Raw genomic sequence first — 71,140 nt, 5'->3', positions numbered from 1 at the left:
ATTGAGTTTTTTTTTTTTTTCTTTTTTTTTTTTTAAGTAGCATTTACAGCTGGGCATGGTGGCTCATGCCTGTAATCCCAGCGCTTTGGGAGGTCAAGGTGGGCGGATCACTTGAGGTCAGGAGTTAGGGACCAGCCTGGCCAACATGGTGAAAGCTTCATCTCTACTAAAAATATAAAAATTAGCCGGGTGTGGTAGAACACACCTGTAATTCCAACTCGGGAGGCTGAGGCAGGAGAATCACTTGAACTTGGGAGGCAAAGGTTTCAGTGAGCTGAGATCGCGCCACTGCACTCCAGCTTGAGCGACTCCATGCCAAAAAAAAAAAAAAAATAAAAATGGGGAGACCATTTACTACATCAAGGAAAATCTGAAATACAGAGGGGTAAATCAACAAAATACTGCAAGATTTGTATGCTAAAAACTACCAAACATTGAAGAAACAAAGACTTAAATCAAAAGATATGTGACGTTCATGGATCAAAAGACTTAAAATCGTTAAGGTGTCAATTCTCACTAACTTTTATTGTATTATACTAATACAATTGACTGTTTTTCCATAAGTTCTGTTGTTTTGCTTCATATATTTTGGCATTCTGTTGCTTGGTGGACATACATTTATAATTGCCATATCTTCACCTCCGTAAAGACCCTACCTCCAATACAGTCAAATGGCAGGGGATGTTAGGCCTTCAGTGTATGAATTGGTTGGCAGAGATGGGGGACGCAAATCAGTCCATAGTACTGAATAATATTCCACAGTATGGCTATCCTGCACTTTATCCATTCACTTTTTTTTTTTTTTGAGATGGAATCTTACTCTATTGTCCAGGGTGCAGTGCAGTGGCATGATCTCATCTCACAGCAACCTCTACCTCCCGGGTTCAAGCGATTCTCCCACCTCAGTTTCCCAAGTAGCTGGGATTGCAGGTGTGAGCCACCACACTCAGCTAATTTTTGTTATTCTTAGTAGAGATGGGGTTTCACCATATTGGCAAGGCTGGTCTCAAACTCCCAACTTCAGGTGATCCACCCGCCTCAGCCTCCCAAAGTGCTGGGATTATAGGCATGAGCCACCTCACCTGGCCCCATTTGCCTTTTGAAGGACATCTTGGTAGCTTCCAGGTTTTGTCAACTATGAATAAAGCTGCTATAAACATCTGTGTGCGTTTTTCTGCGGATGTTTTCGGCTCATTCAGGTAACTAACTGAATGTAATTGCTGAATCGTAAGGTATGACTATACTTGGCTTTGGAAGAAGCTGCCACACTGTCTTCCAAAGTGATGTACAACTTTGCATTCCCACTGGCGTATGAGAGCTTCTGTTACTCCACATCCTCAACAGCATTGGTTACTGTTGGTTTTCTGGATGTAGCCATTCAGATAGAGGCAGTGGTTATCTAACTGCTGTTTTAATGGACAGTTCCCTAATGATATATGACACTGAGCATCTTTCATTTGCTTCTTTCCTATCTGTGTGTCTTCTTTGGTGGACTGTCTGTTCAGATGTTTTGCTCACTTTTTTTTTCTTTTTTCTTTAAAAGAAAAGAAGAAGAAAGAGAGAAAGAAAAAGAAAGAATAAAAAAAGAATGAAGGAGAGGAAGAAAGAGGAAGAGGAAGAGGGAGAGAGAATGGGGGTGTTGTTTTATTGCCCGGGCTAGAATGCAGTCTAAAAATGGGAATGCCTATAATTGTGCTTAATAATAGAGATATAAAAAAAACGAGGGAAGAAAATAACTAATAAGCAGCCAACCAATATTTCATTTAAACCTGTAAATAGGTGTGATGTGATAAGAGTGTATATTTTGTGTATTTAGAGTGGAGAGTTCTATAAATGTTAAGTCTACTTGTTCCAGATCTGAGTTCAAGTCCTGGATATCGTTGTTAATTTTCTGTCTCATTGATCTGTCTAATATGGATGTTGAAGTCTCCCACTATTATTGTGTGGGAGTCTAAGTCTCTTTGTAAGTCTTATATATCTGGGTATTCCTGTATTGGGTGCGTATATACTTAGGATCTTTAGCTTTTCTTGTTACATTGATCCTTTTATCATTGTGTAATATCCTTCTTTGTTTCTTTTGATCTTTGTTGCTTTAAAGTCTATTTTATCAGCAAAAATTGCAACTCCTGCTTTCTATTTATTTATTTGTTTTTGCTCTCCATTTGGTTGGTAAATCTTTCTCCATCCCTTTGTTTTGAGTCTCGGTGTATCCTTGCATGTGAGATAGGTTTGGATGCAGCATACTGATGGGTCTTGGCATGCTCAATTTTAGTTTTTTCTTTTTTATTTAAAATTTTATTCTATAAATAAGCAATATTCTATGATTATATAGCCATAGTTTACAACTTATTGCTGACCCAGTTGGATAGAATCTATTAATTTGCAGCTCTCAGATTTGATGCTTGAGACAGAAAAAATGTTTTGGCAAATCATCATTTATGCTATGGGGAAAATCTTTATACTGTTAGAGGTATTTTTCAAAGCCTCACGTCAATTCACATTGCTAATGGCTTTTATTTCTTTTTCTTTTTAAAAAATTTTCAATCTCTCTCTCTTTCTTCTTTTCATTGTAAGTTCTGGGGTACATGTGCAGATCATGCAGGATTGTTACATAGGTAGTGAGCTTTAAGAGTTCTTTGTATAGGCCAGGTGCAGTGGCTCACGCGTGTAATCCCAGTACTTTGGGAGGCTGCAGCAGGTGGATCATGAGGTCAGGAGTTTGAGAACAGCCTGCTCAACATAGTGAAACCCCATCTCCACTAAAAATACAAAAAGAAAAAAAAAGCCCCAAAAGAGTTCTTTGTATAGTTTGGATAACAGTCTTTTACCAGAAATGTGTTTGGAAAATATTTTCTTTCAATCTGTGGCTTGTGTTTTCAATTCTCATACCAGTCTCTTCTGCAGAGCAGAAGTTTAAAATTTTTTTTTTTTTTGAGACGGGGTCACTCTGCCACCCAGGTTGGAGTGCACTGGTGTAACCATGGGTCACTGCAGCCTCAGCCTCCTGGGCTCAGGTGATCCTCCCACCTCAGCCTCCCTACTACCTGGGACTCAGGCGCATGCCTCCACACCCGGCTACTTTTTGTATTTTTTGTAGAGACAGAGTTTTGCCATGTTGCCCAGGCTGGTCTTGAACTCCTGGGCTCAAGTGATTTGCCCTCCTCGGCCTTCCAAAGTGCTGGGACTACAGGCGTGAGCCACTGTGCTTGGCTGAAGTTTTTAATTTTAATGAAGTCCAAATTATCAATGTCTTTCACAGATTATGCTTTTGGTGTTTTGATCTTAGTGGGCTGGATTATTGTCCACATTTGATTGTTGGAAAATCAGGTCTGAAGTGAACTGCTCAGGGTCAGCCAGTACCTGTGCAGAAGTCAAACTGCATCACCTGTCTCCTCACTGAGGGCATTCTTCACCACATAGGGAGTAGCGGGAGTGGCCCGTGAATACGTGCGTGTTTGTGTGTATGCACACAGACACATTTTTGTGCATGAATGCAAATAGGTAGGGCATACACATTTGGTGTTGAAAAGCCAGCAGATTTGTGCATAAAAGGCAATGTGGTTGGCGGGGTGCGATGGCTCACAGCTGTAATCCCAGCACTTTGGGAGGCTGAGGCAGGCAGATCACCTGAGTTTGGGAGTTGGAGACCAGCCTGACCCACATGGAGAAACCCTGTTTCTACTAAAGCTACAAAATTATCTGGGTGTGGTGGCACATGCCTGTAATCCCAGCTACTTGGGAGGCTGACGCAGGAAAATCACTTGAATCTCAGAGGCGGAGGCTGCAGTGAGCTGAGATCCCGCTACTGCACTCCAGCATGGGCAACAAGAGTGAAACTCTGTCTCAAAAAAAAAAAAAAAAAAAAAAAGTGGTTGAACAAAGAGATGCAATTATCTCTTAGAATTAAAAAAAACATTAAAAGCTTTGTTTGTCAGAATGGGGAGCAGCTGGAATCCCCACATGCTGCTGGGTGGTGGTGAAATGGTACAGTCACTTTGGAAAAGAGTTTGGCAATTTTTTATAAAGTTATACATTTTCCATATGACCTTGTACTCTCATTGTTAGGTATTTACTCAAGAGAAATGAAAAGTTATGTTCACCCTAAAACCTATGCAAAAATCTTCATAGTAGTTTTATTCCTAATAGCAAAAAATCAAATAAGATCCAAATGTCCATCAACAAGTGAATGGATAAACACACTATGATATTAGCATGCAGTGGAATACTACTTGATAAAATGGGTAGAATACTACTCAAGGAAATGCTTGATTGCAACAACAAAATGTATGAGTCTCGGCTGGGTGTGGTGGCTCACGCCAGTAATCCCAGCACTTTGGGAGGCTGAGGTGGGTAGATTACTTGAGTTCCAGACCAGCCTGGCCAACATGGTGAAAACCCCGACTCTACAAAAAATACAAAAATTACTCAGTTGTGGTGGTGGACACCTGTAGTCCCAGCTACTTGGGAGGCTGAGGCAAGAGAATCGCTTGAACCAGGGAGGTAGAGGTTGCAGAAGCCGAGATCATGCCACTGCACTCCAGCCTGGGCCACAGAGTAAGACTTTGTCTCAAATAAATAAATAGATAGATAGATAGATAGATAGATAGATAGATAAACAAGCAAATGTATGAATCTCAAAGACAATTTAATGTGTGAAGGAACATAGACACGAAGTACATACTATATGAATCCATTTACATGAAATTCTAGAACAGACACACATAATTTATAGAGAACTGATAGAGAACTGATCATTGGTTGACTGGTGATGGGGTGGATTGATTACAGAGAGGCACAAGAAAACTTCCTGGGGTGATGGAAATGTTTAATATCTTGGTATTGTCAGTATCAGTCAGGCCAGGTGTGGTGGCTTATGCCTGTAATCCCAGCACTTTGGGAGGCTGAGGCAAGACGATTGCTTGAGGCCAGGAGTTCAAGACCAGTGTGGGCAACATAGTGAGACCCTGTCTCTACAACAAATTAAAAAAATGAGCCTGGCGTGGTGGCACTTGCCTGTAGTCCTAGATTCTGGGAGGCTGAAGCAGGAGGATCGCTTGATCCCAGGAGTGCAAGGTTACAGTGAGCTATGACCACACCAGTGCACTCCAGCCTGGGCACCAGTGAAACTTAGTCTCTAAAACAAACAAAAGCAGTCAATCAATATCTTGATCATATGGTTGTTATAACTCTTGCACTTACAAATCGGTGCATTTTATTGTATCTAGTTATGCTTCTGTAAAACTGACACCAAAAAACTTTGGTTGAAACGGTATTTCTGGCTTGTTTTATCAAGTATTCTTAATTTTGATGTACAATGAGGATAGCTTCTAAAGTGTTTTTCAGCTTTATGCACCAACTCCACCTTCAGAATTCCAGGCTTTTGACTGCTAAATGATTTCCCAGCAATTATGCATTTATCTGATAAAGTTATTACAAATTTTAAAGTTTTTCTGGATTCCAAGTGAATCAACTGAAAGAAATTTGGTTGGAAATGAATGTTTACAGCCATGAGTTCAGGTCTTGATAAGGTCGTTGCACCCTGGGGAGATTTCACAATTTTTGCATTCATTTTGAAAGCAATTTTGTCTTCTTCTAGGGTGTTTCATTAAAAAAATTCATTTTCAGTTATCCATGTCCATTTACCTATTTGGCTATGTTTTCACAAAGTCCACGAATACGCCCAGCCTCTTAGAGAGGAAGACAGGATTGACAGTTTACAGAAACATTGCCAAAACAAACAGGGCAGGTGTAATGAACTGAAAATGGATTAGGATATGAAATTAAAAAAAAGTCAAAAATCTGAAAGAGGACTACAAAAATGGAAAAATATTATAACACAATTGCATAAAGAATGATTTTGTAAAGTCCCCAAATCCTGTCACCAGCTTGCTACATGGGGCAAGTTTAGCCTCTTTACACCCCATTTCCAGGTCTGAAAGTTAGAGGCTAATGATGGAACCCCCTCTTATGAATGGTTATGAGGATTCAATGAAGTTCACATCAAAGCCTCAAGCCCAGCACCAGGCAGGCCACTGCACTCCAGCCAGGGTGACGGAGTGAGACTCTGTCTCAAAACATAAAATAAAGTGAATGTTTACTGCTGTTATTATTATTACCTCCATAGTGCGTAATAATTACTAATTACAATTTTTAAAAAAACCCAGTGACTGGATGTATTGTCAACCTTTTGAATCATTTCACCTGGGTCATGTTGGGGGTATGGCTGGTCGTCTGGTGGTTTAGAAGGTGATTTGGTTACTGGATTGGTATCAGGAAAAGGAAGATAGTTGCAGGGTTGAGGAGGCTCAGAGGCTTCACTTTGAGGGAGCGTTAGATCTTGGTGTCCCCAAGTTCTGAATTTATTCATTTGGTCACTCAACAAACATATTGATTCCTCAGCATCCACAAATAAGTCAAGGATCTGGGGAGGCAGCACCCGGGCTGGGGAGAGGTTAGCCTAAAAGGTCTCTAAGCTCACATCCAACCATCAGGGAGGAGACCCAGAGGCTGAAAGTGACTTGACAGATATTTGCGCAAAGTCAGGGCTTGGACCTACTATGTGCCCTCCCTCCCACTGCTGAGCAATTCTCTTAGCACCTGCGATCACCGGCCAGGGTAGGAAGGGCTGGGGTTCCAACAGGGGAGTAGTCACCTTCATCTGGGAAATAATGGCAGGCGAGCCTGGCATTGACAGACTCGGGGCATTTGGACACCTATGGAGAAAGGGCTGTCCAGGTGGTGGGCGTGGTACAGAGAAAAGAGATGGACCCGGGAAACATCAAACACTGTTTCTTGTATCATAGACTTTTCCTCCCAACCCAGAAGGGCTTCCTAGAGGAGAAGAAATTTCGGGTGGACACCAAGACCTGGGTCTGTTGAAACAGTGTAGCGATTCTTTAGTATTACCAGGCAGCATATATTTCTACTCCTGGCTGTCTGTCCTCTCCCCATGCCTGCTTGTTGGAAGCGACTCACATGATAAAGAGCTTCTAAAAATGTAGCTCAAGGTAGGAAGGACATAGACACTCTTGTAGTATAATTGGATACGAAAATTATGCAGGTGGGTGATTTCCCCTAGGAGACGGTTCTATGTGAGTTTTAGACTTCTTGCTAGAAACCAGACCATGATGAGGGGCCCATCTCTGTTCCCTTGTCCTTATGAACAAAGGCCCCTGCTTCCCCATATTTTTTCTCATTCTGAAGCCGAGTCAGAAAGAGCCAGAAATGACTGAGTCTCCAGATGGGAGGTTGGAGGCAAGCAGAAGAGGGGCTTGGGGGAGAGGTGAAAGGGAGGCGGAGAGGGGAGGGAAGCGTGGGCTCGAGGTAGAGTCCTTTCTTTTATTTCTGTAGTCTTAGGTTAGTCACTGAGAGAGTCATTTCTTTTTTCTTTCTTTCTTTCTTTCTTTCTTTCTTTCTTTCTTTCTTTCTTTCTTTCTTTCTTTCTTTCTTTCTTTCTTTCTTTTTTTTTTGAGACAGAATCTTGCTCTGTTGCCCAGGCTGGAGTGCAGTGGCATGATCTCAGCTCACTGCAACCTCTACCTCCCAGGTTCAAGCGATTCTCCTGCCTCAGCCTCCCAAGTAGCTGGGACTACATATGTCCGCTACCACGCCCGGCTGATTTTTGTATTTTTAGTAGAGATGGGGTTTTGCCATGTTGGCCAGGCTGGTCTTGAACTCCCAGCCTCAAGTCATCCACCTGCCTCGGCCCCTCAAAGTGTTGGGATTACAGGTGTGAGCCACTGTGCCCAGTGAGAGTCCTTTCCTGACTGCGTGGTTTGGCCCTGAGTGGACACTTGAAATTCCGGCTCCAGGCCGGGAACACATGACCATCCTTGCACCCGCCGGGTGAGTGCCTATTCCATCCAACCAGGAGAGAGGCCGCAGCCCCCAGGTGTTGGGGATACAGCGAGAACAGGCTGGGTGTCTCCTGCCCTCAGGGCCCTCGTCTGATGGGAGACTCGCATATGCAGAGATGTGGGGACATGTTGGAAGAGGCAGTAATGGCACGGGGAGTTTTAGACCATGGCCGAGCTGGACCATTGCACTCTCTCCTCCTGAAGAATGGTCTCCTTCCTTCCACTCCTGTTGTCTGGGGTTATCTCTCTGGTGTTTGGGAGCCCATCCAGCAGTAGCCTCAGTGACCCCAGGGACAGGCCCCAGAGCAGCAGAGGAGAGAGGGAGGGACCAGGGTGTCGGGGGCAAGGCTGGTGTGGAGGTGGGAGATGAGAACGTCTTGGCTGGAGGAGCTGGAGAAATCCAGGCTGCCCATTCAGAGGGGAAAGCCGAGGCCCTCAGAGAGCAAGGGATTAGAATATGAGCACCAGGGAATAGAATAGGAGCACCAAGGAGGAAAAACCTGGGTGCCAGGGGCCCGGAAGAGAAGGCAGATCCCCTCCCCAACATCCCGAGGCAGGAAGCCCGGGTTCCAACTATCGCCTTTGGGGCAGGCACCTCTCCTGTCTTCTGAGGGGTGGGACAAGCGTGGCTTCTGGTCCGCTGGACATGCTCCCAAGGCACATTTGCAGATTTGCTGCTGCAGGGGGAGGGGCGGACCAGGGGGAGGTGTGGGCTTGACGGGGTACCTGGAGGGTGAGAGGCCCCTAGGCTCCTGGCCACGCCCCCTCAAGTCTCAGAGGCAGCCCAGAGGCAGAAGGTGAATTGCTGGACACTTGGGTAAAGTCAGGGCTGGACAGAGCCATGCCCCATGCAGCCCCCCTGGCTGGTGAATTAGTGGGAGGGCAGGTTCGTTCTCCAAAGTTGGACCATAAATTCTCTGAGGGGCAGGATCGCCTCACCCCGATGCTGGCCCTCATCCCTTCCGGGGTCCCGGTCCATGTACACCTCATCCAGTCACTTTTCTAACTGCAACAAGAGCTAAGTAACATTTATTGGGCACTTCCTCTGTTCTAGGCCCTATCACTGCGGGACTGCTTTTCATTCTGGCACCAATTCTGGGAAGTAGACAGTATTATTATCCCCATTCGACAGAGGTGGAAACTGAGGCCCAGAGAGGTGAAGTGCCTGGTACAGGGACTTGCTCAAGGTCACACGCGAGTGGCATCAGGACAGGAATTCCAGTGGGTTCAGAGCCTGCCCTGACTGCCTACTTTTCCTCCTTCCTAGAGCCTGGCACTCCTTCTGGGGCCAGGCTCAGGCCAAGCTGAAGGAGCCATTCCTGAAGCAGTTCTGGGCAGAGGAAGGCCAAATAGCCAATTCAACAGGGGTTGCGCTGACGAGTTTCTTGGTAATGTGGAAAGTCTGGCAATCTTATAAATGCGTGAAACTGAGACTCAGTTTTCCCTCATCCTACCTCCCCTTTTTACCCACCCTCCAACACGGATCTAAATTTGGATCCCATGTTGTGAGGGTAGCCCCCTCTCTAGACTGCAAGAGAAGATGACGTCGGGGAGGAGGTGGGGCCAGCCAAATTGGGCAACGGGGGGCCTCGCCTGATGCTGGCTCCAGAGAGGCCCCTATATAAGTGTGAAGAGGGTGGCTGGAACTTCTGAAGTCCGTATCTGAGATGACTGGGTGGAGTCATACATTTCCACCCTCCTGGGGTTAAGGACAGCAAGGAAGACCATTTAGGGAAGTCACCGTTTATAGGAATCTAAACTAAGTGACTTTGGTAAGGTGCAACATAAAAATGCGAATACGTGTTTATGCACTAAGCTGGAAATAATGTCAATCTCTCAGTTAAAACAAACCGTCAAGAATTGCAGTTTCCTTGCATCGGAGGAACTAAGTGAGCTGTTAACTGAGGATTGTAAACCCGCCACATGGTGACCTTGCTTTGGTTATTAAATAGAAATACCTGCTCTCTATATGCCCGCACTGTGGTTGACGTGCCTCTGAATGTCTAATTTCTGCAGGAGATTCTGGTGACGAGTGTGCTCTTTTCTCAACGTCCACGGTTATTATAACTTTAAATCTTTTGCCCATATCCTGTAACAATGTCATCCAAGTGTTCCTTAAGTGGTGATGCTGAAAAACGTGCCTGAAAATCAGTAACACTGGAAAGGAAGTGAGATGTGATAAAACGTTATGAAGAAAGCCAAACCACCGACAGGAAACGCTGCACTGTTAATTTCGCAGAGAGTGCGTTATGAAATATTAGCGATAATGCCGGGAAAATAAAAAGCAGCATTAAAGTAAAAATATGCCACAATTGGGGTAGATTCATGCAACACATCCTTTCTACTTTGCATTCATTTCTATGGCGAAATGAGTCAGGAATTATGCACGCTTTGAATTATGCAAGGTGTTCAGAACACACACTTTGCATAACACACAACTGCCCTGAGCTTCTCAGTGGGTGGGAGAATGAGTGACCATATTCTAGGATTATCTTAGGCCAGACAGCTGTATCCTCCTGTCCTGGGTGGGGATGCAGCCACCTCATCTGTAAAATGGGACCGTTGGACTGGCTTGTCTTGCTGTCCGTATTAGATTATGTAGAGACAGGCACCATTGTATTTCCGCCCCAAAAGTGTCTTTTCCTGGACAGATCCCACGGCTGATAACTAAATTCGTCTTTATTAACCGTGAGGATGGCCGTTCAAACACCAGGGGTCAGAGAGGGTCTCTCAGTCTTCGGAATCCAGGTGGGATGAATCCTGGGAGGCAAGGTCCCTCCACCTCCACTCTAGAGTCACAGAGAGACGGGCCCTGGGGGCTGGTGACAGGTGGGTGGGAGAAGAAAAGGCCCCCGGGGGAGGAGGAGCAAGCCAGGTGTCATGGGCACCCAGCGCCACTAGAGAGCAGCACCAGCACACGGCTGAGGCCACCTCTCCCGGAGCCCGGAGGGAGAGCTGGGCTCCGGGCGCCAGCGGTGCCAGGGTGAACAGGACACCCCCACGTCCCTGCTCTCATGAAGTTCCCATTCTCCTGGAGGAGACAAAATAAACATGTGAACAAACGAACATTGTCAGGCAGCAAGTGTTGGTACAAATGAGATAGTGATGGGGGCACCATTAAATAGGGGCCAGGGAGGCCTAACCTCGGAGGGGACAGCTGAGATGCCACACGAGTGGGGAAAACAGGCCGAGCTCTGAGGGTGCTCATGGAGAGGGGACGGGGCCCCCAGGGGGTCTGCGAGACTGGGTCAGGGGAAAGAAAACTGAGGAACAGAGAAGCCAGGTAACTTACCCAGGGTCACAGAGCCGGTGAGCTGGGACAGCGCCTGACAACGCCCGCGAACCTTCCACGGCACTGGTTTCTCCCACCTTCCTCTGTAAACAGGACCGTGACAGTGACAGGTTCTGCCCCACTCCCCATATTTGACCGCCATGCCCATGAGGAAACAGGGCAGGGATCACTGGCTGTGAGCCTAGCAAGTCCCTTCCCGTGGCTTTCTCAGTTACCAAATGGCAGGGTGGGTGCCCGCGTAACTCCGAAGCTCCCCACTCTAAGCGTCCGCGGGCCGAGAACGCCTGAATTCTGGCTCCCGAGCACCTTCTGGTGGACAGTTTTGGAATCACACGCTCAGCGGGAAGGGGTCGTGGGAAAATGGTCATTGCCAATTTCGGAGAGGCCAGTGGATTGGAAGGTATCACTGAGATCGCGCCACTGCACTCCAGCCTGGGTGACACAGCGAGACTCCGTCTAAAAAAAAAAAAAAAAAAAAAAAAAAAAAAGAATGATTCTCCTCTAGTCTACTCACCCAAATCATGAGTTTCACTTCTCAAGTGGGCTAATCTCCCACTGTCTTGTGGAGACCTGGGGACTTCGTATAAAGTGGTTCCCTGGAGGGTTGGGCAGAAAGCCAGGCACCTGGTAACTAAGACAATGGTGTGTTACAAAGTGCTCTGCACATGCCGTTCACATGTGTGTCTTTTTTTTTTTTTTTTGAGACGGAGTTTCGCTCTTGTTACCCAGGCTGGAGTGCAATGGCGCGATCTCGGCTCACCGCAACCTCCGCCTCCTGGGTTCAGGCAATTCTCCTGCCTCAGCCTCCTGAGTAGCTCGGATTACAGGCATGTGCCACCATGCCCAGCTACTTTTTTTGTATTTTTAGTAGAGACAGGGTTTCACCGTATTGACCAGGATGGTCTCGATCTCTTGACTTCGTGATCCACCCGTCTCGGCCTCCCAAAGTGCTGGGATTACAGGCTTGAGCCACCGTGCCCGGCCTCACATGTGTGTCTTACCTGACTTACAGGCTGATCTTTCAAGCCTAGGCAAGGGAGGTAATTACTCCCATTTGACAGATGAAGACATTGAGGCCCAGACAGGGAAATAATGAAAATAGCATTGCAGGAACCATCCAACCAATGTGCAAACTCTCCCATCCAGTTTTCATAACACCATCAGCCCCTTTCTTTAAAAAACGGGGAGGTGGAGGCTTTAAAAATGTGAGGCGAGTGCTTAATGCCGCATAGCCAATCATTAGTCGAGGCAGGATTTGAACTTCGCTCCAGAGGCTAAAGCCCAGGTTCTCAACACAATGGCAAGCATGAGGCCGTGGGCACACACTGACTCAAGCCCTTTGAGCCACACATGGTCCCTTTGCCATGCCTCTGGGGTCCTAAGAACATCTTCCTCTGAGCCTGAGGGGACGTCATTCCCCATCTTGGGTGTCCCTGCTCCTCTCCCAGATTCGGGGCAGGTGAATCTTGTCACTTGCACCACTGTCAGAGGCTGTGATGGGGGCTGAGCATTAATTATGCAGTATCCTCGCTGTGGTGCGCCTAATTGTCTGATAACCATAATTGAATCATACGGATTACACCAACATCATTGCAGGGAGCAGTTTAAGGCAGTTAACGGAAGCCGCACTTGCTTTGTGATATCATCCTCCCGTCTCGCTGCTGGCTGGACTGTGAGTCCTTTCCTGGGGGCTGAGGGAGGCTGCGAGGCGCAGGAGCAGGCAGGAGGTGAGTGATAGTACAAATGTCACATCACCTTATTCCCCTGAGGGCACCATCTTCCTGGCTGAGAAAAGTCTGCCTGGCAGGTGGAATTATTATTTGGTAGATGAGAATGTGGTATCGGAAGGCTGAGAGACTCTCCCAATTCAGTCTTGCTTGTTGCTACTGGTCCTTGTTAGCATCATCTGGGACTGTTTAGAGATGCAGCATCTCAGGCTTCACCCTGGACCTACTGAATCAGAAGCTACATTATTTTTTTATTAGATGAACTTTTTTTTTAAAGAGATGAGGTTTCACTCTGTCACCCAGGCTGGAGTGCTGTGGTCTGATTGTGGCTTGCTGCAGCTTTCAACTCCTGGGCTTGAGAGATCCTCCAGCCTCAGCCTCCCTAGTAGCTGAGATTACAGTCAGAGCCACCATGCCTGGCTCCTAGAATCTGCATTGTAATAGCATGCTCAAGTGATTTATTTGAGCGTTGCCGTTTGCTGAGTACTGGTTTATGTAATTATTTATTTATTGTCTATGTGGGATCCACTGTCCATTATTGTGGCAGAACATTGACTTTCATTTGGGAAATAACCCTTCCTCCCACAGGGGGGACCCGTAGCTGTACTCTTACTCCTACCTCCTTGAGGCAGTGACCCCAGGCCAGGCCAGTGAGTTGGTTCCAAGACCTTCCAGGCACTATTGAGGAAGACGTGTCTGACGGAGTTTTGTTGAGGCTTCTTCCTTCCCTCCCATCCCCTGCTGTGGTTCACTGTGGGTGAGTATTCTTCCCACACCATCCATGATGAGCTCAGCCTCTGACTTGCTTTGGTCAATGGAATGTGGGTGGAAGTGATGGTGTGTGGGTTCCAAGCTAGGCCTTAGAGTGGCATCTTGTGTTTCCACTTGCCTCTCTAGAGCTCCTGACAACCATGAGGAAGGAAGGTGTCGCACTGGTCATGTTAGTGTCCCTGTTCGGGTGCCACACACTGGGGTCACCACCTAAGATGCTGACTGCCACCTGCGGAGATCTGTCCTGAAGACCCTGCCTCAGCCACAGATGAATGGATGCACTTTCACACCCAGTACAGTGATTTGAGTGGCTAGGGATGGTCGTCAGCTACTTTCCGAGGGCGACTGCAGCTAACCAATCATGACTCCCCGTTCCTCCTCACATTTATTCAGTGTAGATTTAATAACAGGTTCTAGTCAACATGCTTGTGGATAATTAACATGGTTAAAAGAGTGGTTTTATGAATGGTAAAAGGTCTTGGTTCTGGGGCCCAGAATAAACGCCATTAACGGGTAAATTTCCTTCAACCTCCCCCTGAGAGGACCATCGGTAAAAAGTTTACATGAGGAAACAGAGTAGGGACACAGGAGTGTGGACTAAACAGACTTAACTGGGGAAGCTTTTATTATCAATCTTTACTCTGTGACTTAAAGTTGTAACGTAAGAACTGGCTGCCTTCAGCCCTTTCCGTTAAAACCTTTCAGCCTTCCAAAAGCTTTGAGACTATGATCTTATAATTTTCCCTAATATTTCCCCAATATTTTGCCAGCCACTCCAAGTGAATCCCAACAGGAAGGCACACCCAGGTGACCATGGCACCTTCATCTGGAGTCCAGGATGGAGACTGTGGGCGAACTGAACCCAACCTGAAGGCTGGAGTCCAGCCTAACTCTGATATTAACAACTCCCCCTAACCTGTAGACCTGTGAGTATGAAAGGAATGATTGTTATAAGCAACTGAGATTTCAGAGTGCTTGTTACACAGCATTGTTGCAGCCAACATCTGACTGGTATAAAAGATGTACTTTCCTTCCAGGGGGATTGCTAAGCTGAGTTTGGATTTTAGATATTATCTTGTCACTAGGAAGGCAGGGCCTGCCTAAGGGCAAAACCAACCCAGAGGGAAATGGAGCTGACATAGGATGAGAACCCTGCTTGCAATGACAGCCTTTGTTTTCATGGATCCAGCCTCACAGGAGTTAGTCAAGACTCTTTCAGTCTCAAGCAATAGAGAGCTGAAACTCCACTGGCTTAAACCTGAGAGGGAATTAGTGGCTTACATAGCTCGGAAGTCTGGAGGTGACACAGCTTTCAGGCGAGGCTTGGACCAGTGTCCTTGTCTCTCCACTCAGCCTCCCATTTTGCTGGTTTCATCTGGAGGCTGGTTCCCCTTTGTGATATTGTAAAATACATAATGAGTTGCTGTCCACATTTCCTGGCATATAAGTCCTAAAATCTATGGAATTTCCAAAGAGGTAAGTGTCTTTTCATATGCTAATGGCTGGCAGCCCCTAGGTAGCTTCAGGATGGGGCTACTCCAGAAAGATCAAGGCAGGAGCAGAGGGCTGGGACTTTCAGCCCCACTCCCATTCTCCCTTAGAGGGGAGAAGGGGTGGAAGTTATGTTGATCACCAGTGGCAGATGGTTTAATCAATCACGCCTCTGTAGCGAGCCTCCATAAAAGCCCTGAAGGACAGGGTCTGAAGAGCTTCCGGACAGCTGGACCCCCGGAGGCTCCAAGAAGATGGTGTGCTGCTCCCCCATACCTCACCCTATGCATCGTCCCATCTGTGTTTTCTGTGATATCCTTGATTTTATTTTTATTTTTATTTTTTTGAGACAGAGTCTTGCTCTGTTGCCCAGGCTGGAGTGCAAAGGCATGATCTTAGCTCACTGCAACCTCTGCCTCCTGGGTTCAAGCAATTCTCCTGCCTCAGCCTCCGGAGTAGCTGGGACTACAGGCGTGCACCACAACACCCAGCTAATTTTTGTATTTTTAGTAGAGACAGGATTTCACCATGTTTGCCAGAATGGTCTTGATCTCTTGACCTCATGATCCACCTGCCTTGGCCTCCCAAAGTTTTGTGATTACAGGCGTGAGCCACCGTACTGGCCTTCTGTTGCTTTTTCATAATGAGACTGAGATTATGCATTTCAGTTAGGAATCCCTGCAGAAGTAAGTGTGTCTCTCTCGGGCTGCATGGTGTCTATGTGTCTGATGATGTTACTGGTGATGTTAACCTGGATCACTTGGTTAAGGAGGCATCTTCTGGGTTTCTCCACTGTCAACGGATACAACTGACTATTCTCTTTGCAATTGGTAAGTATTTGGAGAAACTTTGGGTGGAAATACTTTGAGGCTATCCAGTTGATTCATTGGAATTCTTCTGTCCTGAAAAATTAGCCTTTCTTCCCCATCCATGCTGTTTTCATAACTTTTCCCACACTTAATACTAACTCTCAGATTCTAGATTTGCTGAATAGTCTGCTGTCTGACTACATCCTGATTGTTACTTAATCATTTCTCAGTTGCTAGATAATATTTATCTATTTCCCCTCAATTACAAACAACATCGCAATGAATGTACTTGTATTTATTGTTACATACTTTTGAGAGTCATTTTGAAGGCTATAGTTCCCCAAATAGAAAGTCTGAGGCAAGAGGTATGAGCATTTTTAGTTTTTCATAATATTGCCAAATTGCCTCTCTATGAGATTGCACTAGGTAACACTACCACTCTCTGTGGATGGAGATTATTTGTCCATCCATCCATTCGTTCACATGGCTTGCCTTTGGTCAGGCTGTACAAGGGCAGACTCAGGGGAAGCAAAGCCCCCTGTAACTCTCCAACACCTTTACAAACTCAGCACCCTCCTTCTCATTTATTTATTCCCTGTCTCATCTTCTTCTTTTCTTGAGACGGAGTCTTGGTCTGTCACCCAGGCTGGAGTGCAGTGGTGCTATCTCAGCTCATTACAACCTCCGCCTCCTGGGTTCAAGCGATTCTCCTGCCTCAGCCTCCTGAGTAGCTGGGACTACAGGCATGCTTCACCATGCCCTGCTAATTTTGGCATTTTTAGTAGGGACTGGGTTTTGCCATGTTAGTCAGGTTGATCTCAAACTCCTGACTTCAAGTGATCCACCTGCCTCGGCCTCCCAAAGTGCTGGGATAACAGATGTGAGCCACCGTGCCTGGCCCCTGCCTCATCTTGTTTAGCACAAACAAATTCCATGTGTACCATACTTTAGAACAGGGCATATTTTTTCAAGATGGAATTCACATAAAATTCACCTTTTATGATGGTTTTTCCAGTTCAGTAGTTTTTGGTGTATTTACATTGTCGTGTAACTATCACCATTATTTACTGCCAGAACATTTTGCCTCCAAAAGAAAACCTATACCCATTAGTAATCACTGTGCCTGGCCACATTTCTTTTTGGTAGCACCCCACCTCAGCTGTTTTAGTATTCTGGGGCCATCAACCCAGACGCCTGCTCTCCTCTAGCCAAATGGCATGACTGAGCCAAAGGTACATAACCCAGGCAAGGCTAATAAAGCAATTATTTACTTTTCCTGTCTCTGAAATGGAATCCAGAGCAGACACAACAACAACAAAGCCTGAAATTGGTTGTAGCGGATTCGCAGTCGCAGAAACAGCCAGAGAGACCATTCACGGGTTCCTGCAACTGAGATTTCCAGAGCTGATCTGCTTGTGGCTCCACCCCAGCCCGATTCTTCAGCTTTGTCCTCAGTCCTGTGAGCTTCCCTGGATTCTTCTAGTAACCATTCTTTGCATAGCTTGGCTGGAGTCTATATGGCTTGAATCCAGGAGGCAGGGAGAAGGGAAAAGAGCAGGGCAGCAGGAAGTGTAGACCAGGATGTGTACATACTGGTGTGTTTGCAGAAGGGCTGCCAGCGGGTCAAGGTTGGCATCTTTCTCTCTGTCTTTGCTGTAAACCTGCCAGGTGCAGTGAGGTGGTGGTGAGGTGGGCTTTTGTGGATACCTGGGAATTTGAAATTGGTCTAAAATGAACATCAAGAACCCAAGTTTAACATACAGGTAATATAAATGAATGAATGATGACATAAATCACCTGAGCTAAGCAATTTCAATTTTGGAGCCACAGAATTTGTAACAAGAATCCTCTCACTAATTTGTTTTGCTTTCCCCCCTCATTTCTTGTGGTACAGCATAGCAATGGAAACCTTACCTTTAAGAATGACACGGACCTAGGTTCAAGTCTTGGGTCCACTGCTTTATAAGCTATATGGCCATGGCACGTTTCTTCTTTGGGACATGAAAGCTGTATTTGTGGGGTTTTTTTGAGATAGGGTTTTTGCTCTTACCCGAGCATTGCAGTGATGTGATCATGGCTCACTGCAGCCTCCACCTCCTGGGCTCAAGAGATCCTCTCACCTTAGCCTCCCAAGTAGCTGGGACTACAAGTATGTGGCTAATTTAAAAAAAAATGTTTTTGTAGAAACAAGGTTTCACTATGTTGCCCAAGCTTGTCTTGAACTCCTGGGCTTAAGTGATCTGTCCACCTCGGCCTCCCAAAGGATTACAGACCAGCCGCACCTGGCCTGAAAACTGTATTTATAGACAGAGTTTCCCTCTGTCACCCAGGGCTGGAGTGCAATGGCACGGCACGATCTTGGCACACTGCAACCTCTGCCTCCCAGGTTCAAGTGATTCTTGTGTCTCAGCCTCCTTAGTAGGTGGGATTTCAGGCATATGCCACCATGTGCTGCTAATTTTTGTATTTTTAGTAGAGATGGGGCTTTGCCTTGTTGGCCAGACTGGTTGATGTTGGGATTCACTTGGGGTGGCTGGCAAAATATTAAGGGAAATATTAGGGAAAGGTTATAAGATATAGTCTCTTACCTTTTGGAAGGCCGAAAGGTTTTTATTAACTTATAGAACAGGCTGAAGGCAGCCAGTTCTTACATTAGAGCATCAAGTCAAAAGGTAGATTAAGGATAATAAAAGCTTCCCCAGTTAAGTCTGTTTATCCCACATCCCTTTGTTCCTACTCTAACTGTTTACTCATGTAAACAGTGTGCTGATGGTCCTCTCAGGGGGAGGTGGAAGGGGATTTAACTGTTAATGGTGCTTATTCTGGGCCCTGGAACCAAAACCTTTTATCGTTCATAAACCAATCTTTTAACCATGTTAATTATCCACAAGCATGTTGACTTAGAACCTCCGTTATGAAATCTATGCTGAATAAACGAGAGGAGGATCAGGGAGTCATGGCTGGTTAGCTGCAATCACCCTCAGAAAGCAGTTGGTGACCATCCCTAGCCCACTCAGATTCAGTGTATTCTAGTGTATGTGAGTGCATTTTATTCATCTGTCAAGTCAGGGTCTGAGGACAGAGCTCCACAGGTGGTGATCAACATCTCAGGTCTCAAACTGGAAAGCTGTATTTTTTTTTTTTTTTTTTTTTTTTGAGATGGAGTCTTGCTCTTTTGCCCAAGCTGCAATGCAGTGGTGCAATCTCAGCTTGCTGCAGCCTCTGCGCCTGGCTTCAAAAAATTCTCCTGCCTCAGGCTCCCAAGTAGCTGGGATTACAGGCACCTGCCACCAAGCCTGTCTAATTTTTGTATTTTTAGTAGAGATGGGGTTTCACCATGTTGACCAGGATGGTCTCAGACTCCTCACCTCAGCTTATCCACCTACCTTAGCCTCTCAAAGTACTGGGATGACAGGTGTCAGCCACTGCTCCTGGCCAAATGCTGTATTTTAAAATAGAGAATGGTGATACTATGTTACTTTGCATAGTGTCTGTCATACAGCTAAGTATTATTAGTTTTTCTTCCCCTGTGCTGGTTTTTCAGCAGTTCCTATGAATCCTCTTGGCACTGGGCACATTCTTCATCACTGCACTAATACTCTCTATCAGTTAGCTATTGCTGCGTAACAAGGCTTTTCAACATTTAGCTCATGGATCTACAGGTGAGTTGGGCAGCTCTGCTGATCTTGGCTGGGCTCACATGTTTGGTGGCCAGCCAGCTGTAGGTTGGTTTAGGATGGTCTCAGCTGGGATAACTGAGCTCTATTCTTCATGGGGCCCCTCATCCTTCAAGAAGCTAGCCTGGGATTGTCCCTTCAGGGCTCAGTACAGATGTCCCTTCCATGGGGAGGCCCTCCCATTAGATTTGGTCTCCCCATTGGCCACTCTGAGTGGCTCCTATCCATTCCTTTTGTAATGAGATGGGAAGGAAGTATGCACAGGAAGCATCTCATAAAAACATCTAATATTATTATTATTATTTTTTGAGATGGAGTCTTGCTTTGTTGCCCAGGCTGGAGTGCAATGGTGCGATCTTGGCTCACTGAAACCTCTGCCTCCTGGTTTCAAGCGATTCTCTGGCCTCAGCCTCCCAAGTAGCTAGGACTACAGGCATATGCCACCACAGCTGGCTAATTTTTGTATTTTTTAAAGTAGAGACAGGGTTTCACCATGTTGGCCAGGCTGGTCTCGAACTTCTGACCTCAGGTGACCTGCCTGCCTGCCTCCCAAAGTGCTGGGATTACAGGTGGGAGCCAAGCACCTGGCTGGCTTGTTCTTATGTTGATCAGTGAACAGGCTCAGAGTGACTTCTGGTCACATGGCATTCTGACCTATGCCAATGCAGTTTCATCTTTGTGATCAACGTTCCCGCAATGATTTCCACACATTGGTGTGTTTAAGAATGTCCTGGGATGGCTTGTTATAAATGCAGATTTCCAACCTTCACTTGCAAAGATTCTGACTCTAGATCTGAAGTATGCATTTTTATTTATTTATTTAAATTTTAGACAGCTTCTTCCTCTGTGGCCCAGGCTGGAGTGCAGTGGCTCCATCTCGGCTCACTGCAACCTCCACCTCCTGGGCTCAAGCCATCCTCCCACCTCAGCCTCCTAAGTAGCTGGGATTACAGGCACATGCCACCATGCCCACTAATTTTTGTAGAGATAGGTTTGACCATGTTGCCCAGGCTGGTCTTGAACTCCAGAGCTCAAGTGATCCACTCGCCTCGGCCTCCTAAAGTGCTGGGATTACAGGTGTGAACCGGCCTAGGAAACTGCATTTTTTAACAAGCACCTCCTGGAAAGCAGTGAGAGGAGCTGTGAGTTTGTGGGGGGTGGTACTGAAGCAGGAGTCAGGAGACCTGGGTCTCTACCTGCTGGCTCTGGGAGGGGCTTCCATGGATGTGTCCTGAGACTGGGCACCTCCTGCCTCGCGAGATGGCAGGCGACATGAAGGCAGCCAGTCCTGGAGCTCAGCAGCTCACACTCCAGCGAGCACGTTTGGGAGGCAATGGGATTGGGTTTTTAGAGGTTGCTGGCTGTGGCCAGTGGGCTGAAGCCAAGAAGCAGTAACATTCTGTTTGCCTGATTACAGTTTGTTCTTTTATTAAAACGTTGAGCCAACATAAACAAATTGGGAGATTTCAAATTATGATTTCTGGCATCTCTCGAAGAGTCGGAAGATCGAGTGACTCTGGGACTGTGTTGCTGCACGAGCAAGTGAGGCTGGAGTTGAGCTGGGCCTGGTCCTGCTCAGGTCGCCACAGTCCTCACCACTCCCTATTGTCTCCCCTGCCACCCACTCATTTATGGGCTGCTTTAGTCTTGGGGCTGTGTGACAGTGAGTCCCTGGACTTCCTGGTGTCCAGAGGCCCTCCACACTCTGGCTCGGAGACAGTAGGTTTCCTCCAGCTGCACTTGACCCACATTTGCACAGTCTCCATCCTCTCTCCATCCTCTCCCCACGCTCTCTCTGTTCCCTTCCCCTCAAACTGTGAGCTTTTCTCTGAGACATAACTGTGGTGATATGGCAAGACGGCAGGCTCTGGGTTGCAGCGCCCACCCACCATTCCCCCCGAGTGGCCCTGGGCAAGTTAGGTAAGTCTCCGTTAAGTAACCTCTGTAAAACAGGGGGAGCACTTCTCACCCACTCCTGATATTTCCTTCCTTGTAGAGGGGGCATCTGTTAATGTGCTTGGCTTGGCCCCAGCCCGATCTTTCCCAGAGAGGAGGGAGTCACTTGCATGCGTGGCACGCCTGGGACCAAGTCGCTGCCTGTGCAGCACAGCCCCTTCCTTGTCTCTTTGGGGGTCGGCCCACCTGCGGAGACAAGCCTCGTCTTCACGCTCTTCTCTGCCCCAAGTGTTACAGGGGCCCGCTCTGTCTCTGTGAGGGGAGGCTGGATTCTGACGGTGATGTCCAGCAGTCTGGGAGTGAGTGGGTTTGTCTAATTCTGGGGTTCAGTATAAGAAAACCCCATGCCGGCCGGGTGCGGTGGCTCAAGCCTGTAATCCCAGCACTTTGGGAGGCTGAGGCAGGTGGATCACGAGGTCGAGAGATCGAGACCATCCTGGTCAACATGGTGAAACCCCGTCCCTACTAAAAATACAAAAAAAAAATTAGCTGGGTATGGTGGCGCGTGCCTGTAATCCCAGCTACTCAGGAGGCTGAGGCAGGAGAATTGCCTGAACCCAGGAGGCGGAGGTTGCGGTGAGCCGAGATCGCGCCATTGCACTCCAGCCCGGGTAACAGGAGCGAAACTCCGTCTCAAAAAAAAAAAAAAAAAAAAGAAAACCGCATGCCTAAGATGTATTCTCCCAAATCACCTTCACCAATAGTAAAGTCTGAAATTCATCTCATTTGGTTCTGAACAGGGGCTGGGAAGATAGGTACCCTTTGCTGGGTCCACTCAGACACCCTCAGATAGTTGTACTTTTGGCGGCTGTTGTGAGGGGCCATGCCTGGCAGATAGTAGGTGCTCAATAAATAGCAATGGCTATTGTTAAAACTCTTGCTCTTCCTGTTTAGTTACACATTCAGAAGTAGGAAAGGGGGACCAGTGCAGGGAGGGGTGGAGTCGTGGGGGACAAGAGGAGGGGAGTGGGCTGAGCTCAAAGGAACGTGAAGAAATAGATAAGAAGAAAGGGAAAGTAACCTGGATAACGCTTCTCTTAAAAGCTGCCTTCCAGGGCCTTAGCGCTATATGCAAATCACATGCAAATCTCACACATATTTATCAGCAGCCCTCCTTGGGAAGTCCGCCTGGATGTGGCCCGGGGGGAAAATTTGGGTGGAGGTCACTGAATTCCAGGGAGTTTGCTGTGAGAATCGGGGAGAACAGGTGCCTGGGAATGGGTGTGGGGGAGGGTGGGAGGAAAGGGCGGTGAGGGCAGACGTGGTAGGGATGGGTGGGGTGGGGCTGGGATCTGAGCTGCCTGTGGGGGCAGAGGCCAGTCAGGATAGACACAGGAGCCTACGGACTGGGGAGACTGTGTGAAGGTGCAGGTGGCCACCAGCCGCAAGGAGCACTCAGCCTCTTTGCACCCCTGGACCTGCTCCCTCTCCCAGCCAGACCCACTCCTTAGCCAGTCCTGAAGCTTAGAAAGACTGTGCGATCCTAACAATCCCCAGCCTTGGCATCTGACAAACCTTGTTGATCTTCCAGCTGTGCGACAGTGAGCCGGTTACCAGCCTTGGGTTCCTCTTCTGTATTACAGGTTAGTAACAGTCTCTCTCTCACAGAGCTCCTGGGAAGATGTGGGGAGAGACAGTGCTTGGTTGAGCGTGAGTCTGGGGTCTTCAGAACTGTTCCAGCCATTCCTACTCTTCATAGCCCAGCTGGGAAATCTGTGCTTTACACGCTGTGTTTCATTTAATCCCAATGAGCTCGGGCTGCCAGTGTGGAGCCACTATTATTACTCCCAGTTTACAGATGAGGATGCTGGAGTCCTGTGAGGTACAAGAGCCAGGACAGCGTCAGCTTCACACTCAGACCTGGCCTGTTTCTCTTGATGCTCTTCAGCCTCCTCTCAGAATGTTAGAGCTGGTGGGTCTCTGAGATGGGTAACTCTTCATTTTGTTATAGTGAACCCCAAGTTTCCCTTCAAAGAATCAGTATGTCAGTATGTTCAACTCTCTTATTCGTTATTCTCTATTTTAAAGTTTAACTTCCTTGTAATTCCAGTAAACAACCTTCTCCACCAGTTCTAATTAGTAGTTCACATCTGTCCCCCCTTCCCTGGTTCCATCCTGACGCATCCTGGTCACCTGATCACCCCTGGCTACCTGCTCTGACAAGCTGTACCCATCCTTCCCACCAAAACACCCACCCTGCCACTCCAGCTCAGACCCCTGCTTTTTAAAAAATAGCCGATCAGGATTAGTCTAGCTTGTGCCATCTAACCGTAGCCAATAGGGGACGCAACAGCAGTAGGGACGACTCCCGTCAGGCATAAGTACCCCTTCCCCGCTTGTCCAAGCATGTGAACACCATTGCTCCCTCTGGGCGTTGCCCCCTTCTCTAGAAGTAAACTGCCTTGCTGGGAGGATTCATCTTCGAGTGCTGTTTCTTTTGCAGCATTGAAATTTTTCTTATAACAATTCAATAAATGAAACCCAGAGAGGTTGAGGGACTTGCCTAAGGTCACACAGCCCCTTAGAGGCAGAGCTGGAGCTTGACCAAGGGTCCTGACTGGAGGTCCTGCTCACTTTCCTGCACAGCATATAAGACCTCCCCTCCCAGGCCGCTTGACCACTGAGGGGGCTCTGCTTCCCCTTGTCTGTCCTGTGGCACTGACTGCCCGGGGTGGCGGCTGGGTGCTTCTGGAACTCCTCTCAGCTGGGATCTGGGAGAGTGCTGCTTGTTAGGGGGTTTGGGGGACTTCCTGACTTCTGCTCACCTCCTCTGCCACGCCCCCTCTGCCTCTGCCAGGGTCTCTCCCGCCCCTGCTCATCAGCTGTCCCTTCCCCTTTCCCACTCCAAGGCTGTCAGTGTTTGGGGGAGATTATGCAGTGTTGACATTGGAATACGAATTAGGCGAGAGCGGCAGCCAAATATTGGAATTAGGGAAAGCAGAAGCCCAGGCGGGCATCCAAGAGTGGCTGGAACATCTGTGTCTTGGCTGTTCCAGATGCCCGACCCTGCGCCCACCTGAAAACGATGGGTCCCAGAGCCACAGACAAGCTCTGGTGCAGCCAAGGCTTGGTCCTTGACTTGCCAGGCGAGACCACAGCTAAGTCCCACAGAGCTTGGCCCCATCCGCTTGCTGTATTCCGAGGCCCAGGAAAAGGCAGATGCTTCTGTTGTGAGTTGACAGACAGAGGCAAGACGCTGCCCAAGGATGTATCCTTCATTTACTTGTCTGAAATCCCATCTTTAGTGCTCTGTTTCCATTGCGCAGGTCAGCATTTGCCAAAATGTGTTCCACGGATCCCAAGTTCTAAAGGCTGTTAGTAAGTTTTGTGTAAAAGGGGGTTCCATGGCCATGTACTTGGGAGAGGTGTTAAACAGAGCTAAGCTGGACTTCTCAGGGAGGGCCATGAGTAATTTAATAGACACAGCGATTCATCAGAAGGGTGAGGGATGAAGGCTGTTGTATTTCCTATGCTTGTTTGACATGCAACCTTGTTCTCAAGGAGTATCTTTTTTTTTTTTTTTTTTTTTTTTTTGAGACTAAGTCTTGCTCTGTTGCCCAGGCTGGAGTGCAGTGGCATGATCTCAGCTCACTGCAACCTCTGCCTCCTGGGTTCAAGCCATTCTCCTGCCTCAGCCTCCCAAGTAGCTGGGACTACAGGCTCATGCCACCACACCTGGCTCATTTCTCTATTTTTAGTCAAGACAGAGTTTCACCATATTGGTCAGGCTGGTCTAGAACTCCTGATCTCAGGTGATCCTGACCCACCTCAGCCTCCCAAAGTGCTGGGATTACAGGCATGAGCCACTGCGCCCGGCCTCTCATGGAATATCTTTTTGGACCAGTGCGAACAGATATGTCTTCTAGCAGCTGCTGGTACGTCTGTCCAGGGGCTGGTGTGAGATAGACACAATACATATGGATTGCGTCCGACTCTCGCAGAATGTGCTTCCGGCATCTGTGAAATGGAAGAGCAGCACCGCCCTGAATGTTTTTGTTTTCTTTTTTAAAAGTCAAATGAGAGGCTCATGTGTAGAAGTAGTTGCAAGCTGAATTGTTGCACATATTTCGGGAATGATTACGATCAGCCCCGTCTCTTAACTAATCTGATAAACGTAGACACGCTGACAGCTTTGTGATAATACCCCCCACCAGGACTTTTCCATTTTCCTCTCCAGGGAGAGGGCGATGCTTAGCCTAGCATTCCTCAGTGTGAGTTCATGCCTTCACGGAACTTATCACATGGGTCTGCTAGTGGCAAGCTCCAGGCCAGCTCGCTGAGTGGCAGGACAGAAAGGCAGTTGATTCCAGGGCTCTTGACTCTTGAGTTCGGAGCCGTGTTTGTCCCAGTGCTGCCATGGTACCAGGCAGGGGACAGGGCGCTGGGGAGGCATGTGACAGAGGCATTTCCTGGACCAGTTCGTGGTGACACCGTGCCCACTGCCAGCCGCCCCTCCCAGGGTCTGAGCACTGCCCAAGCTCCCTGCAGGGCAGCCATGCTTGAGTGTGGGACCAAGAGCGCTCTCTCTAAGGAGGCGTGGATCTGAGTGGGACTCTCAGCGACCAGATACCAAAGGGGTCATCCTCTTCCTGGCTCTCTTCTTCCTGCAGACGCTTCTTGGGCCGCAGCCTCGCCTTTGCCCATCCCCCTCAGTTAAGACTTGTCTGAATTAAGAGTTAAAAAAGGTCAGATCTTAGAAGGACTTAGCCACTTCCCCCAGGAGGCCTGGAGAAAACTCCAAGTCATAAACCCTGGCATCCCTCGCTTCCCCTATCTGGGCCTCAGTTTCCCCATCTGTAAGCTGAGAAACCTCATCTAGCTCTAGAAAGTAAGTCTATGGATTCAGAAACATCATAAACTCCAGCTATTTACATATGAAATACTTCCTGCAATTCCTTCTCCTTCCATCTGCCCTCCGGTGGGGTCGTCCCCCTCCTGTCACCCCTGTGTGATTCCAGCAGCTTCCTAAGGTGTTTCCCGGACTCTGGTACTTTTCTTTCATGTCTGCCTGGAGAGATTTTTTTTTTTTTTTTTTTGAGACAGAGTCTTGCTCTGTTGCCCAGGTTGGAGTGCAGTGGTGAGATCTGGGCTCACTGCAGCCTCTGCCTCCCTGCGTTCAAGAAATTCTCCTGCCTCAGCCTCCTGAATAGCTGGGATGACAGGCAGGCGTCACTACATCTGGCTAATTTTTATTTTTTTTTAGTAGAGACGGGGTTTCACCATGTTGATCAGGCTGGTCTTGATCTTCTGACCTTGCGATCTGCCTGCCTTGGCCTCCCAAACTGCTGGGATTACAGGCGTGAGCCACAGTGCTTGACCAGATCTTTTTAGGTTCTGCTGACCTCATGCCCTTTTCGTACTTTCACATTTGGGATGGCTTCCTGCTGGCCCTGGGTAAGGTCTGTGTTACGTCTCTGCACCTGTGACACAGAGACCACTGGGATTTTCTAGAGCACCTGAACTTTCACTCTTCCTAGGCTTCGCATTTGCCCTTCCTTCAGCCAAAATGCCTTTCCTCCTTCTCCTGATGATGACATTTTTTTTGCGACCTGCAAGACCTAACTTCTTCCCACCCGTCTTACTTCTCCTCTCCTCTCTTAGTGCTCCCATTGTAAATCAGTTTGTGCTTGTTTTTCTTTTCTTTTTTTTTTTTTGAGTGGGAGTCCCACTCTGTCACCCAGGCTGGAGTGCAGTGGCACAATCTCAGCTCACTGGGTGTGAGATTCTCCTGCTTCAGCCTCCCGAGTAGCTGGAATTACGGGCGCCATGCCCGGCTAATGTTTGTATTTTTAGTAGAGACAGGGTTTCACCATGTTGGCCAGGCTGGTCTCAAATTCCTGACCTTGAGTGACCCACCCTCCTTGGTGCTGGGATTATAGGCGTGAGCCACCAGGCCCAGCCTGTGCTTTTTTTTTCTTTTTTTCGTTGCATCGTTATAAGTTAATATACTAGATTTTCACCACTATAAATCCTTTTGTATTATCGATCATATATTAGCAAACATTTAGCTTTTTCCTTAAGTTATAAAAATAGGCTGGGCGTGGCAGCTTACTCCTGTAATCTCAGCACTTCGGGAGGCCAAAGTCGGAGGATCACTTGAAGCTAGGAGTTCAAGACTAGCCCTGGCAACATAGCAATAATCCATCTCTACAAAAAATACAAAAACACTTCGGGAGGCCGAGGTGGGTGGATCATCTGAGGTTAGAAGTTCAAGATCACCCTGGCCAACATGGCAAAACCTTGTCTCTACTAAAAAATACAAAAATTAGCCGGATGTGGTGGCGGACACCTGTAATCCCAGCTAATCAGGAAACCGAGGCATAAGAATTGCTTGAACCTGAAAGGCGGAGGTTGCAGTGAGATGCCACTTGCACTCCAGCTTGGGTGACAGAGTGAGACCCCATCTCAAAGCAAACAAACAAACAACAAAAAACTAAACAAATACGAAAAATTAACTGGGCATGATGGTGCACACCTGTAGTCCCAGCTAGTCAGGAGGCTGAGGTGGGAGGTTCACTTGAGCCTGGAAGGTCAAGGCTGCAGTGAGCCGTGATGTGCTACTGCACTCCAGCCTGGGTGACAGAGCAAGAGCCTGTCTCTCAAAAAACAAAACAAAACAAAACAAAACAAAACAAAACAAAACAAAACAAAACAAAACAAAACACAAAGGCACACTCTTGTAACATTTCCAAATGGTTCAGAAGTAAAAGTGAAACATCCCCCCTCTCTAACCCTACTGGTCAGTCCAGTGACTCCTGGGTAATTCCTGCTAACGGTTCCTCGTGTTCTTACGCACGTATGCCTTTGCACATTCAACATGTATGCACGTACCAAAATGGATGTAACTGGCCTCCGTTACGGGGCATTTAGATTGTTTTCCATTTTCTACTGCTATAAATAATGCTGCGAAGATCACCTTCAGATTCAAATATTTCTGCATGCAGAGTCTTAAGAATGGGATTGCTGGGTCACAGAGGACATCCACTTAAAGTTTTTAATGAGCACTGACAAACTGTCGTCATAGAAGGTTGAACTATTTACCTCTCCCGGCAAGTCTTATACAGACATGGAAATATCTGTCTTCCTCCCTTGAAAGCGGGGTCTGGATCTTAATTTGTTGCTGTGGCCCTGGAATTCGGTAGGCTCAGTAAATGCTTGCTGAGTGAACCTATGGGTTGTCAAGCCCTCGCTCTGTATTTTCCCAGAAAAGGAGCAGCACTTCGGCCCCAGAAAAGTCTATGAAGTCAACTGTGAGACCAGGAGACCTTGACCTGTTTGGTTTGACACTCTGGATTGCAAAGAATCCTGAGGAGTCCTGGGTACTTTCTTTGTTAAGAGGGGGGTGTGTGGTTTTTGTCTTCAAAGCTGGCCTTAGAGGCTCTGGGTTGCCATGGCAACTCTTGAGCAGGGCCGCCTTTTCCCATCCCTCCATCTTGGGAGCCCTGGTTGCCATAACAACCGATTGGTCCGCTCCTCTTCCTCCACCTCTGCCACAGGGCTCCAGCTTCCCTCTGGGGGCACCACTGTTCTTAGGTCTGGGGCAACCCTGATATCACTTGACCCATGTACTTGAGACTTTCTTGAGAGGAGAAGGGGAGGGTGGCAGCAGAAAACAGCATGGCCTGGCTGAGTGCTATGGCTCATGCCTGTAATCCCAGCACTTTGGGAGGCCGAGGCAGGTGGATCACCGGAGGTCAGGAGTTCGAGACCTGCCTGGCCAATATGGTGAAACCCTGTCTCTACTAAAAATGCATAAATTAGCTGGGTTTGGTTGTGGGTGCCTGTAGCCCCAGCTACTCAGGAGGCTGAGACAGGAGAATCACTTGAACCTGGGAGGCAGAGATTGCAGTGAGCTGAGATCGTGCCACTGCACTTCCAGCCTGGGAGACAGAGCGAGACTCCATCTAAAAAAAAAAAAAAAGAAAATATCATGGCCACTGGGAAGGGGTGAGGGCTCAGGTGGAGGAATAGTGAGGTCCCTGCTCTATCCTAGCCTGGGAGAATCAGTGTTGCCTGGGGCTAGAGGGGGAAGCAAGTTTCTCTGAGGTTCAGGGGCAGTTTTGGGAATCAATGAGGTGCAGGGGCTGTGAGGTCTCAAGCATTCTTCCTCAACATTCCCCAGAGATGGCAGAGCAGATGCAGCGGCCACCCTCGGGGGGTCCTCAGCCTTGGAGGAGGCAGGAGACCTGAGCTATGGAGCTACTCAGAGGCCCTACTGAGAGCACCTTGGTGACCATCACAGTCCTCTTCAGAATGTCCAGAGTAGCTTTGCGCAGTGACAGTATCGTAGCCAATGAGGTTTATCCGAGGCGCGATTATTGCTAATTGAAAACTTTTCCCAGAATGTCCAGAGTACAGGGATAAGCAGGTGAAACCAGGGCATTTCTTAACATGCTGTAGTGCTCTGCGGCCACATCAAAGGAGGACACTGAGGATTCTGGTGGCACTTGGAGACATACTGCTGAGGGAAAAAAGCAGGACCCGCAATGCTATGTGGATATTGACTGCGACTATATAATGGCAGCGTGGACTTCTCAGAGATGGGATTTGGAGGAATGTAATATCGATGCAAATAGACTTTTCCCCACACTGCCTTCTCCCCCAGCGTTTCCTCATCTCTGTCAACAGCCTTGCCACCTACTCTGTTGCCCAAACCAGAAACTTGATTCAAACCAAGCTTCTCCCTCTGCCCTCATGCCCTGTTCCTGTTAGTCCTGCCTATTCCAGCTCTGAGCCAGTTTTCAGAGTATTCCTCCTCCTGTTCCCACATCCGCATCCCCCAGGGGCCTCTCTCCTCCCAGTGCGTCTGTCCCCTCACGTCCCACCATGCTCTGCTCCCCAGCACCTCTGCCACGGTGTGGCCCTGGACAGATGTGGTCAAGGGGCTCCTCTCCTCCTGCTCCTCATTTGTTCCAGGATCAAGGAGAAACTTCCTGGCCCACGAAGGCCCTTCTGGATCCAGTTCCTTAGCCCAGGCTGTAGCTTCTCTCTGCTTTCAGCCATGCGAACTCCAGGAGGCTCCGTTTATTCCTCTTTGCCCGTGAACACAGCTCTCTTTGCCAGGAATGCCCTTCCCCACCTCATCTGCCTGGTCAACTCCTATCCCCCATGTCACATTTTGCCCAGGACTTTCCAAGATGGCAGAAGAAAGAAGTTTCCCCTCCATTCCCCTCCTAAAAACTGCAGAAACCACAGGAGAACAAGAACAGAAGCCTGAACCCCGTCTTTGGTGGAATGCGGAGACCTCTCTACTCCTGAATTTCAATACATGGAGGGGGAAGCTGCCGGAGGAGGATAAAGGGCTCGGCAGAGAGGAGGAAGCTCAAACCTCTGTACTTACTGAGTGCGGAAGAGACTGGAGAAGCAAACTGGTTTTCTCTACAGAAACCCAGAAAGAGTCTGGGATTAGAGGGGCCAAGTATCACAGGAAGTGGGGCAGGGCCCGAAAATAAGGGTAGGGGGTAGTTTGAAAGTCTGTGTAGACCTCCAAGCCCTGCCTCCATCCTATGCAGCCAGGTGACTGTCCCCCTTACTCCCATGAGAGACCAGAGGTCCTGGTCTCAGAGATGCCAAGTGTGAAGAGAAGGGGTGAGATGTCCTACTAAAGGGTCCCAGCCCCCTTCCCCACCCACCTTTAGGGTACCAGAATCAGGCTTATGCCTGCACCCTGCACTAACCCCATGCAAAGACTGAAGTATGTTTTCCCTGAAGGAATTAACCCCAAAGAAACGACTGCCAGACGCTTATGCTCATGGGTCTGCAGCAGATAAGCTGGTGGGAGCAGCTGAGTGTCCAGTTAACATGCCACATTCAGGCACTTCCTGCCTCCAACCCACCCTGCGGTGGGGAACCCTTAAACACAAACACGCAGCCAAGGATCATGGACACTTGAGGGACACTTTCTCTCATATTCCAAGGAAGATATGAACCAACAGGAAATGGAGATTATGCAGGCAGCAGAATACAAGTTTGAAGAAACCATAACTGATACCCTTAGAGAGATACGAGAACATGTGCTCGCTTCGGCAGCACGTATACTAAAATTGGAACGATACAGAGAAGATTAGCATGGCCCCTGCGCAAGGAGAGATACAAGAACATATTGCACCCCTGAAAAAATAACAGAGTCGAATCAAAAAGAAATAGAGAAAAAGAATGAACGCATGAAAGTAAAAATCCTGATGGTAGAAATGTTAGAAAGTATCAGGAGTTGGAAGACAAAGTGGAGGAACTTCCTCTGGAAATATAACAAAGAGAGAAGAAGACATGAAGGAGGGAAGAGGCAGGAAAGAAAGCGTAAGCAATTAGAGGATCAGGCCGGGTGTGGTGACTCAGGCTTGCAATCCCAGTGCTCGGAGGCCGAGGCGGGAGGATTGCTTGAGGCCAGGAGTTTCAGACCAGCCTGGGCAACATAGTAGGACCACATTTCTACAGAAAATAAATTAGTTGCACGTGGTTGTGTACCTGTGGTCCCAGCTTCTAGGGGAGGCTGAGACAGGAGAATCACTTGAACCCAGGAGTTTGAGACTGTGTTGAGCCCTGATTGTACCACTGTACTCCAGCCTGGGTGACAGAGCAAGACCTGTATCTGAAAAAATATATATATATATATTTTCAGGTCCAACATTTAGCTAATAGGAGTCCCAGAAATGGAGAGAGGAAGGAATGAAATTGTCAAGGAAATAGTACAAGAGAATTTCCCAGAATTAAAGGACATGTGTTCCTAGATGACAAGATCCACCGAGCATCCAATTCAATCAGTGAAAAAAAAATCCACATCCAGGCTCATCACCACAACCTTTCATATGCAGGCATCAAGACGGCTCCGTGAGGTGTCTGGAGAGACCTGGCTGGCACTGCAATGAGACCAGTGAGGCACTGGCCTTGTGGGTAGAATTTAAGGGGGCACCAAAACACTCAGTGATCAAGATAAAAAAAATTAATGCACTATTTAAAAAAGAGGTCAGGTGTGGTGGCTCAAGCCTGTAATCCCTGCACTTTGGGAGGCTGAGATGAGTGGATTACTTGAAGTCAGGAGTTCAAGATCAGCCCCACCAACATGGTGAAACCCCATCTCTACCAAAACCACAAAAATTAGCTGGGCGTGGTGATGCACGCCTGTAATCCCAGCTACTCAGGAGGCTGAGGCAGGAGAATCACTTGAACCTGGGAGTTGGAGGTTGCAGTGAGCCGAGATTGCACCACCGCACTCCAGCCTGCTGACAGAGCAAGACTCTGTCTCAAAAAAAAAAAAAAAAAAAAAAAAGAAAGGAAAAAATTTTAAGTAAAGACACGATCCGGCAAAACTGGGACTTGGGTGAGGTGAGTGAGGTCGAGCTGAGTGACTGTAGGTTCAGATCCCGTCTTTATTTGAAGTTGGCATTTCAATGGCCGAATTATTTGGCACTCCCTCGCATGTCTGCGCCTCAGGTCGGTGCTTCTCTCACTTCCTCCTAGTCCAGGCACAGGAAGCCTCTGGAGTGGCTATGGCATCAAGCTGCTCAACAGCGACATTGGAAGTTTGAAGACAAGGAAGCAGTGCCTTTCAAAAGTCTGACTGAGACTGGCTCATTAGCGGTGGCTCATGCCTGTCATCTCAGCACTTTGGGAGACTGAGGCGGGTGGATCACTTGAGGTCGGGCGTTGGGGACTAGCCTGATCAACACAGTGAAATCCTGTCTCTAACTAATAATATAATTAACCAGATGTGGTGGCACAGGCCTGTAGTCCCAGCTGGTTGGGTGGCTGAGGCAGGAGAATTGCTTGAACCTGGGAGGCCAAGATTGCACTACTGCTCTCCAGCCTGGGTGCCAGAGTGAGACTCCATCTCAACAAAACAAAACAAAACAAAACAAAAAACAAAAAACAAAAACTGCCTGAAAATGTTTTTCCACCTAGTATTCCACACCAGCCCAGACTGTCAATTAAACACGATGGGAGAAATAAAGAGCTTTCTAGACATACTGTGTCTTCAAATAACTTGCCTCCCAGGTACCTTTCTTAGGGAACTACTGAAGGATGTATTTAATTTAAATCAGGGCTCCAAGAAAGAAGATAGATCCAGGAACAAGGATTGCAACACAGGAGGGAAGAGAGAAGGGAATTCCCTGGGCGGTGGCTCCAGGGACACCAGGAGATCGCTGTGTTTTGGACCAGAGAGCAAGCTGCCCAGATCGGCAGGAGTCAGAAGCCTCTAGGGGCTGGGGGAGTTTGTCCTCAGGAAAATAACTCGGCCTAACAAATGATCTGACAGGTTTGGTCATGTGGAAAATGATATTGAGGGCATGGAAAGATTTCATCAATTGTTTTCAATGACAACAACAAACAGACGTAAGATGATGAAAAATGAGGTATTTGTTAAGAGGAGGAACAAAAAAAAAAAAAAAAAAAAAAGGAAATAAGATCGTCGGGTGCTACTTGGCCCAGGAATAAAATATATTTATGTATTCATAAAAATGAAAATGTGGAATGTGGATTTTAAAAGATTGAGATATTATTTTGGGAGCATGGAGGGAGGGGAAGAGGGAATGGAAGGAAAATTTCTCTAAACACACCAAGGCTTAGATGACAAGCCAAGAGATTGAATAATACACAAATTACCTAGTTTCGTTTTATTCATTTATTTATTTAGAGATAGGGTCTCACTCTGTCACCCAGGCTGGGGTGCAGTGGCGTGATCTTAGCTCACTGACACCTCCATCTCCTGGGCTCAGGCGATTCTCCTGCCTCTGCCTTTCTAGTAGCTGGGACTACAGGTGTGTGCCACCGCACTCAGCTAACTTTTGTGTTTTTAGTAGAGATGAGGTTTTGACTTATTGTCTAGGCTGGTCTTGAACTCCTGGCCTCAAGTGATCTTACCCGCCTTGTTCCCTCGACCTCACTTCCTGAATTCCTGTCCTAATGGAACCTTCTGGGAAGCTCTGGCCTTTGTCTCTGACACCACCGGACTCTGGTGTCCTTACCCTCTGTATGGACACACTGCGTATTAGTACAATGGCTCATGGCACCTACACCATTTCAGGGACATCCGAGTAATTCCGTTTTGGGATCTGTGCTGAGATGGTTTCCGTGGCTTTGCTTGGTTTCTAAACAAAAGTTATTTAGGTGGGAACAGATTCAACTTGAGGTTTTCGTGATTTTCACACGACCTTTAAATACCCCTGATTTGCTGTTTCCTTCTTTCTCTAATGAAAAACTGGATGGTCTTGTTAAAAAGAAACTTAATGTGATGCTGTTGGCCTGCAAATCTCCTAGCCTCCCTCTCTCCATTTCATTGGTTCCCACCCTCTCCTGCCTCCGCTGGCTGCTCCACCCACCCTCTCACCCGGGAGTCCTCAGCTGGCCGCCATCCACTGCTCCCTCCGTGGGAACGGCTCGCTCAGAATTCACCAAGGCCTTCCCGGTAGCCACATCCAGAGACCTTGTGCAATTTCTTTCTTCAGGCTGAATTTAACCCCTCTTCTAGAAATGTTTTACTCTGGCTTTGGGACACAAAAGAAATCTACTTATTTGTTCCCTAAGGTTCACTTCTTGCTTTTTTTTTTTTCTTTTTAAAACTTTATTGCTTTTATTCTTTATGTCTTTAATGATTGTATCTATGTGGATTATTTTCTTAGCTCTTCCCATTTCATGTCAGTGTCTCCCTGGGGTCCTACTTTTGAGACCTGATGGACTCCTGGGTATTTTCTCTGAGACGTCTTGAGGGTACCTTACCTCTAAGACAGATCCAGCCATCTGTCCTGGCTCTCCACTTCTACTCCTTACCTTAATCCATGGCACTCGAAACCCTGGGGGCTTCTCCCCATTCATTACCGCCCTCCCTTCAGCTTTTACATCATGAGCCAGTCTGCACCCTCTGATCTAATCAGAGTGGCCTTCGCACTGTCCCTAAATATGCAGTCACTCCTGTGTTATGCCTGGAATATCTGGGAGGGCACACTGTCACAGTCACATTTATCAAAAAGAGAGCCTTCGTGTGAACCCATTATATATTTGCTCAGAGACCAAGGATAGCGCAAAGCGTCCCTTGTCCCATGGGCCTCCCAGAGCCGGGCCCCAGACTGTGTGTATGGCCTCATCACCGTGCAGAGGACCTGTCCTTCTTTTTGGGGTCAACTTGTCCAAAGGTGTGTTCCGGGGGAGATGGTACTTCTAGGTTCACAGTTCAGCCCTTTCTTCAGAGTCTTGGCTCCACCCTGCAGAGGAAATGTTAGAGCCTTAAGAATTTAAATTCTCCAGATTCTTAGAGCATGTCTACAACAAATCAACTATTCTCTTGCTCCTGTGATGCATTATTATGCTAATAAAGTGTCTTTTTACTTAATCTTGCCAAGGAGACGCTCTCCTCGAGGATGGGGAGGGGAGGCGCATTCTATCCCGCTGTGCATCTCACAATCTTCCCCACCGTTTCCCGGTTTATGCTGTTCTGGTCATCTATTTGGAATATCTGCTTCTCTCCCCTCGCTGTAATAACGATCTACATATTCTCCAAGGTAGGGAGATCTTAACCGCTTTTGTGCCGTGGGTGCCATTTAGTGGTTTTATAAAGCCTATTAGTCCTCTCTTCAAAAAAATGATTTTAAAGACATAAAATACAGAGGATTATAAAAGAAACTGAAAGCAGTTACTAAGATATTCAAAAAACCAAATTTGTGATGTGAGAATACTATCCTTCTATATTGACACATAAAAAAACCACTATAATTCTTTTCTTTTTTTTTCTTTTTTTTTTTTTTTTTGTGTCTCTCTCTGTCGCCCAGGCTAGAGTCCAGTGGCACCATCTTGCTCACTGCAGCCTCCAACTCTTGGGCTCAAGAGATACTCCCACCTCAGCCTCCTGAGTACCTGGGACCACAGGCACATGCCACCACATCTGGCTAAATTTTTTATTTTTTGTAGAGATGAGATCTTGCCCAGGCTGGTCTCAAACTCCTGGTCTCAAGTGATCCACCTGCCTCAGCCTCCCAAAGTGCTGGGATTACAGGTGTGAGCCACCATACATGGCCAGAAAGCCACTACAATTTCAAAGTACTGTAGTGATGTACATAAATGATATTTTGTTCTTCTCTCCAATATCTGCGGTATTACTTGTGATGGGAAAGTACCTTTGCATCTACTTTTGTGGTTTGTAGACTACATTTATAATGGAAGAAAATGCGAAGTTTCAGTTAGAGATCAGTGACTCTAAACACATACATTTTTCCTCATCTAAGTTCTTCTGTCCATGAATTCTGTGAATTCTTAATGGGAGGTCCCCATTGAGGACCTTAACTCCTGCTTCCTTAATTAAGCCCTCCTTGACTACCACACTTCTGCTGGAGTTTTCCCTCATGTTAAACTCTTAGAACATCTATTTGTCTATTCATTCAACAAACATTGATCAAGATTGCTCATACATGTGCAAATCACTGTGCCAGATGTGGGAAGCCCACATAATGCTAAGCAGGAACCAGTTTTACCAGTAGTGGAAGAGATAGACCCATGCCCATCCAGTCATAACCCTAAACATAGCGCAAAAAGCAGATGGGAGAGCTTTAAACAAAGGTCCGAAGTATCCCAGAGAAGCAGAAGTTAACATTTCGACTTGGCGAAGAGATGGAGGAGTGAAAGGTTCCATGAGGAAATTGGCATTTGAGCTTGACCTGGTACAGGGAGTAGGATAAAAACAATTTCCTCATAGTTTAATTAGATCTTGCTGGTGTTTTTTCTTTTTCTGTCTTGCCACAAGTAAATACAAAGCTCCTAGCAGGTGGAGATCACATCTATTTTTTTTTTTTTTGAGAGTTTCACTCTTGTAACCCAGGCTGGAGTGTAATGGGATGATCTCAGCTCACTGCAACCACTGCCTCCTGGGTTCAAGCAATTCTCCTGCCTCAGCCTCCTGAATGGCTGGGATTCCAGGCATCCGCCACCACACCCAGCTAATTTTTATATTTTTAGTAGAGACTGGGTTTAACCATGTTGGCCAGGCTAGTCTCGATCTCTTAATCTCAGGGAGTCCACCTGCCCTGGCGTCCCAAAGTACTGGGATTACAGGTGTGAGCCACCCCTGCCAGGCTGAGATTGCATCTTAACATGCTTGTGGATTAATAGGGTTTTTGTAGAATGTAAGTTTCTGTATCAGTTAGTTATTGTTGTGCAACAAACCACCCCCAAAACCATGGCTTTAAATGACAATCTGTTCTTTCTCATGGGTTTATGGGTAGTTCTGCTGACCTGGGTCAGGACTGGCTGTTGTTAATTGGGCTCTGTGGTCACTGGCAGCTTGGCCAGAGGCTGGCTGGTCCAGGGTGGTCTTGGCTGGGATGACTTGGTTGTCCTTTTCTTTCTCAAGTTCCGTTTGCGTCAAGTTTGCTGCTGTACCATTGGCCAAAGCAAGTCACAGGGTCAAGCACAGAGTCGGTGTGGGAGGAAACTGCCCAAAGACAAGGGAACAGAGAGGGATAAAAAAATGTGGCCATTCATAGAGTCAATCCACCGTCGTCTTCACAACTTAAATCTTTAGGCTTACGCCCTTCATGGAATGGGACACATTTAAATCAATAAAAAAAAAGCATATGTAAAATAGTTAAAGTACAGGGTGGCAATTTATAAATTCAGCTAGTGATGGGTCTTCTCCTGTGGCTATACACTAAACGTCTGAAGAATGTTATCCACAGAGGTTGGCTGGGCCATCCTTTTATTATTATTTTTTAACCAGGATGCAAATCCATTGAATTGTCTTTTCATGTTTGATGTTCCATCAGTTAAGCATCCCACACAATTTTTCATAGAGATGTTTTCTTTCTCCCTGAGGACATCTGCAGCAGTCCAGAACACACTTTTCCTGGTGCCGAACTCTAAGTTGCTATAAATATCAGACATTCCATCAGCAGCTCAGGGTCACAGCTTAGGTTTGCTGAGCCAACATGGCTTGCCCCTCTGGCTTGAGTTGTGTTGGTTAGAGGCAGTGACTAAGCAGGCAAAGTGAAATGTAGAGTCCAGGTGAGAAAATCTGTTTTCTGAGTAATTGGGCAAAACATCTATGTGTGTGGGGGCAAGTTTATTCATAAGGGCAATGTTGAGCTTGGTGTGTGAAGTCATGCAGACCTGAGTGTGAATCCTGGCTCACCTTTTATGAGCCATGTGACCTCCAGCAGATGGCTTAAATCTCTGAGCTCCAATTTCCCCTTGTCTGTGAAATGGAAGGAACTCACATAGACTGACCTCTCAGTTTGTGGCAAGGATTAAATGAGCTGCTATGCTTATAAAGTAAGTGCTCAATAAGGGTTCAGTGTTATTTTTCTTTTCTTTTCTTTTCTTTTTTTTTTTTTTGAGACAGAGTCTCGCTCTGTAACCAGGCTGGAGTGCAATGGCACGATCTCTGCTCACTGTAACCTCGGTCTCCCAGGTTCAAGCAATTCCCCTGCCTCAGTTTCCCAAATAACTAGATTACAGGCGTGCACCACCATGCCCAGCTAATTTTTGTATTTTTAGTAGAGATGCGGTTTCACCATGTTGGCCAGGATGGTCTCAATCTCTTGATCTTGTGATCCACCAACCTCGGCCTCCCAAAGTGCTGGGATTACAGGCATGAGCCACCGCGCCTGGCCCAGTGTTATTTCTTACAGAGCGGAAAATAATCAGAATGAAGTTACCAATAGTTGGAATACAGTTCCCTGTGAGTTCAGAAAAGAGAGCCTAAGAGGCTTGCCTTTTGAATTCTGTCTTGCTGCTAGAGAGACGAACATATGAACCTGTTTTCTCATCAATAGAGTAGAGTGATTCACATTGTCCTGCACTAAATTCACAGGCTTGTTTTGGCAATCAAACAGCATATTGCACAGGGAATTCCTTTGCAAAAATAATTTAAAATCTCCTTGAACAGATACTGCACTATCTCACCAATATGTGGAATATAAAAATGTCAGAGGCTTAGGAGCAGAAAGTAGAGTAGCGGTTGCCAGGGGCTGGAGGATGGGGAATGTGAGAACAGGTTGGTCAAAGGGTACAAAGTTTCAGACAATGCAGAATAAGTTCTGGAGATCTAATCACGACTACAATTAACAATCATGTATTGTGTATTTGAAATTTGCTGAGAATAGGTCTTAATTATTCTCACACACACACACACAAAAGAGACTTTGGGAAGCCGAGGTGGGCTGATCGCTTGAGCCTAGGAGTTCGAGACCAGCCTAGGCAATACGGCAAAACCCTGACTCTATTAAAAATACAAAAAAATTAGCCAGGTGTGGTGGTGTGTACCTGTAGTCCCAGCTAGTTGGAAGACTGAGGCAAGAGGATTGCTTTAGCCCGGGAGATTGCAGTGAGCTGAGATCACGTCATTGCATTCCAGCTTGGACAACAGAGTTGTCTTAAGAAAAAAAAAAAAATAATAATGAGGAACTCTGTGGGCTGATGGGTATGTTAGATAATTGGCTGAGTGTGGTGAACATTTTGCAATATATACACATATCAGAAATCACCTTGTACACTTTAAGTAGATATAATTTTGTCAGTTATACCTCAATAAAGCTGGGGGAGAAAAGAAGACACAGAATTGGGCAACTGCACCCGGTCCCGATGAGTCTGTGTACCTGAGACCCCAGCACTTGTGGGAGTTTTGTTCTTTCGTTTCTGGTTTGATTCTACTCTTCTTTGAGTTCCAAGAAACTGCCTGACGAAATCCAGCCTCTGCACATAGTAGGCTAGGCTCACTTCGAGGCCTGCCATCTTCAGCCTTTAAGTCTCTGAACTCTCCAGAAGCCCTAGGCTTGTGATTCTTATTTGGAATATGCTCTACTCTTAACACATTTGTCAGTGTTCTTCCTTTTGAGTGCACTTGTTTTTACTTCAAAAACTGAACTGACTGGCATGGTGGTAAACACCTGTAATCTCAGCTACTTGGGAGGCTGTGATTGAGGCAGGAGAATCCCTTAAGCCCAGGAGTTCGAGACCAGCCTGAGCAACATAGTGAGAGCCTGTCTCTAAAAAAATAAAAAATAATAAAAAAGAGTGATGTGAATTGACATAGGACCGGTTGTTTGAATACTTGCTTTTTGGTTTAAGTATGTTATGGTGGTCATCTTTTTAGTTACATTGTGCCCACAACAACAATGTTTTAAATCCAGCAAAAATAAAAATAGAAAATCCCCTTGAATACATTTGAGGTAACACTGTAGTTTTCGGCTCTTCCCATGAGAGGTTTTACGGAGTGCCTACTCTGTGCTACCTGGGTGCTGCTCCTGTTGGTGGTGACAGCGCCCGGGAGAAATTAAAATTACAAGAGTGTTTCCTTCCAGATGTTGTTGCTGCAGGCTCAAGGTGCTCTTTTAACTGGGACATCAGACTTTCTTGAAATAGACAAGAATTCTAGAAACATGACATTGTGCCTGATTCATCTCTTAAAACTTGCCGCTGACTCATTCTCTCCTTGATAGGTTCTTCAACAGTAACTTTAATTACATCATTTACTTATTGTTTTCTTCCTTGATTTATTCTCTTTCTACAGTTCTTGTTTATCATCTCAGTGATTGAGCCAGCTCACCTCTGAGATTTGGGTAGAATCCTCTGGACTCTGGAAATAGAAACTGACTTTTTCATGTATCTCAGTTAATGTGGACAAACACCCCCAGGCTTGTACACTTGGAATATATCAGTAGGAAGAGCACTTCTCACTTTGCTAGTGTTTCACACAGCTTATCTTATTTAATGAGCTCAGCTGCCGTACACAGTAGATACCAGAGGCTCTGAGAGGGGACTGTAACTTACCCAAGATCATGTGGTAGATTGCAAAATGGGCTCCCAATCTCCACTCTTCCCTGTACCCACATCTTTTGCCATTCATCTACAATGTCCTTTTCTGATTCTGAGCTCAGCACTATAACTTGCTATGGCCAATAGGATAATAATGACAAATGCAACGTAAGCAAAACCTTGGAAAATACTTGTGCAACTAATCATGATTACCTTCTCTCTTGTACACCTTCCATGGCCATGAGAATATGCCTAGGGTAGAATTAGAGACACTTGGAGCAGAGCTGAGTCATCCTAGCTGTTCCAGCTGAGGCCAGCCTAGGTCAGTTCATCTAGCCCTAAGCATGTTAGCGAGCCCAGCCATGATCAGCAGAACCACCTAGCCAACCACCCCAGACCTGTGAGCAGTAAAGCCTTACTTACTGTTCTATTCCACTGAGGTTTTGTGATTATTTCACAGCATTATTATAGCAGTATGTAACTGATAGAATCAGTGTACAGGAAAGAATATGTGTTAGTTCGTTTTCATGCTGCTGATAAAGACATACCCAAGACTGAGCCATTTACAAAAGAAAGAGGTTTAATGAACTTACAGTTTTATGTGGCTGGGGAGGCCTCAGGATCATGGTGGAAGGTGAAAGTCACGTCTCACATGGCAGCAGACAAGAGAAGAAGGGCTTGTGCAGAGAAACTCCCATTTTAAAAATCATCAGATTCATGATACTTATTCACTACCATGAGAACAGTCTGAGAAAGTCCTGCCCCCATGATTCAATTATCTCCCGCCATGTCCCTCCCACAACAAGTGGGAATTCAAGATGAGATTTGGGTGGGGACATAGCCAAATCATATCAGAGCAGATCTCTGGAACTGGGCAGGCCAAGGGTTTGAATCCCAGCTCTGCTATTTGGAGTGTGTGTTTCTTTTTGAGACTTAATTTCCTTACCCTTGAAATGAGGTAATGTACTTCCCTCATAGGGTTGCTAGGAAGATTAAACACAAGGTGAAATAAACAAAGCCCCAGGGACATAAACAAAAAATGATGGCTTCTTGCAGCAATGCTCCCGAACAAACAACTAGGGGATACTGAGCCCAGTCCCAGGACTGTCCAAGTGTGAAGCCAACACCTTTTCCCATCAACTCCAAGGTAGAAATTAAGAACAAAATGGCCTGGTTCTAATCTTACCATGAAATGCTGCATCCCTGGATCTTCTATTGCAGCATAGAGGGCAGGACAGGCCTTTAAAAAATTAATGTTGTTTAAATTTAGGGGGCTGGAAAAAAAAGCCAAATCCAAGATTTTCCTTTGGACTTGTGGTTTTGCCAAATAGATGGCAGTGGTTTGGGGAAGAAGGGTTGCTTTTGCCTGGGTATGGGTGTGTTTCAGATCAAAGTCCTCCTGGCGCGGTTGGGTGCAGGGGCTGGCCTGGCTGCATTTGCCCTGACTCTGTTGGTTGCCCTCCTGTGTGCACATGCATTTTTGATGACAGATCATTCAGGAAATGTGAATGCTTTCCTAGGAGGCTTTGCTTTTGTCACCTGGCCTTCTTTTCTGGGCCTCCCGTAGGGCTGCCCTTTCACTTCCTTTGAAGCCATTGTCTTCTTGACATAAAAAATGTACTCAGGTAAGCTTGCGGCTAATTATCTCAAGGGGGAAGAAAAAACAAAATGAACTCAAGGCTGAAATATAGAACAATTAACTCTGTAAACTGTGAGAAGTCATAAGACACTCTTTGAAAATTAAAAAATACATACACATTTGAAATAGTTTCTTCTTAAACAGAATTAACTTGGGATGTTTCCTACACAATTCAGCTTCCTTCTCTCCCCTTCCACTCCCACCCCAGATGGCTCACTTCCTTTTATCATCTCTGATGCTGACGAAGGGTGACAATGGTTAGCTGCACTGCACTCTGCCTCTAACTCATTGTGTCACCTTGGATAAGTTACACGACATTTCTGAGCTTCTGCTTCACATCAGTAAGATGATATTGCTATTATACTTCTTTAAATTTTTTTTGGTACTATAAAACAATAATTTATTATCTCTTACAGTTCCATGGGCTGACTGGACTCCACTGGGAGTTCTTAGTTTCTCTTGTGTGGTTGGGTGAGACAGTGGCTGGGACAGGACTCATCTGAAGGCTTGAGTGGGCTGGATACCCAAGATGGCCCACTTTTAGACAGAGGTGGCTGGCAGTTGATGCTGACTGTTAACTGGGAACTCAGCTGAGAGTGTTAACTGGAGTCCCTAGACAGGGCTTCTCCATGTAGCTTGGGCTTTTCATGGTAGGGCACCTGGATTCTGAGAGAGAGCCTCCCTAGAGGCCCAAGTGGAAGCAGTAAGGCTTCTTATGATGTAGACTGGAGTTACTGAGACATCACTTTTGCTATATTAGAAGGTTCGATGCTGACATTTTATGATTTAACAACTTGTATCCTCTGTCTTCTGCTATTGAATCAGAACTAGTTTATGGGGCTGAGCAGCTGGTCCTGGGCACAGAGGAGGCTGTGTCCTCTGTGCTTGTGACCACATGGGAGTTATCATCTACCAGTGCTGGCTGCATCCTGGCTGTGCCTACCTCTGGGCTCTGAATCTCGGTCCCTCAGTCTCCTCAACCCCAACACAATTGTGATGTTAGGTATGTATTAGGCATGTGAAGATGAGAAAGAGAAGACACAGCTCCCACGTTTATCTCCATGAGAAAATAAGCCATAGGGAGAAAGACTGATGTGCATGAGAGGGAGTGTCAAATGCCAAATGGGTGTCACAGTCAGGGTGTGTTAGAGGCACTCAGGGGAAGGAGGGCTGGGCCTGGAGTCTTTCTGGAAGAGGTGACTCTTGATCTGAATCTTGAAATCTCAGTCTGAATCTTCGCACCCAGGGAAGGAGTGGGAAGGGTATTTCATGGGAGAGAGCCACATGAGTGAAGTATGAGGCCTGGCATGGCAGGGAATAGCAGCCCACCCAGGTGACCATAGAGTGACATGAGAGGTGAGAGGTGGTGAGAGATGGGAGCCAGAGATGCAGGCAGGGCCCAGAGTCATGCAGAGTCTGGGAGGACAGGTTATAATATTCCCATTTTCCTAGACGAGGACATAGAAACTTGGGAAGATAAAGGGACTTGACTAAGGCCACATAACTTGTAAGTGACCAGTCAGGCTTCAAACCTGGGTCTCTGTGCAGCCTCAGTCTCATCCCCTTTGTGTTATAGTTAGCATCATCTTAACTGCAGTTGTTGCTGCTGGGTTTCCCAGCTCCCTCTCCTGTTTCTCTGAGGCTCCTGGCAGGCAAAGGGTGTTGCTTTTCTGCACCATTTATCGTAATGACTTCAATTAAACCATCTTGTGCTGGATCAGTGAGCAGCTCTAGGGAATCGATGAGCAGGGCTGGCAGCAGAGTCTCCTCCCATTGTCCCTGCCAAGCCCAGGTCCGGGTTCCTGTCCCCAGGTCTGGGGAAGACTCAAGAGAAAAAATGGGGACCAGGGGGCAGGTAGCAAACCATGAAACAAGGAAGCAAGTGTCTATTACCTTCCTGACACTGAGGGTGCATGGCCAGGTCTTTGACGTCCTAGCCCTGCCCACTGCTGCCCTTGCTCAGCTGCCTTCCTCTGGCTAATTTGGACCTGCAGCTGCAGCTCCAAGACAATGGGCCATCCCACCTGGCTGCCTTTGGTGCCGGCCCAGTGTGCAAGGAGCCTGCGCCGCAAGGAAGAGGGGCTAAGAGCCCTGTCCTAACTTGCTGTGTGGCCTTTGGCACGTTTCCTCCACTCTCTGAGGCTTCTTTGGGGGTAAAAACAACAGTGTGGGAATTGCAGTACATGATGCTGTTCTCCACTTGTTCTCTTCAATTTGTTGTCTCTCCTTCTTAGCATTGCTCTGTGCCTCAGAAGGTTGATCCCCGGGGAATGAATCAATGGGTTCCTGCGCCAGTTGGCTCCAGGACGATTTGGCCACGAGGAGACACAGGCAGGAGGTTGGAAGGTGGGAGAAGAGAGGGTGGAGTATTTCTTCCCTGCTCCGTCTCTGTTTTGATGTAAGGTTGGGCCAGTGCCCCTCTGCCCAGCGGTCCTTCCCCTGCTCCAGGCCTCATTGGGCTTCAGCAACCTCCTTTAGGCCCCTGGGTGGTTTCCAGCATGATATGGTTTAGATCTGTGTCCCTGCCCAAATTTCATGTGGGGCCTGGTGGGAGGTAATTGTATGGTGGGGGCAGTTTTAATGCTTTAGCACCATTCCCCTAGTGCTGTTCTCAAGATAAGAGTTCTCGTGAGATCTGGTTGTTTAAACGTGTATAGCACCTCCACCCTCTCTCTATTCCTCCTGCTCTGGCCATGAGAAGACGCCTGCTCTGGCTTTGCCTTCTGCCGTGTTTGTAAGTTCCCTGAGGCCTCCCCAGAAGCAGATGCTACCTACCATGCTTCCTGTACAGCCTGCAGTACTGCAAGCTAGTGAAACCTCTTTTCTTTTTTTTTTCTTTTTGAGACAGAGTCTGGCTCTTGTGGCCCAGGCTGGAGTACAGGGGCACGATTTCTGCTCACTGCAACCTCCACCTCCTGGGTTCCAGCGATTCTCCTGCCTCAGCCTCCCAAGGAGCTTGGATGACAGGTCCTTGCCACCACAATTGGCTAAGGTTTGTATTTTTAGTAGAGATTCGGTTTCACCATGTTGGCCAAGCAGGTCTCGAACTCCTAACCTCAATTGATCTGCCCGCCTCAGCCTCTCAAGTGTTTGGATTATAGGCATGAGCCACCACACCGGGGCCTCTTTTCTTTATAAATAATCTAGTCTTAGGTATTTCTTTACAGCAATGCGAGAACGGACTAATACAGAGCAGTCTGCAGTCCCTGGGTTTCTCAACATTCTTCTTGGCTTCTTTAATCCATCCCTCTGTAAATAGTCCCTCCTCAGTAAAGTCTCCTCAGTTAAACTATTTGAGGAGAGTTCTGTTTCCTGTTGTGACATCGATGTGTTCTCTGAAGGCCCTTTCCTTCTCTGAAGTCTCTGAAGTCTCACATGTTAGTGAGGGGAAGAGGCAAGCACCTGGCTGACCCTCAGGCTCCGGAGCCTGGCTTATCCTACGACAGTGTCCAGGGTGAGTGATCCCAGCTCCTCGGCAGGTCATCCTTCCCCTCCTTTGGTCCTCAACCTTCACAGCCTTCACTCAGATTCCCATCAGTTATCTCGTGTTTTAATCCAACTGTATTGAGGTATAAACTCTGAATAGAAAATTACATTCATGGAAAGTATGCAATTAGATGGGTACCTGTCTGTTAAGGATGTTTGTGTCCCTCCAAATTCATGTTGAAACTCAATCCCTGGCCAGGTGCAGTGTCTCATGCCTGTAATCCCAGCACTTTGGGAGGCCAAGGTGGATGGATCATGAGGTCAGAGCTCAAGACCAGCCTGGCCAAGATACTGAAACCCCATCTCTACTAAAAATACAAAAATTAGCCTGTTGTGGTGGTGTGTGCATGTAATCCCAGCTACTTGGGACGCTGAGGCAGGGAACTGGTTGAACCTGGTGGGTGGAGGTTGCAGGGAGCTGAGATGCCACCATTGTATTCCAGCCTGGGCAACACAGCAAGACTCCATCTTAAAAAAAAAAAAAAGAAAGAAAGAAACTTAATCCCCATGTGGTGGTATTAACAGGTGGGGCCTTTTGGGGGGTGATTAAGTCATGAACGTTCTGCCCTTGGGAATAGGATTAATGCTCTTGTAAAAGAGGCTTGGGAGAGCTGCCTGGCCCTTCTCATCCTTCTGCCATGTGAGGACAAGGTGTTCATCCCCTCCGGCGGACGTAGGAACAAGGTGTCATCTTGGAAGGAGCGAGCAAGCCCTCACCAGACACTGAATCCGGCAACTTGACCTCCAGGACTGTGAGATACATTTCTGTTATTTATAAATTATCCATTCTAAGGCTTTTTGTTATAGCAACAGGAATGGACTAAGACAGGATTGTTTCTATCCAGGACTATTCTAACAGCTTTCCAACTGGGCTCCAGTCTTCATTCTTCTCTCTACAAACTTGCAGTCTTCAGATCTGATCATATTACCCTCTGATCATGTTCCCGTCCTGCTCATAAAACCTGGCTGGTGCTCCTTTGCCTTGAGATCAAACTCTGGCCGGTGCTCCGTGACCTTGAGGTCAAGCCCTGGCTGGTGCTCCTTGACCTTTAGCATGACTATGAAGCCTTCATGAGCTGGACTTGAGTGCTCCAGGCTCAGTTCTCACCGACGTCCTATAGATGCTCCAGCTGTCATGAACTACTTGAGTCATACTCTCTCCAAACTCTCTGCCTTTGCCTGAATGAGTCCCAGACCTGATGTGCTCTGCAGCCTCACACCTTTGACCCTCTATTTGTCTCTATGTGTCTCACTAATTCCTCTTTGTCCTGGCCATCATGAGTCTCTCCTCTGTGTTTCCACAGTACATTGCAGGTTCTTCTCTTGTTACTTTTATCCTGAACCATAAACAATGCCTGTTATCTTACTAGAGTGTGGGCCACTTGAGGTTAGAGTGTGTGTCTCATTCTGCACCCCGAGCTACTAACACTGCATGTGGTATGTCATTCATTTCCCATCCATCCATTCAACAAATATTTGATGATCTATTAGAGGCCAAGGACTCTTCCAGCACAGGGCTAAGCCACTGTGCAAGATAGGTGTACTAATCATTCTGCTGTTGTATCTCTGCTCCAAATCCTACCTTTTTTTTTTTTTTTTCGAGACAGGGTCTCGCTCTGTCACGCTGGCTGGAGTACAGTGGTGCAATCTTGGCTCACTGCAACCTCCACCTCCTGGGTTCGACCAATTCTCCTTCCTCAGCTTCCCAAGTAGTGGGATTACAGGTGTGTGCCACCACACCCAACGAATTTTTGTATTTTTAGTAGATTTTTACTACTCTCCCTTTATTCGTTTGTCTGTCTTCCTCAGCTGGAATTTGAGGTCCATGAGCCCACGGGGTTTCACCATGTTGACCAGGCTGGTCTTGAACTCCTGACCTCAAGTGATCTGCCCGCCTCAGCCTCCCAAAGTGCTGGGATTACATGAGTGAGCCGTTGCACCTGGCTCAAATCCTACCTTTTAATGCTCTCTTTGTAATGCTGGGGCTGGTATATCCTTTGACATGGGACTTTCAGTTTTCATCAGCAGTGACACTAGCCAGACACTGGAAGGCAGGAAGAGGAAGCAGGAAACTGATCCTTCCTTTATGCTTCCTCTATGCTTGCCAGGGTTGTGCCAGCAATGGCCCTTCTTCCTCTTGGCAGAAGCTGGCTCTAGTTTCTAGCTCCTTTCTCCACTCCCAGAACCAGCCTCCCCATGCCACCTTAGAGGTGAGTGGCAGCTGGGTGATGTCCCCTCAGAGGGTTGGCTCCTAGCTCTGTGGATTCTTCCTAGATGGGTTTTTGCCATGTTGCCCAGGCTGGTCTCGAACTCCTGAGCTCACGCAATCCATCCGCCTCGGCCTCCCAAAGTGCTAGGATTACAGGCGTGAGCCACTGCACCTGGCCATTGTTTGTTTTTGGAATGGAGTCTCTCTCGCCCAGGCTGAAGTGCAGTGATACAATCTTGGCTCACTGCAACCTCTGCCTCCCGGGTTTAAGTGATTCTCCTGCCTCAACCTCCTGAGTAGCTGGGATTACAGGTGCCCACCACCATGCGTGGCTAATTTCTGTATTTTTAGTAGAGACAGGGTTTCACCACGTTGGCTAGACTGGTCTCGAACTCCTGACCTCAAGTGATTCATCCTCCTTGGCCTCCAAAAGTGCTGGGATTACAGGCATGAGCCACCACACTTGGCACCATCACACTGTCTTATCTTTATCCATTTATCTCGCCATGTTGGCTAGGCAGGTCTTGAACTCCTGACCTCAAGCAATCCTCCTGCCTTCACCTCCCAAAGTGCTGGGATTACAGGTGTGAGCCACCTTACCCGGTCCTAGCACATAGATTCTGACAACACACACTGCTTCTTGTGGTTATTACCTCGGTCTTACTTCAGTGCTCCCTTTCAGATTTTTCCTCTCCCTCTAATATGTTATATTTAAGCTAACTCCTTATATTAAATAACACCTCTGAAATATCGAGTGCAGCTCCTATTCTCCTGGCTGGATCCTGACTGATACCATGGGGCAGGCCCCTGGCCTTGTGGACCTTAACTTCCAGGTGAGGAAGGTAGACAACAAACCAATAAAGAGAGAGTAGTAAACAGTGTTACAACGAAAAATTAGACAGGGGAACGGATGGAGCCTGAGCTACTTTAGATAAGTTGGGGAAAGTCCGTCCAAGAAGGTGACATTTAAGCAGTGAAAGAATTAAGTTTCCACCCATGTAAAGAGCTGGGGAAAGATGCCCCAGGGACAGAGACCAGTCAGTGCAAAGGCCTTATGGATTGAGTGGGCTTGGATTCAAGGATCAGAAGGAGCACTGATGTGGGCAGAGTGAGGTGAGGGACTGGTACTGCAGGGGAGGAGGGCTGAGAGGTAGGCAGGGGCTAGATCACGTGGGCCTCCTTAGCCAAGGATTAGTTTGTCTCTCCCTCTCTCTTTTTCTTAGAAATTCTGAATGTGTTGAAGAGGCTTTAGAGGGATTTAAAATATAGGAAGTAACAAGGTCTGACTTAGATTTACAAAAGATCTCTCTAGCAGCTGATGGAGAGACAGTCTGTAGGGAACAAGAACAGAGGCTCTATTCTCCTCAGCAGATCGTAGGCACCTTTCAAGGATGAGGAAATTGAGGCCCAGAGAGCTGACAAGATCTGCCCCAGCTCACTCCATTTTGGAGTTTTGGTTCCCAGACCGGTGTCCCTTTGTGACTATTCATTCTCTGAGGCACAAGTGACCAGGCTCCAGGTGAAGCTTCTTGGGCTGGTTTGTAAAGCAGGCGAAGCCCCTGGGACAGCCAGGCACCCACCCTTGACGATGCTCCTGCTTCATCACAGGTCCTGTTGAACCCAGCTCACGGTTTATCCAGGTTATACCGGTCTGGTCTGTCACAATAAGAGGTGGGGGAGCATCGAAAGAAAACAAGGCTCCTGGCCGGATGTGGTGGCTCATGCCTGTAATTCCAGCACTTTGGAAGGCCGAGGCAGGTGGATCCTGAGGTCAGGAGTTCAAGACCAGCTTGGCCAAGATGGTGAAATCCCGTCTCTACTAAAAACACAAAAATTAGCTGGGCATGGTGGCACGCACTTATAATCCCAGCTACTTGGGAGACAGAGGCAGAGACTTACTTGAACCCGGGAGGTGGAGATTGCAGTGAGCTGAGATCAAGCCACTGCACTCCAGCCTGGGTGAGAGAGTGAGATGCCATCTCAGAAAAAAAAAAAAAAAGAAAAAAAGAAAAAAAGAAAAAAAAAAAAAAAGAAAACAAGGCTCCCTGGGAGCTTCTGCAGATGTTGGCATGAATTCCTAACCCCCCAAATTTATGTTATTCTCCTTTCTTCTTCCCCAACATCTAGTCCATCAGCAACTCCTTTCCAATCTTCAAACATTTGCTGACTCTGACCCGTTTTCTCCAGGGCCACCAGGAAGCAACTTTTCTGTTCTATCCCAAAGGGCACCATCACATACACTATAATCTGAATCATGACCCCTGGAGCCATGTGGAATTGCCACATCTCTCTCTCCCCACCACGGCTACCCTCCTCTAGCAACCATCTTGTCTCCCACAAATATTAGGGGAGCTGAGACCCAGGTCTTAAGCAAGTTAAGACCCAGGCCAGCAGGGGCCTCACAGGTAGAATCAAGGCAATGCTGGTGGGATTTGGGGCTTACCTTGAACAGACAGTAAGGGCATTCTGGATACAAGGGAGGGGTCACTTTGTAAGTAGAGGTAGGAGAAAGAGAAGAATATTTCTGTGTCCCTCAGGCAACAGGTTTTTGCTTTCTTGAAAGAACCCTTCCTCCTGCCAATTTTGGGGCTGGGGGGAAATGGCCAGATGGGTCCTGGGAGTGCTGCTGAGGTGATCTGGGCTGTCAGAAATTTTTCTCCACAGCTTGGAAAAAGAGGAGGGTGTAAGACTCTGGATGAAGCCGAGAGATCCTTCCATGCTTGGGAACCCGAGAGACCACAGAAACATGAGCTTCGGGAGACTCCAAAGCCTCCCACCCCCTTCTAAGCTAGCACTGAATTCTGATTGGCTGTCTTTGCCTGCCTCAGTTTGTTCCTCCTACTGATTGGCCAGGTTCTTCCGCCCACGGCAGAGCCCCGCTCCAGCTGCCAGGTCCTCCCACCTGCCGCAATGTCACCTGGGATTGGCTGGGCTCTGAAAGGCCAGGCTGGCTCGGCTCTTGCCATCATCAGATTCTTCCTCATTAAACAAATGAATCACAATCCTAATTAATTTGAGCAACAGAATTTATGTAACTACTCCCAGCAGGATGTCTGCTCTCAGTCGGCAGCAAGATTAATTCCTCTCTCTGGGAAATTCCAGCCTTGCTGGTCAATAAACCTTAATGATGACTGAAATCTCCCATCTGTCTCTGCTCAGGGCAGGTAACCCCTGTTAAGCAAACACCCAATTGGCCTGAGGCAGTATCCCAGGCATCAGCAGGACAAGGACAACGATCTCCCAGCCTAGATGTGTCCTGAGCCACATGGAGCACACAGTAGGTGCTTACTTAAGGACAGGGGCTACCCAATCTAGGGAAGTTCTGAACCACTTAAAGCCCTCAGGAGGTGTGCAGTGTCTACTTATGGAATAAATGAAAGGGAGTGTGTGTCACTCAGATACCTACCAAATGGTCTCAAGATCCAAGCAAGCTTCTCCAGCTCTTTCCCGCCTTTGCTCCCCCTATTTCCCATGACTATAACCCAATTCTGTCTTTACTATTTTGAACTTTCCAGACTCAGAAATTTGGTTCTTAACGTTTCCTGCCCTTGAACTGTCCATCCCAGCCCTCTCTCTCCAAAATAGACTTCATGCTGGCTGCATGGGAGGGAGGGGTAGCAAAGAGCAAAGTGTTCTGGAATTAGTGCTAATTCTGACTCTGCCGCTTACTCATTGTACTTTACCTCTCTGTTCTTAACCTCTCTCTCATATGTAAACCACATGAGGTTCTTGGGGAAGATTAAATAAGAAAACATGGTGGAAAGGTACTGCACGGTGCTTGACTCATTTAATTAGTGACAGTGTTTTAGGTAATGGAGATACCTGCTCAAGGCAGACAAGATTCCTGCTCCCAGGGAGTTTAATTTCTAGGAGACAGGAAGCAAGCCAGCAAACATATAAGATAATCTTAGTTAGGGATCAGTGCTCAGCAAAAACAAAATAGAAAAACGTATGGAAAGAGACGGAGGGGTGATGAACTCTTTGAGGAGATGCCACTCTGAGACTCAAATGACAAGAAGGAACTAACCACATGAAATCTGAGGGAATGACATTTTAGAAAGAGGGAAAAGAAATTGCTGCTAAGAAGATGTGGGTGTGTTAAAAAAAAAAAAAGAAAAAAAAAATTGCAAAGGCCCTGAGGTACGATTGAGCGGCTCATTGGAGGCTTTTGCTCTGTGTCTTGTAGGTGAATGGGGTGAGGTTTGGTAGCACTGAAAAATTCATCCAGCCACCTATCTGGGGGAATGTGTGAGGGTAAAGATGTGGACCCAGGTCTTCTGCCCTTAAGAGCGGAGTGCTTGTCACTACAGCACAGAGAAGGTGTAAGAGAAAGGAAAAGTGAGTGGGAGGTGGTGAGGGAGGAACAGACTGCCTTGTCCTCCACCAGATCTAAATCTGTCTCCTTCTGACGGTTGGCAGGATTATAGGATCTGGTTCCCATGAGGGCCTCCACCTCCGCTGGCCTAAGCTGTCAGTGTCGGAAAGCACCAGCCCTAACAGCCCCCTCTCTAGGTCAGCTGCGATTCCTTCTTCATTTCCAACAGGGAAAATCCAAAACTTTTATAATATGGGATTTCTTTTTTCTCATGATAATCATGTTCATTGTAGAAAAGTTAAAAAAGTGATAAAAAATCAGCCAGAATTCCAATTCCGGAAATTTTGGTGTCTTTCTGCAAAGTTCCTATGCACATAGATACTTTCTAAAGTTTGAACATACTGCACATGCAATTTTGGAATATGCCTTTTTCCTTCTGCCATAAAAAAAAGTCTTCAAATGCCTTTCAACAGCTACACAATAGTTCACTACATGAACCGACTAAAATGTAACTATTTTCGGCCTTTTATTAGAAATAACACAAAGAACCCCGAATCTTTGTTACATGATGTCCTAATAGAGTAGAGGAAGTGCTCTCCAATCTGGTGCTATGTCCTGTGCCCAGGGAAACCATTTTTTCTTTCTTTTTTTCTGAGATGGAGTCTTGCTCTATTGTCCAGGCTGGAGTGCAGTGGTGCGATCTTGGCTCATTGCAACCTCTGCCTCCTGGGTTCCAGCGATTCTCCTGCCTGTCTCCCAGGTAGCTGGGATTACAGGTGTGTGTCACCACACTTGGCTAATTTTTGTATGTTTAGTAAAGCTGGGGTTTTGCTATGTTGGCCAGGCTGGTCCATCTTCTTAGCTGGAGGGAACAGGGGCATCTATACTCTGAAACGCCGTGGCCTTGTATAGCACAGTCTACTGTCGATTTCTTCTGAGAAATGAAGATTGTTGCACTTCCCCCAAATTTACCTTCATTCTTAGCCTTTCCTTGTCATTGCGATCCCAGAAAGGATACAACGGGGAAGAAGGGGAGAAAGAAGGGGGGCTGTCATTTGACGCTACATTCGGAAACAAACATATTGCAGATGCATGAATATTCTTTAACAACATTTTTATTAAATAGTAAATTGCAGGTGAGAGGGCCAGGATCGGGCCCTGGTCTCAGTATGCCAGAGTCTAAGGTGACTGTGTTTGGTTTCTGCAGGGGCCTGCCATGGAGGCAGGCATGGGAGGCAGGAGTCAGGTTCTAATGATTGGAGGGTGCTGGGGGTAAAGTGGGGTGGCCCGTCTATAGTAGGCCTGGGGAATCTGGCAGCTGGGGGGTGACTGGGAAAGCACTTGAGGACCCAGGTGAGGGCCAACATTCATTCGAAGTGTGGCCGGAAGGGTGGTCTGCCTCCTGTGTGTGGCTGGTACTCAGGTTAAAGCTCCTCCTTGGCACCACTACCATCATCATGTCTCTGGTTTCCGGCTTGGGCTGAAAAAAAAAAAATTGAACCAGAGACAGAGAAAGGCACAGGAGAAAAGACAATGAGGAGAAGAGTGTAAAGACAAGAAAAAGGAGACAGAGGGAAAAAGTCCATGTAGGGAGGCAGGTACTTTGACAAGTGGAATCTTTCTGGTAGACGTTGAAGCAGTAAGAGGCACTTTGGTCCTGGGCAAGTTTATTACACACAGCTGATGAGCTCTCAAGGGCCAATGACAAGTATTCAGATACCCAGTGGGTCGGGGAAATGGCGTTTGTCAGCTCTCCTGACTACAGACCCTACCTCTAAACTGATTTGGTGCCCTGTTTCTGCAAATCAATTTCTCAAACTTTCTGGGAGCTGATTATTTCTCAGTGGAGCAGACAATGACAAACTAGTGCCAGGGAACAGTCCTTCTTTCAGGCTCCCGGAAATTCTGGGGAGGGAGGGAGGAGTGGAAAACATTTTGGTGGCCTGGGCTCGAGTCAGAAGGTCGGGGGAGGGAAGGGATGGGGAGAAAGAATATGGGGAAAAGAAAGGAGGAGTAGGGGTGGGTATGGGCGAAAGAGTTCCGCCCTTCTTACCCATGCTCACCTCTTGCTGCCAAATAATTATACTGTCTTCTTTTCAGGCTGCAGGAAATGGTGTTCCGGTATTCACTGGGAAAGCCCAACAGTCATTGTCAGCTTCTGAGGCATATGAATGGGGTACAGTGAGGAGGCCACGGTCTTGGTTGGGAAAACCGAGAAGGCAGCAAATGCAGGGGCCTCACTCTTACTATGGGAACACATCTCCGTTCAACTTGGTGAGAATAGAATGTTTCAAAAGGACCTTTTATCAGGAAACTACAGGAAAGAATCAAACCAACCCAAAAGTGGGGTTACAGGGCATTCTTCAGTTTCAATAGCTTTTTCCTTTCTACCTAACCCTGTTTGAGTGGACCAAAATGCTTCCTCTTATTTTTAGACAGGGTCTCACCCTGTCACCCAGGTTGGAGTGCAATGGTGCAATCTTGGCTCACTGCAGCCTCCACCTTCCTGGTTCAAGTGATTCTTGTGCTTCAGCCTTCCGAGTAGCTGAGTAGCTGGGATTACAGTCGCCTGCCACCACACCCGACTAATTTTTGTGTTTTTGGTAGATATGGAGTCTTGCCATGTTGGCCAGGCTGGTCTCGAACGCCTGTCCTCAAGTGATCTACCCGCCTCAGCCTCCCAAAGTGCTGGGATTACAAGCGTGAGCCTCTGCGTTGGGCCATCCTCTGTCTTTTGAGGTCACACTCAGGAGGCCTTTCTGGTAAGCAGCCACTTCCCCTAACCCTCCAAGCTCTCCCTTTGGCTGCAGGGCGTCTCTCCTTCCTTCCTTTTGAGCATCCTCCTGGCTCTGCACTGGTAGTGCTTCTCTACTCTGGCCCTTTCCCTGACGTTCACAATCAACTAGCCTGTGGGTAATCTGGGTTCTCCCCTTCTTGAGGCAGGGCATCTTCCACGATATCCAAAAGCAAAGGGCTTGAAAGATCATGGACAATCAATCCTCTCCTTATGAAAAAGCAACTGAGCCCCAAGATGAGGAAGAGACTCACCCAGGGTCACAGAATGACGGAATGGCAGGTGTGGGGGCGGAATCCAGCCAGTGCAGCCTACCTAACACTACCGTTAATGAAACCCATTAGTAAGGACTAAGCCTTTTCCCCTTCCCCGTCCAAAGGCTCTAACCTGTGTGTGAGTCTAGGCTGACCCTACCGTCCCCTCCCCATTCCCCCTGCCTCCGATGCGCAGGCCTTGGTGGTGAGACCAGCAGCTGTGGGCAGCAGGATCTGCTCCACGGGCTCAAATAGCCGGGAGCGTTAGGCCTGCCCTCCAACAGCGGTGGCGGGGGCAGTCCTCATTGGCCCAGCAGAAGTGATGGACAGGTCAGTAGCCCAGTGAATGATGAGCCTGGGAAGCGTGGTGGCCGTTTACCAGTCAGTCCTCGCATCACGAGATCCTGGGGGTAACGGTTTTATTTATTTTTTTCCCCCCCAAAGTTGATTCAGCCGTTTCTCACGCTCAAAATCCAGCGTCTTCTCAGTAACGGGTGAAAAGCAATTTTCTCCCCCCAAAGAAGAATGCATTTGGGGCTCTCAAAGTACAGACGAACCCTTCAAGAGAAAATGAGAGTGTCATATTGAATCGCTTGATAAAGGGGGCTTGGCTTTGCCAAACAGTTGGCGGGCAAGCGAGTGGGCAGGAGGGAGGGGAAAGGTGGTCGGGACCCGGAGGATGGGGGCAGAGGAGTCAGGCAGCAGAAGGCTGGAGCCAGAATGGCTTATTGGAGCTCTTGTAACCTGTGTGAAATGCTGTGGCCATTCTTGGGGTCTGGATAGGTTCTGGGGCCTGGGGTGGGGGGGGAGATGATGGGGTTATTTCTGGGGACTCTAAAGGTCCAGGAATCGGGGGCTAAACTGGCAGTGGGGAGGTGAGGCAGTGTTTTTGCCCGCAGAAATGGCTTCTCTGCAAGGGCATTTTAGTAAGAGCTGGCTTGGATGATGAAAAGGGTAGCCTGGACCATGAGACAATTCCTGAGAGAAGCTGGTGAGGGTCGGAGCTTAGAGATGGAGTGGTCCATCCTTGAAGGGTCTAGTCACATAAGATGTGGCCTCCGGAAGAATGACAGTGGGTTATCCCATAAGTGGTTAGAAGATGGTGTTGGAGACAGAGATGAGACAGGGAGTTGAGCGGTGGAAAGTTTGACAAAGGAAAGACGGAGTGTCACAGGGACTGAGAGCTGGAGTCCCAGAAAAGCTCAGCAAAAGCATGCTTGGTACATAGTTGTCACTCAGTAAGTGCTAGCTATTACTCTTGCTGCCTTTGGAAGGGTAGGACAGGGGTTGTTCAGGTCTAGTAGTTCAAAGGCAATAGGAGGAAGTGAGTGGAGAAGTAAAAGAGTGCCAGGAAAATAGGCCATTCCAGCTGTCTGCTTGTCTCCCCCTGTGATTATGAGAATTGCAGAAGACACTCCTCCATTGAGGGAATGAGACGGAAGAATTGAACTACAGAGAATGGGTGTTGGTATGCACTGGAGCTGGAAACCCAAAGCATGGGATGTAGGAGCCGGGAGAGGCTGCCCTTCCAAGTGTCTTAGATAGAGCCTGTTAGAAGTGAGGTGAAAGAGGAGGGAACAAATGAGAACCAGAGTGGGTTGTGGCATGGTTAGACCCTGGATGAACTGCGGGTGGTATACATAACAGTTGTCATGATTGCTGGGGTGGGGTCGTGGGGAGGAGCCCCCCCTGGTTGTCTCTCCTGGGAAAAGGGAATGGTCGTGAGATTCAAGACTCCACTGGAAGTTCTCAACAATCATTGTCACAAGGGTCGGCTGACTCAGGGACCACTAGTTTTTAGGGAAGAGAGGAAAAGACTCTTCTAAATTTTCTATTTGACTAGGAGGGTGTGTATCAGCTGAGGCTCCTGAATAGAGGGTGCATAGTACAGTTCATGAAGGTTCTGAACAGAAAAAATGAAACTCCTGATGTCAATACTCCATTTCCTTCGCCTTGTCTACTCTCACTAACGTGTGCTCTCTTTTTAGCAAGTGATTGAATCATAGGCATTTGTTGGGCGTCTCTGAGGTAGCTGAGAGAAGGTGATGTTGAAGGAAGGGCAAAGAGTGCTGTTGAGTCCCCAGATTACACTGAAACCTGCATCTCTGGGGAATCAACAGACTCTCTTTGAGCGACAATTGAAGTGCAAAGCCAGCTGGACTCGCCTACCACCCGAGGAACTGTCTGGGGAAGAAAGCAAGTGGGGGGAGGGGAAGATAAGGTAGGCCAGAGAGAGAAAGAGGGGAGACACAGAGAAGGCAGAGACACGATGGAGGGGTCAGTGACAGCCGAGGCTGAGGCTGGACCAAGAGAGACAGCCTTGAATGAGAGACAGCCCTTGAATGAGCTAGTTAACTTACTTGCCACATCTTCGAAGTCTTTTCTATTTCCACTGAATATCGTTCTACTAATGTACAAAGAAAATGGATGTAGACTTTCGAGATTCCAGAAAGCACTGCATTTACTAACTTCTGCCCACTTTATGTAAACTGTTCAGAATTTTGTTGCAGTTCCCGGGCAACTCCTGATGATCTTGCTCACGGAGTCCAGATCTGCGTGGGGCAGATGAGCCTAGGCAGTGGGGTGCTTGGGGAAGCTAAAGCTTGGGAGTTAGTTTCTGAAAGGTGCTCTCATTTCTTATCTCCATGGATCAAGGGCCAAGCAAGCAATTGGATGGGAGTGGAGTGAGTCTCCTCGTTAGCATGCTGGGATGTGGCATGACAGTGGCATCACAGCTGAGGCACTAAGGTGGAAATAATAGCATCATTGTTGAGGCGGTTAGCCTTGCAGTGGTAAGAATTCTCTGGTGGAGCATGGTAGTGGGGAGTGAGGGTAAACTGAGCCTCAATGAGGGCTAGTTTCTGATGATTGTGGATGTTTTACTCAGAGTCAATGACTAGAAAGGTTTCTGGTAATCTGAGTAAGGTTGCAGGAAAGGGGCTGGGAGGAAAGTAGGGCCTGGGTAAAGAAGGCACAGCTACTGAGCAGGGCCTTGAAGTCAACTGTTGTTAGTCTGGAAAGGCACTCTCCCCTGCCCCCAAGAAGGAAATCAAACAGGCCTGAGAGGGTCACGGGCAAAGTCAGAGGTGGAGAAGAGGAGATAAACAGATGACAAACAAGTGTGATGGAGAATACTGAGATGTAGCAGGCCACTGAGCTGACCCTTCAGGTCATCTAAGGATGTCTCTTCCTGCTCCCACTTCCCCGAGAGGCTTCTAATAAAACACTAAGGGTGATTAGAATGGATCCGGGGTTTGGGGCTTCAGAAAATGGCTCGTGTCACTTATAATACTGACTTCTGCTAAACCCTCTCCATGCGTTGAAAGTCTGTGTGCCACAGAATGTGCATTTTCAGCTTGGGAGGGTAATTGACTCTCCTGTGCAGTGGCCTTGTCTTGGTGACTCCAAATACGGGAAATGCCCAGGAGGAGGGGGGTTACTGGCACACCGGAAACTAGTTATCCCTTGATTTCATGGACTTTTTCTCTAAGTTATTCCCTTCTGCCAGTGGGAAGTGGTGACAGGGTCTGATGATCACAGGAGGCTTTAAGGAGGTTGGGGGAGCAGGCAGGCAGGCAGAGAAACCCAGCTGTTGGCAGGAGGGCAGGTGGGCGCATGAGGCCCCTACCTCCCTCTGCCCATCCCGGGCCGTGTTCTGTAGCTGGATTTTCTGTGAGATTCAACCTCCTGTCCTTCCCAGCCTCCTAGGCCTGCCAGCTGTCATGTGTCTCACAGTAAAGTGAGGGGCAGGGAGCAGGAGAGGAAGAAAGAGCAGGGGCGACAGGGAAGGGGAGAAATGACATTTGCAGAGATGGAAAGACAGATCCACTCAGCAGTGATGCTGCCTCTATGTCTCTTCTGTTGCTTTTCGTCATAAATGATTATGCTCATTTTCAAGGGCTGTTTACGTCCCCCGTCAAGGATTTAGAGCCCAACCGTCACACTTTCTGAGCTCAACTTGCCCAACTTGCATTCGGTGCCCCTACTTGCTAAAAATAGGTCCCTTGGCTTATGAAGAGTTGAAGTGATTCAGAGACAAGGGGTTTTCAGTAGTTCCTAGACAATGTGAGGGCACTCTTGAGAGGTAAACACTGCCAGCTGCCCCCCTTCCCCTTCCACGTGGGCAAGTACAGGGGAAGGAGGGGAGGAGAGAAAATGAGGAGGAGGAGGAGGCAGGAAGGAGTTGTGAGTCCTCGCTGTCGCCAAATCTGCTGCAGTAGCCTGGCCGAGGGAGGGGAGAGGAGCAGTGGAGGAAGGTGGACGGGGCTGGATGGAAGAGGTGATGAGAATAAAATGGGGATGCCTGAGGGTAAGGTTGAAGAGGTGTCTCCCTGTCACTTTGCCCCTTGGATAGTTGTGTTACGTAATGGTTTAGGCTGCCTCTAGGCCACCGGAAATGAGAGGAGACTCCCGATCCCCATCTGAGTACCCTGAATTCTTTCTTCTACTTGTGGCATAATTAGAATTTGATGCTTTTAAGATTCAGGAGTGAGGTTTGGGTGAATTGTTTTCCTGTTTAGGGATGGGAGGAACACCATCTAATGTGTTGTAAGATTCAAAGGAAGCAGAAACTCCCCATCCTATACTGTTGCCCTTCCCTGACCCCAGCCCTCTGTTCTTCCTCCAAAGCTCCCTCTGATGAGATGCATGTAACAGGCAGGAGGGAAGGGGCTGTGAAGTTGTCTGCCAGCATTATTGCCGCGGGAGTGAGCATACCCCTTTGTACCCTAGGACAAGACTGAAATTTTTTGGAGGAACTTTTACAGGGAAACAAAGGTTAAAAGAATATGAAATAAGATGATGTAAAAAAATTAGAGCCAACAGAGCTTTGGACTGGCTGGCAACCTGCGGTGATCCTATACTTTGCCGTTAGCCATTTGGCTTTATAGATTCCCCCCACCCGGTCTCATGTCGGTCTTGTGGAAATGGATTCTTTGCAGAGCCCTGGGGTCGCCTCCTCCACTCTTTCCTCTCCATAAGTGGGGCAGGGCTTTTCCATCTCACTTCCTGTCTCTTTCCTGCGTTTTGGGGTCCTGCACTCTAGCCCAGATCTCTTGTCTTGGTTGACTAGCTGGGGCGCAAAGCCTTGTCATTCTCTAGTTTTAACCTGTGTAGGGGCCATTTTGGGGGGTGGGGTGAGGAGTTAGGCTGTGCACAGAGATGCCAGTGACTAGCAAAGGACAGAGTGCTGTTCACGTTTTATCTCTGTTCTCCTTTTGAAATCTCCGAAGATGTCTACTCCCGCTTCTTCTTTGTCCTCCCACGGTTACAGCATCCAATCTTTTACAGGTTTACCAAATGAATACTAAAAGCAAATTATTGTTGAAAGGAATTTTTCTCAAAGGAAAATAAGGGTCATTTCTCCACAGAGAGGACAAGGCTGGAGCCTAATAATATAAACTAAACCTCAAAGAAAATGTGAACACACTCAATATTTAATCTAAAAGTATATGTTAGGGATGGTAATATGATACACAAATAAAAGAATGAATTGGTGCAGATGCTAAAATGGTAGGCAGGCTGGTGGGAGGAGAGCGGGCAGGGTGGGGCTGCCTCAGCCAGCTCTGGAGTGCAGCGGTCCCAGCAGGCATCTCCTTGGATGTTGGCAGGCTTATGGATGTGTGGCCTTGGCCTCAGTGGGTCTTCCAGGGCAATAGGTGAGGGATGTGGGTGGCAGAATCTGAAGTCTGAGTGACTCCAGAATGGCTAAGGTACTATGTGATGGGGTGTCCGATGGGGTGCCCAACCCCTGATGGGGGTCAAGGAGCCTGAGGAAGTCTTCACGGTGACGCTGAGAACTGAGTCTCAAGGGATAGGAGCAAATGAGCTGCAAAGGAAAATTCCTGGGAGCAGACAGAAGAAGGCTGGGGAATGATGCCGCTCTTGAACTAACCTGTCTGTGTCCTGGCTAGAGGCCGGAGTCATGGGGGAACCATGGCCCCACCAGAAGGTCCTGCTGGAGAGCCCCATTATAGCAGCACCGTGGCGCACACCTCAGAGGCCAAGGCAGTTTCTTTCAGGTCACTGAGTCGTTGATGGAATGAGAGTCACGATGGTGGCGTGGGGGTAATTTACTAAAGAAATACAGTATGCTCCTGGACATGCATACCTTTTTAGGAAGGATGAGCAATAAAGAAGACTCGCGTCTGTGCCTGATCCCGCGGGGTGCTTAAGTAAAGGGCACTTTTGGCACCACATCCTCTCACTTTCTCTAGTTCGCCAGCTCTTCCCCCCACCAGCTGGCTCCTCTCTGATATTGGGTTACATGAGGTCAATTGACCAGCAAGGGAAGACAGTGAGGAAAAAGATTGCTTCATTGAGGAACAATAGAAGAAGAAATCTTCCAGTCTGGAATTGTAAATGGAACCACTGAGGGGAAAAGCAGCTTCCACAGACTAGATAACACATAAAGGAGGCAGGTCAGGGAGAGGGCCCGGGGCAGGGTCACAGGGGCTGCGGCCTTCAGCAGGCTGGAGTCTAAGGTGCCTATGTTTGGCTGCTGCAACAGACCTGATAGACGTCTCCAGTTTGTCAGGGAAGTATTGGAAAGATCCCTGAACCAGGGCCCACAGGGTGACGTGTCTGGCCTTCCCAGGGATGATACAGAGGAAAGCATCTTGGCAGCTAGAACAATGCAATGGTAGGAAGTACTAGGGACCATCTTCTTTCCACACCTCCTGTGTGGCTTTGTGAGGCTACCTGAGGCTAAGGGGGTTTGTAAAAACACTTCCGAATCTCTAACGTCACTTCCACTTCCTCTGGAGAGCCGGCGTGGGAGGAGTGGAGGGGAGCATGTCTGAAGGAAGTAGGGGAGGCATGGTAAAAGGATAAGTAGATGGAGGTGGATAGACAGTCTGGGGAAGCCAGGGCAACTAAGCCTTTTAAGCAGCTCTTGTTTTCCATCGAAAATAGCTTAGCCAATTTATAGAGCATGGTCATGGCGTTTTTAGAGCCCTGCAGGCCTCAGGAAAAACTGTTTATTTACACTGTGCATTTCACTTAAATGCTCTCAGCTGGAAGAGGTGTTTGCTTTCACAGAAGCAGGCTGGAATTTGGTGGGAACTCCTTCCTTCCAGTTTCCAGGTTTGCTGGGGGAAGGTGGGTGGGGCACTGGGCCACAGGGAGGGACAACCCGGCCAGATGTGTTCTCTTTCTCTTTCTTGGGGTGTAACAGAACAAAGAGAATGTCTACACTTTTTGTTGGGTGATCCAGAAAAGAGGGCTGTGATCCAGGGCAGAGGGCTAGAGTGTGGGAAGGGTTAGGGTTAGAAGTCAAAAAATGCGAAGAAAGAAAAGAATAGGCTTCCCTGAAGGGGCCCTAATCACTCTGGCAGTTGGGGAGTCTGGGAGTGGAGGGGAGACGACAAAGAGTGAGGGGTGGGAGTAGGAGAGAGAGTGAGGTTTCTCCCACTCCCTTAATACTCATTCTTTTTTTTTTTTTTTCTTTTTGAGACAGAGTCTCCCTCTGTCACCCAGGCTGGAGTGCAGTGGCGTGGTCCCGGCTCATTGCAACCTCCGCCTCCCGGGTACGTGCGATTCTTCTGCCTCAGCCTCCTGAGTAGCTGGGATTACAGGTGTGCGTCAGCACACTTGTCTAATTTTTGTCTTTTTAGTAGAGACAGTTTTGTCATGTTGGCCAGGCTGGTCTCAAACTCCTAACTTCAGGTGATCTGCCTGCCTCAGCCTCCCAAAGTGCTGGGATTACAGGCATGAGCCTCCATGCCCAGCCAAAGTAAAACTCATTCTTTATATGACGTTCCTCCATGGTGCCTCATCTGATAGAAGCATCCCAGTGCAGAGTCTGGAGCACTGGGCAGCATCATTACAAAGGAGTTGCCTGGGCCGGTGCCCAGGTAGAGTGTGGCTTCCTCTTTCTCTGAGAGAAGGGAGGCACAACCATCTCTCCTTGTTTCGATCCTTCCTTATGCCTTTGCAATCCGGCTCTGCTCCCCTCTCTTTAGCCCTCTGTTCACATGATTGATGTTAGCAGAATGTGGAGTTTAGCAAAACAAATGCAGGGTGGTAGCAAAAGGCCGAGGTGGCTTTCTGTCAAGAGAAAAGAACTTTGGTGTGTGACTCTTCTCATTCGACTTGAGTTTGCAGCTAATAATTTTATCAGTGAACAATAACAAATATGCCAGAGGGTGGCTGGAGGGATGAAGGGCTGATACTTTTCTGTGGCAGGCCAGAATCTAAGGTGAGCTTATCAGAACGTAGGAGCCCCTTGGGTTAGTTAAGTGAGGTCATGAGTGAGGATATCGTGGCAGATCGGGTGACATGGACAAGCCTGGGTCATCCCTGTAAAGATGGTAAATGGTGTGTTTCTGATGCATGAATAAAGCCTCTTCTGAAAGACAATGACTCAGAAGCAGGTCTCCAGATGGAAGTATCACGTGGCCAGGGTGGTCCTCACTTTGCTTTCAAACTCTGTTCTTGTGGTTGGCGGGTGGAAGGCGCCCTCTCCCCTTTTACCCACATCTTTCATAGCTTCCCAGGGTTCATTTCCATCTTGGGTGGGGGTAGGAGGAGCAGGAGGATTAAGAATCAGATAAGCCAAAGGAGAGACACAGAAAGAAAAAAATCAGGTAATCACTGAAAGGCGGAAACCAAGAAAAGGCTACATCAGCCCAGGTGGCAAGTCCCCCCAGTCACTCCTCCTATATCAGCTCCCCCTCAAAAAGATTTTGCTGATTTCAAGTTATCTTTACCATGTCTTCAGATGTCTTCAGAGTCTTTCAAAGGTGCCAAGAAAAAAAAAAAAAAGGAACTATACAAAGCCACTTTCGCTAAACTTTGCAAGCTTGCAAGATGTACCTTCTGGGTGAAGCTCTGTTACTCATCTTGTTAATTACTCATGGGACTTGGGTTTGTGTGGGAAAAGAGAGGTAGAAAGCGGAGAGAATTCGAGTCACAGCCAGGTAGAAGACAGCTTCTTCCCTCATTTCCTTGAGCTCCCTGAGGGGAGGGAACAGGCTCTTGTCATCTCTATGTCCCACGTGTCTAGCATATAGTAAAAGCTCGATAAATCAGCACTTCCTGGGTTGAACTAAATTATTTGTTGAATTTCCTGGTGAGTGGAGACACAAAATCTGTTACGGTTGTGGAACAAGTAACCGTAAAGGTGTGCAGGGTTGGGTGGGCAAAGTATGAATTTGGAAATCCAAAGGAAAGAAACAGAATCTCTCCCAAACAACCACTATGAGGAACGGCGGTGCAATGGATGGGGGAAAAGGAAGAGGGTCAAAGGAGGTGAGAGGGAGAGTAAAAGTGACGGTCTGTGTTGCCTTCAAACCTGTGCATGCTTCGCTCTCAGAAAGTTCTTAAGTCTTTAGTCATTCTTCAAAACCTGCTCAAGTGCCAAGTCCTCTGAAGTCTGTCCTGAGAAGCCTCCCTCTGCCACAGTTGACTATCCTTCCTCCTCTGCCTTTCAGTAGCACTTTATATTCCAGTTTCTCATTCATATGCTGTGTTAGTGTTGTGATTGGTTGCTAATGTGATGACTTCTCTGCTAGACCGGAAGCTCTTTGTGGGCAAGGACTATGGGCTTTTTTTTTTTTTTTTTTTTTAAATCCTCAGTGCCTGATATATAGCGGGGGCTGAGGGCAGGGGGTTCTGTCAGTTGCCCTAAAATTGATGGGTGGGCTTGGCGTCAGGGCTCTTGGCAGCAGGCAGTAGGCAATGATCCAGGCTCACAGCTGTTTGATGCCTTGGGAGCTAGACAGCCTTATGTAACCCTTGGGGGTAGCTCTAGAGACCTACAGTAGAGACTGGGGCTCAGAGATAAGGCTCCAGTTTAAGAAATAGTGGACAGAGTGAAAAGCAAGATATCAGTTTTCTCTTGAGGACCAAAGAACAAAACAGTGGCTTCACCTATTGAAACCAATGTTTGAGGAAATGACTTGTTCATTGATTGGGAAGAATGCCAAGGACCCAGATGCCAGAGCCCAAGTTCCTGGGTCACAGCAAGATCCCCAGCCAGGACTTGATTCAGCTGCCTTGGATGGTTCTTCTAGTTCTGTGAGAAAGCTGGCCACTTGGTCTCTGAACTGTGGCTGGGGACAGGTCTGCCTCCTGGCAGGGAGCAAGTCAAAGCAGGTGGGCTCCACCTGTAACTGAGAGCTCTCTACTTCCTAGGGTAGTTTACTTTACTGTAGGGTGGTTGTGATTAATTTAAAAAGTGATTTTTATTGAACTGAAATCTGCCTTTCTTATAACTAGCACCCATGGAATCTAGTTCTGCCTTTAGTAGTCTGTTCAATTGCAATATCTCTCCTCCAAATAAATATAAGAAGAAAGCAAATATCCCTTCGAATTATTGTGAGCCTTCTTGGCTCCTTCAGTTGTCTCCCCATCCCCAGCCATTCTTCATAAAAGATGTTGTCAAGTCCCTTCATAATTTTGTTCACTCTTCTCTGGACTTGCTCTAGGTCCTTCGTGACCCCCTGAAATGTAGTAGCACAGTGGTACTCAGCTAGGCACAGAGGATACTGTTAAATCCTTACCTGGGGATTGTAGTTCCGTTGATGTGGCCTAAGGAGGTCATAGACAAGAAAAACCTGAATCCTTGTCATTTTTTCCATTTTTCTTGAAACTCATACTGTTGTTAAAGTGAGACTCTTCCTTTTATACTTAATGATATTGATTCCTTTTAAGTGCAAGATTTACCAACGCTTCTTAGTAAATTTCATTTAAAAAAAATCAACGTCTTTCTCTTGAGATAGTTTTGAGTCTTAATTCACTCAGGCAGTACTAGCGATGTCTCTCTATTTTGTAATGTTAGCACATATGGAGGGACACTACTTTCATGTCTTTGCTTTCATTATTTAAAAAAGTGTTGAATGAGGTGGAGCCAAGCAGAGTGTAACTCTAGTCAGTCATGCATGATGGGTTTACCTAGTCATCCTATCATCCTGTGCGCATTTCTGTCTGGTTCACGTGGACATTATGACACTTTGTCAAGTACTTTAGTGGTCAGGGTGTATGATATGCCATTCTTTCTTCTGCTCTTACTCTTAGTCGCTGTTAAATCATGCACGCTGAATGAAGAGACCCTCCCCACCAAACAACTTTGTGTGAGCAACAAGGCTGTTTATTCACCCAGGTGCAGGCAGGCTGAGACCGAAAATGGAGTCAGCAAAGGGCAGTGGGATAGGAGTTGGTTTCATAGGTTGTGGGGGAGGCAGTGAAAAGTTACAAAAGTTAAGTTTAGGGTGGTTTTTTCCAAGCTGGGAGGGGGTCGTAGGGTGTGGAGTCAAGGGTGTTGGCCAAGGTTGGTTACAAAGTCCAATGCACTTGTTAATTGAGCCCCAATAAGAAACAATAGAGAATGTCTCAGAGTTAAGTAGGCACTGCAGGGGGTGATCATTTCTTCATCCTTCCATGATTTTGCAGCCATTCAGCTTTTCTAATTCTGGAAGGCCCTTCAGAGGCGTACATGCAGTTCATGGGGGTCTTCATGTTGTCCCCAGTGCAGCCAGACCTCACAGTCACCCTATCGACATAGAAAATTTGCTTCGTGTAGCATGATTTTGTTAAAAGTGACTCTATGATGGGATAGTTCTATCCTGTTATTTTAGACTAGACACGGATAACATCAAGATCAATCAATCAATCAATCAATCAATCTATCTATCTATCTATCTATCTATCTATCTAACTTGGTGTTACCCTTCTCTAGTCCTGTCCATGTATATACAATATCCGTTGGGCAAGACAATGTTTCTCTTTTCTAGTTCTGTGTTTACCAAGGTCTGTTCTAATCTGATAGCTATTGTACTGTATAGCCAAGAAGGGCAAGTCCTATGTAGATAACTTGGGCTGGCAGATTGCTTATTGCAAAGCCATTAGTAGCAGTTGAGCTTTAAAATCTGTTTCTTGGAAACTTGGTGGGTATGCATCTATTCCTTGGTGTCTGACTGAGGAGGTGATAAAATCAAATGTGCAGTACATGTCCTGCAAATCTTGTGATGTAATGGCTCTACCAAAGGGTAGCTGTCCAGGGAATTTCAGCCTAACGCAACCAACCAGAGTTTAGATGAGAGAGAAATGACTGGCACGTTGTAGGGTAGGGATCAGGGAAAGCTGTCTGGAGGGGTGAGAAAAAAAGAGAAATCTACTGTTCACCAGTGTCCTTTATTCCTTTTTCCTCCTAGATTCCCAGGAAGGAATATGAAGGGGAAGGTCCTCGCCTCCCACCTGCTTCCCTCCAGTCCTGGCACAGTTAACTTGCTAGGTTGTTTGACCATAGGCGGACTGTTTGTGAAGTCCATGAGGTTTTTAACAGAGGTCAAGGCTGATTGTAAAGCCCAAAAGTTTGTCTATTCATGATGCCTCTGACTCGTTGCTTAGGTCATTTGGTAGTAGGCTACACCACTGTGTTTACTTTTGAACTTCAACTTTGGTCATTCTGGCAGTCCCTACTGCTGCCTGGTTCCAATGTCTTAGTTGGCCAAGGCATTGAGAAAGTTTTTCTAGCTTATCAGTGACAAGTCTGCCTGGATTAGTCATTTCTTCATTTCGTGCTTGGGGAGGAAAGGGAATGATATCTCTTGGTCCTTTCTTAACTTTTTCACATTGCTAGTGTCTTGCCAGCATGCAGGACCTGGTCCCTATTTGCTTGAGGAGACATTGGCCCTTGCCCCCTTCCTAGACTTGGGAAATCTCCTTTCTCACTTGTCTGCTTCTTGTAGGCACCTTCCTCCTCTTCCTCCACAGCTAGAGTGATCAATCGAGTGGATTTTAGATAGCTTCAGCTTTCTACCATGACAGTGACATGGATTTAAAAGCTTAAGGTTACCAGGTTGAAATTAGAGGGAGAGAGAGAAATATAAAGTCACAACACAAAATTAATATCGAAGAACAAATTCTCCTGGTGCAAGTATGTTCCTAACGCAACAGCTTGTCCCTTCTTGTACCTTCTCCTCTTCTTCTCTGCACTCTTGATACACATTTCCTCTGTCCATCTCCTCTTCCCTGGTCCCTGATGGCTTTCGGCTTTGTCCTTCTGGCGAACACATCCGACATGGCTACAATGGGGAAAATGCCACTCACCAGCCTCCCACCTCCCTAGCTTGTTGTTCAAATGATTACCTCACTTCTACCTTGGCGAGATGCTACTTTTAGATTCAGAGAACCTCAGAAATCTCTAGCTCTAAATGTGTACAGAATCTATTATAAGCCTTTAATGTAAGCCTGTGCGCCAGAGGCAGTGTTTGTGTGCCGAGTTTGGTTGTTTCTTTAGAACATTTGGCTTTCTCTTGTTACCATGACTGGTGAGGCTTCTGCAATGGCTCAGAGGCAGGGAATCGGGACAGGCAATCTGTTGAACAAACTCTTGCCACCCCATGACTATTATTAAGAAAATTCAGTAGTAGTTGCCTCAATCCAATTCCAGTGAACCTCAAGGTATTGCTTCTTTGAGACAACATGTTGTCTTCGGGCTGTTCCTATCATTATCCTAAAAGGACTTAACTCGTGCACTTGCATTAAGGCATAATGGTAAGATCAAGTGTGACTTACTGTGTGATCCCTTTCCTTCTCTACTCTCAACATTCAGGCTGATTTGCTGGGGACACCAAATGCCACTGGATGGCCGATAGTCTCTCTGTTGCAAGGCTTCCTTGCTAGACTAGAAGTCTCTTAGAAGTTGAATAGGACACAAGTTCAGCAACCAGTAGTTGTGACACAGCCTGTGTTTAATACATCTAAAAATCTGCTGATCTCTCCATAAAGCAGAAAGATCCCAACTACTGTTGTTTTAACTTTCCTTCTCAGTTGGTTCGTGTTTTGCTTTTTTCTGGTGTTGCTGTAGTTGAATCAGAATCTGTACTGCCAAGAAACTAAATTTAAATTTCCCATTTCCTGAGTGTCACCCCTTATTTCTCTAGACTGTGAATTGCTTGAGGGTAAAGGCTGCGCCTTGTTCGTTTCTGTAATCCCAGTGCCTAGCTGGGTGCCTTCCGTGTTGACAGTGTGGAGAGTTGGATGTTCATTAAATATGTGAGGATGCCTTTCCCTCCTTGGCTTGGTTGACACCACCCTCCTCTGGTTTTCTTTCTGTCTCATGAGTCACTTTTCAGTGGCCTCTGCTGGACTAGGCTAGGTCCTGGGGCAATGGCTTTTCTGTAGTCCTCTAATCTCACCCAAACTCGTGATTTCAGCCTCAGACACTCCCATGAAGGCCAGATTGAGCTTTTAACTGCTTGTCTCCTGTCTAAAACAGAATCCTTGATTTCCTCTTCTAATTCAACTCCCAAATTGTTTCTGTACCAGCCTCCCCCACCGTCAAATAGAACCTACATTTGTTCACAGCCCTCAAACTTGGATCACCCTTGATTTGTCTACTTTTTTTTATATCTCCCCATCCAATTTGTCATCAAGTCCTGTTAGTGCTACCAGCAAAATGCATTCTAGACTTGTCTTACGTGTTCGTTAGCACTACCGTTACTACCCGTAAGCAAAAAGCCTAGACATTGATGCCTCCTTACTGCTTTTGCTCTCGTTTTACGCTATAGCAGGGGGTCTTTAAAAAATGTGTATCGAATTCCATTGTGTTCCTTGCTTAAAAACCTTCTCTGGTTGTCCTTTACACCTGGACTCACATGTGTCCTTACGTGTATTTTACATTCATAGGCATCTCTCTGTACAGACGTGCCTGCCTTTGCATCAAATGGGAAGAACTTAAACCTCCACTAGAAATTTTATTTAAGTCTTGCATGTTCTGCATGAGGAAGGAAGGAGAGCAAGCATTTTATCAAGTATACTTTATGCATTAAGTAATGTTTTCATACAATGTCACATCAAGGATCTGTAATTCTAAAGAAATCTGTTAATCTCATATGTCTGATGGCATCGCTGGGCAGTAGACTGTCATAGAAGTAGACAGGTATTGCATACAACTAATGTTACCTCTCGTTCTAACTTTAAGAAGTCAAATAGCAGATGAAAAGGGGCTGGATATTCTAGTCAGTAAATACGACTTCATGCCAGAAATCTGATCCCAGCCAAGGGTGCATGCAAGATCCTAGGTAATGCAAAACTCATGAACAATCCTCGGAAATTCTTATTTGTTAAACATATTTACTGAGTGTCCACATATTGGGGATACCTGTGAATAATACACAAAAGTCCT

At 47.2% G+C, this 71,140-nt stretch overlaps 2 long non-coding RNA genes, 1 other non-coding gene and 1 pseudogene across 3 annotated transcripts; 3 read left to right on the top strand and 1 right to left on the bottom strand.

Moving 5' to 3' along the window:
* The first annotated feature begins 29,014 nt into the window (after positions 1-29,014).
* On the top strand, positions 29,015-30,171 carry LOC141584758 (uncharacterized). Its single transcript, XR_012517963.1, has 3 exons — positions 29,015-29,112; positions 29,704-29,841; positions 29,931-30,171. It is a non-coding gene; the product is annotated as an uncharacterized LOC141584758 (long non-coding RNA).
* LOC120364718 (U4 spliceosomal RNA) lies at positions 29,844-29,983 on the top strand. The gene has a single exon (XR_005579872.1). It is a non-coding gene; the product is annotated as a U4 spliceosomal RNA (small nuclear RNA).
* A 1,421-nt stretch (positions 30,172-31,592) lies between the features above and the next one.
* Positions 31,593-31,683, top strand: LOC120364768 (U6 spliceosomal RNA; annotated as a pseudogene).
* A 22,374-nt stretch (positions 31,684-54,057) lies between these two features.
* Positions 54,058-56,292, bottom strand: LOC104650583 (uncharacterized). The gene is made up of 3 exons (XR_744177.3): positions 56,144-56,292; positions 55,026-55,120; positions 54,058-54,442 (listed from the first exon to the last, which is right to left on the bottom strand). It is a non-coding gene; the product is annotated as an uncharacterized LOC104650583 (long non-coding RNA).
* Positions 56,293-71,140: the final 14,848 nt, after the last annotated feature.

The sequence above is a fragment of the Saimiri boliviensis genome, chromosome 6, assembly GCF_048565385.1.
Source record: "Saimiri boliviensis isolate mSaiBol1 chromosome 6, mSaiBol1.pri, whole genome shotgun sequence".
Taxonomy (NCBI): domain Eukaryota; kingdom Metazoa; phylum Chordata; class Mammalia; order Primates; family Cebidae; genus Saimiri; species Saimiri boliviensis.
The sequence above is the reverse complement of the archived record's forward strand: the minus strand, read 5'-3'. Positions and strand labels throughout refer to the sequence as shown.